Source organism: Diplotaxodon limnothrissa, linkage group LG4, assembly GCF_057381915.1.
Source record: "Diplotaxodon limnothrissa isolate DT_005_m linkage group LG4, D_limnothrissa_male_GT1.1, whole genome shotgun sequence".
NCBI classification, from domain to species: Eukaryota; Metazoa; Chordata; class Actinopteri; order Cichliformes; family Cichlidae; genus Diplotaxodon; species Diplotaxodon limnothrissa.
Window position 1 is genome coordinate 17,118,972 of NC_140599.1, and position 71,608 is coordinate 17,190,579.

The 71,608-nt window shown below is 41.5% G+C and overlaps 4 protein-coding genes across 5 annotated transcripts in view; 3 read left to right on the forward strand and 1 right to left on the reverse strand.

The window, feature by feature from the left end:
• Nucleotides 1-1,267, forward strand: part of LOC146633542 (voltage-dependent T-type calcium channel subunit alpha-1I-like) — a 205,034-nt gene extending 203,767 nt beyond the window's left edge. Inside the window, exon 36 of the mRNA XM_085351531.1 lies at nt 1-1,267. This exon is cut by the window's left edge and continues 2,761 nt beyond it. The gene's annotated coding sequence lies outside the window, so the exon portion shown is untranslated.
• Nucleotides 1,268-35,676: 34,409 nt separating this feature from the next.
• luc7l3 (LUC7-like 3 pre-mRNA splicing factor) lies at nt 35,677-43,210 on the reverse strand. 2 transcript variants are annotated; one of them, XM_085352325.1, is made up of 11 exons: nt 43,002-43,210; nt 42,231-42,297; nt 42,082-42,121; nt 41,815-41,959; nt 41,577-41,651; nt 40,479-40,583; nt 40,030-40,191; nt 39,474-39,877; nt 39,109-39,293; nt 37,981-38,195; nt 35,677-36,317 (listed from the first exon to the last, which is right to left on the reverse strand). In XM_085352325.1, the coding sequence occupies exons 1-10, from the start codon at nt 43,098-43,100 to the stop codon at nt 38,014-38,016; spliced, it is 1,464 nt and encodes a 487-aa protein (XP_085208451.1). In that variant the 5' UTR covers nt 43,101-43,210; the 3' UTR covers nt 35,677-36,317; nt 37,981-38,013. The 2 variants fall into 2 exon arrangements, with proteins under 2 accessions (XP_085208451.1, XP_085208450.1); XM_085352324.1 differs by having other exon boundaries at nt 35,677-38,195.
• Nucleotides 43,211-44,887: 1,677 nt separating this feature from the next.
• Nucleotides 44,888-50,407, forward strand: ankrd40 (ankyrin repeat domain 40). The gene is made up of 5 exons (XM_085352326.1): nt 44,888-45,357; nt 45,904-46,052; nt 46,417-47,049; nt 47,930-48,111; nt 49,292-50,407. The coding sequence occupies exons 1-5, from the start codon at nt 45,224-45,226 to the stop codon at nt 49,433-49,435; spliced, it is 1,242 nt and encodes a 413-aa protein (XP_085208452.1). The 5' UTR covers nt 44,888-45,223; the 3' UTR covers nt 49,436-50,407.
• Nucleotides 50,408-58,390: 7,983 nt separating this feature from the next.
• Nucleotides 58,391-61,113, forward strand: wfikkn2a (info WAP, follistatin/kazal, immunoglobulin, kunitz and netrin domain containing 2a). The gene is made up of 3 exons (XM_085352327.1): nt 58,391-58,603; nt 59,399-59,715; nt 59,913-61,113. The coding sequence occupies exons 1-3, from the start codon at nt 58,391-58,393 to the stop codon at nt 61,111-61,113; spliced, it is 1,731 nt and encodes a 576-aa protein (XP_085208453.1).
• The last annotated feature ends 10,495 nt before the right edge of the window (nt 61,114-71,608 follow it).

A 71,608-nucleotide genomic window follows, 5' to 3' on the forward strand; every position in this document is an offset into this window, starting at 1 on the left:
GAGACGTTCATCTTTAAGCCTGATTTCTAAGAGGTAGACTGTTTTATCCCTGGCGTTTCGATCATTACCTTATTTATTTTTTTCCATTTCTCAAGAGGAATGAGGTGATGTGAGAAAATCTGAGGGTTTGACCTTTTTTATCATGCAAAATCACTTTGATGACTATGTTTTAGCATATGGTGTTGGGTATTAACGAGTGAGGCATTTGCGTGTGCGCGTGTGTCTGTGTGAGGGACTGTGTGTGCATGTGCGTTTGTGACTTCAGGTAAAGTGTTTGCCTTTTTCCTGAAATGTCCTGTTTGTCAGTAAGGATAGCTGGCGGGGTTAAAGGTCGAAGAGGGAAAAAACACAAAGCAACCAAGGGCTGTTTTAGCATTAAAGATATATCCTCTTATCTTTCTGAGACAAATCCTTGTGTCAGTGAATATGGCATCAAAGGTTAAAGCCTGACTACACAGCAATAAATGTTCTATGTGTATGCCCTGAGTAAATGATGTCAATGTGATTTTTATCTCCTCGGATTACAACAGTACTCATTTTTGTCTGTTTTTGCTTCTGCACGTCTAAACTTCCAACTGGTCGGATAGCACCTCTGCCCTCTCCAAAACCAGTCGCTAGAGAGATGGGCTCCAATTGGATAACATGAGTAAATGAGGTTAACGAACTCAGGTCGGGGGGTAAAAACCACTAGTTTAAATTTTAAAGATAGCTGTAAAGCTGTGCTCAGACAGAAAGCGAAGCAAATTCTCGCCTTGCTTTATTCGCACAAGTTTGACAGCTTGAGTGTTTTGTGCACTGTGCGCTCACACACTACAGGCGCCGGACGTCAGATACAACAAGCAGAACAGTGCACCAAATTTGTGCGTCAGCAGAGTGTGCCTTCATGCACTGTGTGTGTGTGCTACAGCTCTCACTTAGACTGATGTTCAAGACCCCCCTTGTCTCCTTTTATATTTATGAGTACAAAGGTTCAGCAAAAGCACACATCTTTCCTAACGTGTTTTTTTGCTCCAGTCCAAGCTGCCTTGATCAAGCCTGCGTCCCCCTGTACACTCTGTATTGTATGCAGTCATGTCCGTCTCTTCAAAATTTGCTTCACCTTCAGTCTGAACACACCTTAAGAGTGTACACTTCACGTTTGTACATATCTTTGTATTTTGATCTGCATGTGTGCATTGCTGCCAGTGATCATGAATATATCGTTAGTATGCATTTCATAAAACTGTACAAAGGTGAAGGGAATGCCCCGGATGTTTCTGACTGCTGCTATGAGACCACTGGAGAATCAGTCACAAAAAAAAAATGTTTCTCCTCCAACAAAAACTATAAAATGATAAAATATTACATTTTATGTAAAAAATCACACACATCCAGTCTTCATTTTTATGCCTGTGTTTTGTTTTTTTCCACATTTAAATGATTAAGCTTGTGGTATGACAGCCAGGAGGAAAGAGGTTGGATTGTGTCAGGCAGGGAAGACAAAGCCAACGAGACTGCACCAAAAGCTGTCCGCACCCGACATGGACAGCTGGACAGAGTAAAGCTAACAGACAGCGCGAGAGACCGAGGTAGTGAGATGGTGCAGGAGTAGGAGACTTCTCCAGACAGCTTGTCATCAGCAGTCTTGCCCAGCGGAGCCGTCAGCGCGAGAGAGCACATTAAGCATGCACGCTGAACTCAGAGGTGTTGTTTACCTCACACCCTCAACCAGCCAGCCCCTCCACCTCATCTAACCTCTCAAAACCTGTTCTCCCTCCAGGCCCCTGTCCTTCAAATGTCACCGCAGGAGAGTGGAGGTGTGTGTGTGTTTGTGTGGCGAGTGGCAAAAGTGCACGAGTCTCCAAGACTATGTGTGGATGCAAGTGGTAGTGTCATTGCTTTGGTTATCTCCAGGTTCTGTCATCTGGAATTTTTGCAGCTTTTTGTGTGGCTTCCTTCCAATGCCAGATGAGTGCAAGTAGCCTCTTGCAACATTAACTCCAAAGGTCAATATCCATGCCTTTGGGGGACTGGTGTGCTTATTTGATTGATTATTTCCCATGGCAGCGCACAAGTCCCCTGACACATCAGGCCTCGTTTGGTTAAAAAAACAAAAATGAAAGACAAAATGTTCACCACGCCTAGAAACCTGCTGCTTTACTTCACTGTGCTTCTGTGCAGCATGAGAACACTGTGGACAAGGGAGATTTTCAGACTGTCAAAGCTCGCTCTTGTTTTATTTACAGTATGTCTGATGAGAAAGAAAATGCTCCAAACACCTCAGTCGAGCTGTTTTCAGTGTCTTGGATGAAATGTATTAAAGTTGGTTGTGAGGGGTTCTTTTCAAAAAAGGGGGGAAAAATCTTTTCTCATCTTTCTCAAATTTGTCTGCCAAAGACGTTAGGTCAGAAGGTAGTCGAAAAAATTGAGAGAAACGGCGTGCCGTCAAAGCAATCTTTACCCCCGAGTTTTGTCAAACTGATAAACAAGATCCACAAAGATGTGTCTCATTACTGAGTTTTTCTCTGGGCAGGAGGAAGAAAGGGAGGAACAACAGACTTCTGACAACATCCAACTTGTTTTCAAACTGCAGATTTTTTTTTGCTTTTACCCCAGGAGAGAAGTGTTAAGCCTTTCATTCCCAAAAAAAAAAAAAAAAAGCAAGTCAATTAGGATGTGTTTTTAATTAATGCTCTGTCACTTAATGACTCACGTAAGCCAGCAGAATGTTTTTGATGTGCAAGGAGATGACCTAACTGCCTGTTTTTAGGGGACTAACATAGACCACAAGCTGCTGTCGTGAGAGAAGTCAAACTGATGGGTTAGAGAGCAGTGTGGGCATTTCTATGTGACAGAAAAAAGACAGAAAATTGTGCAGAGAAATTTTTCTTCCCTTTGAAGGTTCGGCAAATGATGATAAATGAATGCCATTCCATTTCCTGATGCAGCTGTATGGGATTATTACTGTAAAAATGAAGTCCACTTCCCTTACTTCTCTCTTTTTTCATCTCTCTAATCACATCAGCCACTGAATCCTTTACTCTCAGTCCACACCTGAGTCTTTCCTGACACACGCACATGCAGGCGTGTGCGCACACACATCAGGGGCAGGCATTGAAACCAGCCCCTGTCAGCTGTCAAGGCTAACTGCCCATGGGAGTTGTCCAAACCCATTGATTGCATCACAGGCTCGAGGGAGAAAGTCAGATAAAGGCAGGTTGTGAAGGTGGCACAATAAAACGATGAATAAAGTGGCAGTAAAATGAGCTGAATGTGTAAGATCAGAAGAAAAAAGCTATCAATCTCCAGACAATATTTAAACTTTCAGAAATCTAAACTGGTTCTTAGGTTTTGTCTCATTTGAGTGTCTCTTTGTTGTTTGTGCCCACTCTTTTCTCTGTCTTCTCTTTCCCAGCTCGTCGCTCTGTGACTTCAGAGGATGAATTAAACAGGCACAGTAGCAACGCTTTTCCCTATCTGCTCTAATTCAAATAGGCAGCTCTCTGGCCTTTATGAACTTTTACATAATTTGCATCAGTGCTTGTGTGTGTCAGGCCTTTCCATTTTCTCCACACCCCTAGTAACTGAAGGGTTTTGCCAAAAACTGAAGGCTTGCTTAAAGGGGCTGTAAATGCCCACATTTACAGCTGAATTTAATGTGTTTACAAAAATAGTTTGATGTCTATAGCTAATTAACCCCTTTTTAAACATTTTTTAAGTTTGGAGTTTCACTGAGACTAAAAGCATTGTAGCCCGTTAAGGTTTTGCAGATATGTGACCGCTAACCAGGCTATGTCAACTTGTCTGCAATTTTGAAGTTAGTAAGGTTGAAGTCACATGGGCCGAGAGAGTCTGCAACCATCTGGCAACCACTGGCTGGGAGGCAAAAATATGGATTCTCCAACTTGTTGGCAATTGGTTGCTGGAGGTTGATTATTAAAGTCCCAGGCCTACAGACTGGCCAGACTCATCTTGGCAACCATTGGTTGCTAGTTGACAATGTGTATTCCCCAACCACTTTTTAAAACTGTCCGTCAGTTGCTTTACTTACAGATTACTGCTGCTATTCGACGATTACATGGAACACACTGACTTGTCTACAGACACCTGGAAACTACACTCCAAGCACTAGAGAAACTGGAAACAGAGACCACTCACCTTTGAAGTCAAATTTGTTCTTTTTGAAATGTGATGGATAGCTTTTACTTTGAAGGTCTACGCTGGCCTCACCACTTTTTCAAGTTTTACTACAGCTCAGCAAGTAGTTGGAAAGTTTTTGCAGAGAAGTCGGCTGCCTTATGCAGAAACGACAGGTGACCACGACAAACTGCTAGCGTCCAAATCAACCAGCACCTTCCAGAGATGACTGACCAGCCAGCTGGCTAAATATGGCCAGTTCGTTCCTTGTGGTTGCATCACATCCAATATGGCAGAAAACTCTTAATGTGCCCATGACATCATTCGAGAAATCTCTAGGAGCTGTCTATGAGGCTTTACGTTTGCTAATTTGAACCACTAAAAAGGGCTCATCAGCCATACTTGTGGTGTCTTTTGGAGAATTTGGAAAATGTAATATGGATTTAGATTTTACCTGATATGGTTTTCTGTGCATTTAAGTGCGAGAAAAGCCTGTGTTTTATTTTTATTTAGCACTAATTAGCACAGTTTTTCAAACCTTATATTAGCAAGGTCATTTCTGGCTCCCCCAAAAAACTTTTATAGTGACTGAGCCTTCAAATTGGGCTTCACAAACCAATGGGTGACATCCCAGCAGCTATGTTTGAATGCAGCCTATGGTTCCACCAAACAGAAGCCTGCAAGGTAGCTGACTTGTCACTGCTAATGCCTAAATCTTATCCCTTCACAGACACCATTTCCCCCCCGCTCACTCTTCTCCCTGCTTCTTTCACTTTTTCTCTGCAACTTAAAGCCATTAGCCTGACAATCGTGTCGCATTGGACAGTTACACCTCCACTGTCTTGGACTACATCTGTTTCTGTGTGGACAATGTAACAACTTGGAAACGATTCCGTGTGTTCCCTAATAATCCACCCTGGATGACACACGGAGTTCAACAACTTATTCGAACAAGGAACAACGCTTTCAAATCCGGGGACCAGGAGGCATACAGTGCTGCCAGGGCCAACCTGAGAAGAGGCATCAAGACTGCCAAGCAGCAGCACAGGAGGCGTATCGAGGCCAGGTTTGAGAACAACACAAACCCAAGGCAGGTCTGGGAGGGCATCAGGGCTATCACGGACTACAAAAGAAGAACACCATCACCCTCAGCCGACAGTTCTACTCTGGCTGAGGATCTAAATCTCTTTTATGCCCGTTTTGACAGGGAGAACACCGACCCTGTCCTGTCCCCTCTCCCCTCAACCGACCCTGCTCCGGTCCTGAGCACTCATGAGCTGAGGCGTGTGTTCCGGAGCATTAACACCAGGAAGGCGGCCGGGCCGGATGGAGTGCTGGGCCGGGTGCTAAAAGACTGTGCTGCGGACCTGGCGGACGTCTTCACCTCTATATATAACACCTCGTTGTCCTGTTCACTGGTACCATCCTGTTTCAAAGCAGCAACCATCGTTCCCATCCCAAAACAGTCAAATGTCACATGTCTGAACGATTTCAGACCTGTGGCACTCACCCCCATTCCCGCCAAATGCCTGGAGAGACTGGTCATTAAACACATCAGAGCTGCTTTTCCACCATCCCTGGACTCGCACCAGTTTGCATACAGGGAGAACCGGTCAACCGAGGATGCGATCGCCACAGTGCTGCACACATTACTGAAGCACTTGGAACACAGGAACACCTATGCACGGCTCCTCTTTGTAGACTACAGCTCGGCTTTTAATACCATCCGGCCATACAAACTCCGTCCCAAACTCCACCAACTGGGACTTAACTCCTCTCTGTGCAACTGGATTGTGGACTTCCTCACTAACCGTAGACAGAGTGTCAGAGTGGGTAAGAACACCTCTTCCACCCTTGTGGTCAACACCGGTGCCCCTCAGGGGTGTGTTCTGAGCCCTCTGCTATACACTCTCTTCACCCATGACTGTATTTCCTCCTGCGCGTCCAATCTCATTGTTAAGTTTGCAGATGACACTACAGTGCTCGGACTTATATCCAACAATGATGAGACAAACTATAGGACAGAGGTGCAACAACTAGAGTCATGGTGCCACGACAATAACTTGGTCTTAAACACCAAAAAGACCAAGGAGATCATTGTAGATTTCCGGAAGAGGGGCCATAACAACCATCTGCCTCTCTTCATTGGCAGTGAGGCGGTGGAGAGGGTGAGCAGTTTTAAATTCTTGGGGGTAACTGTGACCGAGGACCTGTCCTGGGGCAACCATATCACCTCAGTTGTACGGAAGGCCCAACAGCGCCTCTACTACCTGAGGAGACTGCGGAGCGCACACATTCCCAGATCTCTGATGTTGAACTTCTACAACTGTGCCATCAGCAGCGTTCTGACGTATGGATTTCTAGTGTGGTTCCCCAGCTGCACCAAGGCCGATCAGCAAGCACTCCAGCGGGTGGTGAAAGAAGCTGGCAGAATTATTGGAACAAGTCTGCCAGAGATCAGTAATATCTTCCCCACTCGCTGTCTGAGGAGGGTGCACAGTATCCTGCGGGACCAACATCACCCTGCGCGCCACCTTTTCCATCTGCTGCCCTCACAGCCTGTATCCACAGGCTGTGAGGCTCCTGAACTCTCTGCCCCCCTCTCACGGACAATAACCATATCCAACTTCTTAATAGCAATGAACTGGTCTGCATTGGTGCATCATATCTTTATTCTCTTCCCCCTCCTGCCCCCCCCCCTCTTTCTTAAATAGATAACTATCATATCTGATATCATATCTCACAGTACAATAATATTGAATGGGTTGCATTGTTGTATTTTGTCATGTTTCTCAGGTCTTTGTCTGAATTTCTACGAACATTATTGCTAAGGATTGTCTTATTGCATTGGAGTCACACTGGGTTAAATATGTACACTTGGGTTTTAAGGGGTATTTATTATTTTCTTCTTTTTTTTGGGTTGTATGGAAGCCCCAAACGCAATTTCATTGTTCTTGACAATGACAATGAATAAATAAATAAATACAAAATACGAGAAAGAAGCTGTGACAGCTGAAACTAGGAGATTGGGAGCAGCGCTGACATTGCTAGTTTTAGCCTTGCTTTGCTTTCATTGTGATGGATGATTGACTGGTTTCCTCAACACCTGGACTGCTGTTTTGTAAGATAATAGTGAAAAATAATACTGTAACAATGCTCAGTGACAGCTTTGAAAGACTTATTCGACGCAAGCGCTGACAGTTCTCTCATATTGTAGCTCTGTTTGCAACAGCCAGATTTAAAACCCCCAACTATCACATGGTAAATAGCCTGTATTTGTATAGCGCTTTACTTAGTCTTTAGTCTTAGGATTATATGCACCAGGAAAAAAACTAAGTGATACAGAACTTCAGGAAGGTAAACAAATGTTGCTGATCTTTATTTCACCTGCAAAACAAGAAAAACTGAAAACCATTCGCTTACAGCTGATCCAGAATATCTGATGCTCTTCCTTGTGTGCATATGCTCTGCATACAGAGTGATTTCACTGCATTGCATATCTGATAATTGGCATAATGCACAGAGGAGGCCTATGATGCAAATGAATCCATGAGGGTTGGTTTGATTTTCTTGAGGACCAGTCTAGGGAATTTCCCGCCAAGAGGAATGATGCTGAGTGATTCTATTTGAGGAACTTGGTGCAGTAGAGGAGATCAGTGGTGTGAATGGAGGGGACTCCAGATGAGAGGCAGGAGGGACTAATAAAGTTGTGGCACATTGCACACAGGCACACTGACCGGGTTCAGTGTGTTTGGCATTTGCACCAGTACTGTGTTCTGATTGATAAGGGTGTTAACACCTGGCTGGTCTGTGGCTGTCTGTTACGGCCCCAGCTGGGCCTCCTGAATTTTATGTGGGGACGTAACACTGGCACACCCAGACTCTATCCAGCTGATGCGGTTCCTTCATAGCTGAATTAGAAGAGGGCTCTGCTTGACTTGGCCTCATACAAGGCGTTTTGGCCTGCTGAGCGTCCTCTTCAGGTTCAGAGGACACAAACAAAAACACAATGGTTCTTTTTTAATAGATTTTTGACTTTTTTCATCACATTTGACATGAAAACAATTCCCCGAAATATTCTCTCACCTTTGGTGCAGTTGCGATCTCTGACTCTCTTCCTCTTTTAAAAAAACAAACACATCAGAATTTTCCTGAGCTGATACAAACTCTCTGCAGTGACTGTTTCATCATTCAGTGCAGTGAAAGGCAGATGCATGAACTGTATGTTGGCACTTTGGACATACATAGTTGTTCTGTGGCGTGATGACATCTTTGTGTTTCCGCCTCGTCAAAATATTTTTTCTGCTCCTTCTTTGAGAGCGACTTCCACTGTGGATATAAGATCACCAGAACACACAGCTCGTATAAATACACAGCCACACTGCTGCTACACATAACTACAGGACAGCTGGTACACATGCACAAACAAGAGCATAGAACATTAACAGATGTATAAATGTATTCAGAGTTACACACTTACTCTCTCTCCCACAGCTGCACTGTCACTGATATTTAATTCTGCTTTGACCTTTGGCCTCTGCTCCAAAAATCCATAATACTGACACTTAGTCCAGCATTTCAAAGACTAATAATGATAAACAGCACAGAAACATGTAAGCAAAACAGTTTTTCTTTCATTAGCCTGAAGCATCCAACAGGTTCAAGCACCTTTATCAATAAATATCTAACGACAACTGTCTGAGTGTCTCACCTGTCCTTATCTAGCTGTGCCTGGCTGGCCGTACATATGAGATGGCTGCATGGTGATTGGAGCAGCCATATATGAAAGTTGGTACTCGGGCAGAGGAGGAGCAGATCCCAGGGGGGTGTAGCTGACAGACCCTCCCTCCACTATGAATGTCTGCTGGAGGAGAAGGAGGAGAAAAGGGAGCAGGAGGAGGAGGGTCGGAGTTTTCCCCTCTACTGCTATATATACACACAGCACAACACTTTTAAGAGTATTTAACAAGAGCAAGTTTCCTTTTTCCCTGGTTTTACTACCACACTGTTCACCAAAACGCAGCAAACCTTCACCATCTTATCCAGAAGGGTCACCTCTTCATCCTCACATGGAAGAAGTAATCTGATTGGCATGGTGGTTTGTTTGAAGCAGGGATTTCGGAGTGGCCCTTGTGTAGCGTTGGAACCCAGTCACGATGTGTTTCATCCATTTCATAGGTTGGTTTGCCTGCAATAATGCCAAATAATTAGCAACTCTATAAATATAATGTAGTTCTGCAAATGATTTTGCAGAAGTAGGATGTTTGTTCTAATTTGCTATGACCTTAGAGCGCATCGCAAATAAAACTAATAGGCTATAAAGAGTGATATGAACATATTTAGAACTTACCGGAATGAAAATGTCTGGAGCACCAACAGATATTTGGAGATGGAAGAGAACTGGATATCAGCTCATCTCACAGCTGCTATCCAGGCTAGACTCCTTCTTTTGGTAACATCCGCTAGGTGAGCTGCCTCATGTTGCTTCCAGTTGGGAAAGAATGAAAAGATAAACCATTTTCAAGCTTATTCTCTTGCCGGTCATGCGATCTAACATTACAACCGACCACGCAGCAAGTACTAACTGGTGTTATCCGTCTGCTTTCGCTCCTCTTTTGCTAGCGCTTTGTTTGGTCCAGAAACATGGCGCCTCAACCAAAAATCCTGGTCATGCCCCCTCCCGTGACATCACGCTCCAAAGCCCTATACTAGTTTGTTTGTTTGTTTTTAAATTAGCAAGATCAACATACAAACAAAATGCACCATATATTACACATTCAGAGAATAGACATTCCTTACATATTAGCAACTTTCATACATAGGAAAAAGAAGATATAAAGATGGGGTCATATAATTTAACAGATTAAATCAACTCACTAAATCAAAATCTTCCAAAAAGGAAAAAAAAAAGCAGCCTTTTTATCTTTAACTAAAGTCAAAGATTTAACCAACAGGTTTAAGTTGTTTCTCCAGTAAGCTAGTGTTGGTTTGGTCTTACAAAAACGACAAGCTTTGTATAAATTGCTTGCACAAGATTAATAACACATTAACACCATAATTAGCTTTCTTTTCTTACAACAACACTCCAAACAATATCATATTTAAGGTAAATGGGGTAATTTGAATCCCACTGGAATAAAGCCAGGTATGAAAATCCAACCAAAATATTTGTATAAAATTGCACAAAAACAATAGATGGTCCAAATCCTCTTCTTCTGTTTCACAAAATGCACAATTACCAGTTTCTATTTTGAATCTATCATCAAGGAGTCTATTTGTCGGGTAAATTTTTAAATTGGACTTCTTTCCCTTTAGGAGGGACCTATACTAGTAAACACGTGTTTAAGACTGTAAGGCACCCCTTCTGACTCCATTCTTGTTATAATAAGTGCCCTACGGAGCCCCGCAAGGGACATGGGAGGAAAAAAAATTAAGATAATCTTTTCCGAGATCCCGAGTTTCGCGATCTCGCAAAAGTTTTTGCCGCATTCGGAGGCCGCCAGCTCGAAGCCGACCGGGAGGTCGAGGCACGATGTGCCGGGAGAGCGGTGTTCCCCGCGGCTATAGTAGGTCTCGACCTCCCGTTAGCTTCGCGATGGTGGGTGTTAGACGTCTCCGAAAACGTCGGAGCACTTTTGCAAATATGTGATGTCTTGTAAATCGAGCAGATATTTGATGTTTACACAACTACATTCACGCCTCAAAATATCTTAAAAGTATATTTTCTCGCAAAAGTTTTGCGAGATCCTGAGTTTGTTTTGCGAGAACTCGCAAAAGTTCATCTTAATTTTTTTTTCCTCCCATGTCCCTTGCGGGGCTCCGTAAGAGCCAGCTCTTCCCTGATGTCCATTTTTGGGACAGAGTTGTTCTCTTTCTGGGATCCTGTGGCAAAAATTTATAGGAATTTGATCTTCTTAGACTGGGACTGACATTTCTTTTCTCACATATTAATTGGGATTTCTAACTGCATAATTTTTCTGAAGCCAGCTGCTTTTACTTTGCTCCATTTGCCCCAGATGATCTGTCTCCACTCCTGTAAACCCACTCAGAATTATGTAGTAAGTTTAAGCTCATTGTTGAGTCGAGTGGTTGGATGCCTTTTTACTCTTCTGTCTGTAGCTGCGGCATCAAATGGCACACACAGCGTGGGGCAACACAGCCGTATTTAAATGTGAAAACCGAATGTGAAAACCGGAGATGTGCGATTTTGTATAGTTCTACGTATGTAGTGGTTCTACATAGTGCTGGTTTAAGTGCACAAAGACGTGAGAAAGCAGTTTAGAATGACAAAAAATGTTGCAACAGAGCTCCAGGTATCTTATTGCAACATCTCTTTGTTGGGTTTAATACCATTTCTCTTAGCATTTTTAACGTTTTGGTCTATTTCTCAAATCAGTGAGCAGTTTAATCACAATATCAAATAACCACTTGTGCATACAAGGATTTATTGGAAATTGCAAATGTTTCCTACATTCCTATCCCATGCTGATCGAAGTCTATTTTAGTGGCTGTTGAATAGTCTGACATCCTAAAAGGTCCACCTATTGCAACATGGCTAAACAAACTGTCTTAACCTGTCGAACATGATTTCTGCATATTTCTGTTAGACTGTGCTGCAGACATGTCCTGCTGACAGGAAAAAGAAAGCTTTACAGTAGTGCAAAGGCCAAAAAAATAAAATAAATGAAACATGTAAAATGTAAAATGTACCACTCCCAGGCAGAATTTTGCAAGCTGAGCCGTACTGTGAATTGCAGCGTAGTTTGATGGGTCACCAATTTCTTTCGCTTGCAACGCACCATTAAAAGACTGTATCTAATGTAGCTTTTGCATGTGTCAGCTGTGTTGCTTTACTTTTCTTTGTGCTTCACAGTGCTGCAAAACAGTCTCTTCTGTAACGCAGTGACAGCGTCTGTTGACAAATTACAGCAAAAGCAGGAAAGGCATATGTGAATCTTATCCAATCTCTTGCAATCAATCTCCCACACACGGGTAACTTTGTCATATGACTCAAAATGCACCAGGCAGCCTTGTTCATTTGCAGTCGTTACCATCGAAACTCACACTTACAGAGTACACTGATATATTGACAGCATTGCTAAGCTGTCTTGCTTGAACGCAACCGAACAAGGACTTGTCCCCTGACGGCATCAAAATGTTTACTGAGACAAAAACTTGGGCTCTTTTTGCAGGTTATCTACTGTGTGATGCCGCTTGCAGGAACGGTTTCATGGTATGCCCTCACTCTTTTACAAACATCAGTTTGATTTGAGAGAAAAATGAAAGCTCCAAGTGTTTGCAAAAGTCAGGGGTAAATTATTAATTCTAGGAGCCTTCCTTAAAGGTTTTTGAGCTATAAACAAATCCAGCTCTTCAAAGACTAAGATGATTATAAAATGGGTAAATGTATTTATTCATAGGCCTTCCTTTATATAGAGCTTGTTATTCAATTTCTCTTTCTCTTTTCTGTAGATCAACAAAATTTAAATATAATATTTTATTTCTAAGTATATGTTATTGCCTTGTCTCCTTTGTTTCCACAATTTAATGCATTAGAAGCGATTTGGTGTTTTTCTTATGACAACATGTGAGATTAATTTTAGATAAACACAGACTGTTTTCCATCTCTTTACTTTCACATGTAGCAAAGCTCACGATATCAGTTTCGAGCCATTCACATATTGCCTTTAAACAGCATGCAAAAGGAGGATTTTTGGGGGGGGGGGACGAGCCAAAAGATTGGAAATACAAGCTATAATTTCAGACGAACATTTCTGGGTAGCGGTTTCATGAGTAAATGGAAAAGCTGAAATCACAGTGACCTTTCGAAGACTTTGTTTCACAGGATGTCTGAGTGCAGTCTCATTCTTTCTTTCTTAAGAATGCTGATTAAAGCTTAAGTTTGCAATAATGTGCAGTCGTTGTTTATCTCAGTTTCTTTGGCACATTTCTCAGTTCAGTTGCATTTCCCAAAACATTCAGAAAACCATTAGATAATCTGCAAATGATTTTAACTTGCCCAAAACTTGTAATTCATTTGTCCAAATCAAATATTTTGTGAAAAAAAAGCTAAAGTCTTTCGCTGTAGTGTGAAAATGATTAGATGTTTCATCGGAAATACTTTGGAAGTGTGTCCTTCATCTTTTACATTTCTAAAACGTCCTACATCTTTTCACTGACACTGCTTACCTACTCTACAGATGACTGCATGCAAGCAAAACATTACCTTTAGTCTCTATGGTTGTTAACGAAGCTAAAGCATCAGAAGAAAAATATACAGAAACGCATATAACAATTGATTAAAAGATTAATTAAATGAATAACTGGTGAATAAAAAAAGTTCTCCACATCACAGCGCATCTTGAGCAACAAAGGCGGCAGTTGTTTTTTGTTTTATTTTTTATTCATGCATTGTATTTATTTCATATTTAGTTGAACCTTTAATTATGGCAACCTTGGCAATCATTATGCACTTCAAAGCAATCGCACATGAAAGTTGTTTCAAAGTCGGGCGTGCTACAAACTGGGACCTCTTGGTTTTAGCTTTGTTGACATTTTACTTATCTCAGCATCCTCCGGTGCTGTAAACATGTACGACTGAACTGTGTTTCTATGCACTGAATATAGTTAAATCAATATGCATGAGCCCACCTTCTGTCTCAGGTTAAAGTGAAGCAATACTGAGCCAGTATTACTGAAACATGCCAGAGGTGCATTTAATGACGTTTCAGTTCGATGCCTGTTGCATTTTGAAAAGCTTCATTTTTTTTTTTTTTTACACCTGGGCCTTGGTGTTAAGAGCTTTCAGCTGTACGCTCTCATGCATGCAGCGCTATGAGCCCACTGAGAGTGAAAGTACGGGGCAGAACATCAGCTTGAACTCAGACACACGTGAATTTGCATAACGCGTGACACAAGGTTGCAGTGAAGGGCAAACTATGAAGATGCTCATGAATTTCAAACACCTTAAGTTTGCATGCATACATGCGGAATGGGATATAGTCTTCATCATGCTTATTCATTTAATTACAATCAGAACTGCAGTTCAGAAACGTGAACTTTTTGTTGCCCTCATATATAAAGAGACTGCACCAGGTGTCCATGGTAAATTCTCATTTAATGTAACTACTAACTTATGTGTTTAGTCATTCTGAAAGGATAAAACCTAGTGAAGGAATTACTATTAATGTACAAATGTTCCTAATCCTCCTTTCTTTTGGCCTTTTGCTTCACTTTTACAGTTCATCTGCTCTATGCTACTCAGTGCTTCCTTTTCAAATGTTTCTCAATTATGTTACCTTTTCCTGTTATACCCATAAAACCTCTCAAGGCTGGATTTCAATTATTTTTCGTATCATGTAATGTGTAAGACTTCTGGAAAATCTGGAAATGCACAGGCACGTTGAAACTAACACGCCGGAATCAGCGCGCTGTTTAGAAGCAATATCACGTTGTCATGCGTTGTGGTTGCGCTTGGAAGTTGTGTTTTTTATCTCGTTTGGTGCCTTTTACTTTAATCTCTATTAATTTTGCCTCGCCAGGTTGAATCTTACGAGTTTTTTTTTATCTCCCTTCTCCATCACCTCATTTTTATCACTGTAATTATTCACTCTGCTAAGCATGTAGGCCCACACTGGGAAAAGCATTTCTTCTCCACTGGAGAGCCTGTCTGTCCTGTTTACCTAGGAGGCTGATGTGTGGGAGTGCACATGTGGGTAAGAAAGAGACGCTTCGTCATCTTTGCTGCAAACATGTTGATTGTCAAATGTTCCTGCATTTTGTTGAAGGCCGGATCAAGAAGCCATCCTGGCTCTTTTTTGTAGCAAATGTTGCCTTTTGTCCTGGCTGTGACTGCATCTACACAAGGACAATATCACTGACAGACAGAGCTAGTTTGGTGGGTGAGTACGAGGCAAGGAAGGAGCGAAAGAGACAGATGGAGACTGAAAGACTGCGCTGCAGACAAAGCCAGGCGAAAAGATGAATGAGGTCGAAGCAAAATAAAGAAAGAACTGACGACAGCATGCCAAAAACATTCAGAAAAGCATCCGTGTGGCAAAGTAAAACTGAGTGTGTCACACTGCTATACAGCCACTTGACCGGTGACTTTTTAAAAAATGGCCAGATTTAGCTTTTGAACATATGTTGTATATCCACAGGAGCTCAGGAAGTGAAACTGAAGCCAACACTTCATGCACAGGATGTATCCATATTGGAATTGCATCTGCCATGTCTGCATTCACTAAAGCAGGGAAAGAGGGCAAAGAAAGGGGGTATAGAAGAGGAAGGGAGAGGGAGGAAGGTTATGGAGGAAAAACATAAAATGTGAAACAGACACAAGACTAACGAGCAGGGAGGTGACAAAGAGCAAGAAATAGTGAAAAAAAAAAGACTAATAGGAACAAAGAAAACATGCTATTCATATATATATAATATGGCTGTGCCGTAATCAATCTATTCATTGTACTTGATGTGTCCCTGTCATTCACTTCAGGCATGTATACTTTAAACCTTGTATCTAATAAATAGCATCTCTGTTTTTCTGGCGATCGCCATCAAAAGTTTTGTTTAGCACCCAATAAATATCACATTTTCAATATCTAGCAATAAATAAATAAATAAATAAAATAAAATAAAATAAAAAATTAGGTGCCATATGAATACTGAACAGCTATTGCTTGCTGTAATCAATCCTTCTGTCCAGATTGGCTGAAATCTGTTCCTAGTGTGCTTCCAATGTAAGTGATGGAAAACAAAATCCAAATCTAGTTCTTTGCAAGAAGAATATATTTCAATGTTTATCTGTGGCTAATATGAGTGAGACAAATCAGTGGATATTTGTGAAAGTAACAGTCTGTTTAGTCAGAAAACCCTGTTTTTGTGTTACCATCCAGCCAGCTCAACAACAGAGGGAGTTTTATCTAAACAATACAGCACCTCTTGATGACATCAAGGCTCACACTAGCGTCACATAAACGTAGGACAAGAGCTGGAGAGTTTCTCATTCATTTTTTTCTTTTTAAACAAAGCTCGATTTTTCAGATCTGAATAAACTGACCAGACAGCTGCAAGTGTCCTTGTAGCTCAAACCCCACACTAGTACTGGATATATAAATAGTAAAGTAATGTTATTCATCCTCAGATAAACAGCTAGACAATGCTCTGAAATTAGTTCCCTGCCCCCTCAGATGTGTTTCCAACTCTGCCAACAAGAGCTCAAACTGCCCCACTGACATCCTGAAACATGTGGTCATGACACAGTCTCAACTCCTGGATCAAACCATGAAATTCTATAGAACCATGTTCTATGGAAATTTAAAACGCATGTCCTCTTATATGTATCTCATTTTTCCCAGAAACAAAACTCAGTTAAAAATTTCTTTTAAAAAAATCAGGTAATTCTTTGTTTTTACATTCATCAGCTCCCAATCAGCCCAAATGGCAAAGAGAAATTAAAAATACATGCTATTAAAGAGTTCAGGTCTTAGCAGGTTAAGGGACACAACAAGTGTTGTTTCGTCTTGTTTTTTTTACAACATGTTCAGTGAGTCTTGGCGTTAAGGCGGCATTTCTTCATCATCATCATCATCATTTATTTATTTATATAGCACTTTAAAAACACACCTGGTAGACCAAAGTGCTGTACAATACTAATACGCACATAGTAATAAAACCAGACATAGCAATAAAATTTAAAAAATAAATAAATAAATAATAATAAAAATAAATAAATAAATAATATCAGTTACCCACAGAGTTAAAAGCCAGGTAATAAAAATAGGTTTTTAATAAAGACTTAAAAACTGCTATGTATTTTCTTCTATTTGATCTCAAAAAGCTCCTAAAACAGTCAGTGATCCCTGTTGACCTCCCTCGGCTTTTATTACCGCTAATCATTTATTTAAGCTCAGTTTTTAAAACCTTAGGATATAACTACAGCCCAGCCCATGCTGCAGTATATGAATGACTAACTTTGTATTGTGGATGAATTATCTCAGTTGTTCTCCTGGCTGAAGTTTGGTCCTTTTACAGCATCCTGCCATGCGATTACATTTGTTCCTGACCACCGAGAACACTCACGTTAACTTTTATCGAGTGGAAAAAAAAGTTAGCTTGTTTATATTATGCTAACATAGCTATGTCGCTAGCGGTCACGTAGCACATCATTATATACCAGCTAGCCAAACTTCAGTAACCCTACAAACGTCACTGCTGTTTAGTTTTCTGTCTTCATTTATGCTGGAAGTGATAAGAAAGCTGTATGTTTTAATTTGTTTCCAAAACCCCGCAGTCAGGACATGCTATATTGTATTTAGATAGAAGCTAGCGAGCTAACTCCCTGCTAACTTCTAACTCCGTTAAATGTCATAAATTCCGTTTTCATGGATGCCTGGATGTTAAACTCAATTGTTACACCTGGTAGAGCAAAACGCTGATCATTTTATTAAAGATGAAAGACTTTAGACAGTTTTTCAACTCTCAGTAATGCCACAGTGATCGTTTGATATATGGACCTGCAGCGGAGTTTAGACCCAGACACGGCTAGTGACGTCAGACTGAACAACCGGATACTAGTTTGTTTGTTTGTTTGTTTTTAAATTAGCAAAATCAACATACAAACAAAATGCACCATATATTACACATTCAAAGAATAGACATTCCTTACATATTAGCAACTTTCATACATAGGAAAAAGAAGATATAAAGATGGGGTCATATAATTTAACAGATTAAATCAACTCACTAAATCAAAATCTTCCAAAAAGGAAAAAAAAAGCAGCCTTTTTATTTTTAACTAAAGTCAAAGATTTAACCAACAGGTTTAAGTTGTTTCTCCAGTAAGCTAGTGTTGGTTTGGTCTTATAAAAATGACAAGCTTTGTATAAATTGCTTGCACAAGATTAATAACACATTAACACCATAATTAGCTTTTTTTTTCTTTCAACAACACGCCAAACAATATCATATTTAAGGTAAATGGGGTAATTTGAATCCCACTGGAATAAAGCCAGGTATGAAAATCCAACCAAAATATTTGTATAAAATTGCACAAAAACAATAGATGGTCCAAATCCTCCTCTTCTGTTTCACAAAATACACAATTACCAGTTTCTATTTTGAATCTATCATCAAGGAGTCTATTTGTCGGGTAAATTTTATTCAAATTTTTAAATTGGACTTCTTTCCCTTTAGGAGGGACCTATACTAGTAAACACGTGTTTAAGACTGTAAGGCAATAATAATATCAGTTACCCACAGAGTTAAAAGCCAGGGAATAAAAATAGGTTTTTAATAAAGACTTAAAAACTGGCACTGATGTAACCTGTCTAATATGAAGAGGAAGGTTATTCCAAAGCGCAGCAACAGAGAACGCTCGGTCTCCTCTAAGTTTCAGCCATGAATTTGGGACCGAAAGCAGCAACTGCTCAGCTGACCGAAGGGAAGGAGTGGGGACGTGGGGCTTCAACAAGTCAGACAAATAAACAGGTGCCAGACCATTTAGAGATTTAAAAACCAATAAAAGGACTTTAAAACGGATCCTGAATTCAATTGGAAGCCAGTGTAAAGAGGCCAAAATCAGAGTGATGTGATCAAATTTTCTTCTGCAACTAAAAAGGGGTTCTTGTCTGTCCTTACATGCTAAAGAGACACAGGAGGATGAAAGAAACACACAAGCACAGGAGAAACCATGAATGGGGCACCAAAAACTACACGCAGAAGATGAGCAATTTAACGAAGGACTTAAAATATCGATGTCCAGATCTGTTTGAAGAATTCTAGTTGAGTATGTTTCACTTCACAATAGCAACATCCAAATTATTTGAATTATTTGCTATGTCAGTTGAAATCGTGAAATACATGTTAACATTTTAAGAGAGCTGCCATTCTGAAATCCACTTTGTTCCACAGGCTAAAATGTTTGCATCAGCTAACATTAAATGCTAATGCAAATATAATGTAACTGTAACATTAGCAGGCTAGTCACCAACAAACCTAACATATCAGTCTGTGTTAATGTTAACAATACATTTTAATGTTAACATTTTAAATAGATGATCGAGAACCACTTTCCTTTGGTCCTGATAGGTATTGAGAATTCCTCTAGTTACCGACTACATTGCTAAAGGTTAGCCATAAATATTACATAGATTAAGCTTAAGCGTAGTTAGTTAGGTTCCAATTATAAAATGATCTGTATAACCATGAAATGCAAATATTCACTAAATAATAATCTTATCTTTAAGCATCATGAAACCATACTAGTTAGTCCCAGAAAGCTAATCCCTACAGCACACTTAAGGTAGAAGAATTCATCCATGGTCATCTACCATCATATGAAATGCTAATCATAATTACAAGGAGCTACAATACAAGTAGGCAATAATTTTCCCTGAAACTGAAAACTGTAACTTTTTTTAAGCAGATTTGTATTGTGCAGGTAAGCCATTAGCACATGTAGATAAAGTTAGCAAATTATCGCTTTTAGCTTAGTGGCTGGTGACCTCACTTGTTAAACATTAACTCTACTAAATTGTCCAAAAACTGTGGCTTAGCTTCAGGTCTTTAGACGCGGGCTCTAACAACAACTGGCTGCGACACTGCTCTACTACCTTACCAGCATTTACAGAGTGGACCCGAAATCAGATGCGAAACAGCTGGAGACGGGACAAATGTTTTCATTGGTTAAACAGCTCTTTTACATGACAAATTGTTTTTAAATTTTTGCCTTTTACCTAAATATTTTTAATTTTTCCATCTTTATCTTCAAAGTCCACTCAGCCACATTTTATCAGCTTTATCTACTACAGGCTACAAGTCATTAAAAGATGTGCACATGCATGCCGAGGTATTTAGTCTTACAAGCATGAACAAAGCAGCAAGTGCATTCAAATGGGTCGCTATGTGGCACTTTTGATGTCTGTCCCTTTGATGGTAATGTGGCGGAAAGGGAGATGAGGAGAGGGCAGATACTAATGGGCAGATAAGAGGAAGGATGTGATGCAGGCATGCTTCAAGGAGATGAATTTATTAAATGGCTGATGGCCGATGACACTAAGATCAGTGATGGAACATGAACCTGGGGGAGCTTTCTGTCTTTTCCTTTAGTGGTCACAGTGTTGGATTGGCAAAAAAAAAACAAAGGAAATACTACATAGATTGATAGCTGGGACTTAAAAAGGCAACGGAGGGAGTACGGTGGGGAAAACAAAAGGAAAGGGGCCAGAATTCCTTGAGCACAGCGTTTCCAGTTCACCTTTTTTTCTTTAGTCGGTGCTCTAAATATAATCTAAATATTAAGGAGGTGATTTTTCTGGTACTTTATTGTATTTAGGTACAACTTCTATTTTTTCCTCTTTCTAACAAATACTGCAGTCACAAATTTATTGTTGTCATGAAAAGGGAAAGATAAACCTGCTTTACTTTGATTTAAATGTATTACAATCCAACTAAAATCTAATTTGGGCTTCCAGATGGGCTCACTCCTGTTCTGGCATGCCACATTGGGTAAAAAATGTAGTATTTCATTACTTCCACAGTCTCAAGTGACACTATGACTATTTTCTTTGGTTTCTTTGCTGGAACTGGAATTGTGCAGCAATGACCATGCTCTGCTCTCTCAGGGGGATGCATCCACTTGCAGATCTGTTGTTCACGTGTATGTATCCTTCCTGTTTTGTGGCAGATGTTCACTCTCCTGCACATATGGTATTCAGCCAGCTAAAAAACAGTAAAGGGGATGTCCACTCTTTTTGCCGCGGTATGCTTGAGGGGTAATTCTGGCATGCATAAAGCTGAGATTATTAGACGCCGTTGCCTAGAAAGTTTAATGCGTCATGTAAACAAAGCGGAAGTGCTGCATTACGATTCATTGTGTCTCACCACACGATCTCCTGTTGTGCAAATGCATGGATCCGTTTACACAGTAATAAATATTTTAATAAAGTGTGCACTGCCTCTAGACCAGAACAAGAAGTAAACATGCTCGTATCCATATCTTTGTAATGGCTGCATCACCTTGAATTGTGTTTGCTACCGAGTATGACCCTTTTTTGATTCCTGACAGCAACAAACAGCTTAATAATGATCTCCCGCTTTCAAGCCCACACAGGCTTTCCAGCAGTCCAGCACTCACCCGGGACGTGTGATCTCATTATTTCCACAAAGCTGTGTGTTGTAGTAACAGAGCGGATATAATGTACTCTAGGTGAAGCATAAAACCTGTCATCGAGTTTGGTTTTTTTGCTGGCTGAGGTTTTTCCATTTACACAGATTAAACTAATAAGTGCTTTCTGTCTAACATTCACACACCATATGAATCAGATCAATGAAACACATCAGAGAGCAACTTGACCAAGGGGCAGCCAGGGATCAAACCGCCAACCCTCCGATTAGTAGATGATTAGCAGATGACCTGCTCCACCTCCTGAGCTCAGCTACAAATTTCCTGATGTAAGGCCTGGCAGAAAGCCACCCAATGTAGCTGCCTATGTTGGTGGCACACCAAATGTTTAAAAAAGCCACATCTTTAATCCTTGTACAGGATGTGTCATATTTAAGTGGGTACACTGACATGACGCTTAAGTATAAAATAGGAAAAATGCAGTAAGTCATTTGGTTGCTTTGCTGGGGTTGTTAGTCTACTCTTTAAATTGTGTTAACTTTCCCACACTGTCAAAATCAGTCCTGACATCATAGCTCTAATCCAATCACTTTCTTGCTTGCCCTCTCTGAGCCAATCAGCCTTATTTCTGGCTGTTTTAAATCTCAGCGCTCTTCTGTCATTCTGCCTTTCAGACACCCACCTCCTCCCCATCTCTATCTCACCCTGGTCAGTCAGACCCCCATCTTCACCTCCTCCACCAGTGGTCCTGTCCTAATTCCTGTCATTTCTTGGATTCCTGTCTGCTATGATGGTTCATCAGAGTCTAATTGGCAAATAGCTCATTAATTGAATTCTCCATCTCAATAAATCATGTTCAATTCTTCTAAATGATCCCTCCTTATTGAAATGAAGGGGAAAATTAGCCACAGTTACACAGAGCTGCCACTTGCCACCCAAGGCAAGGCAGACAAAAGCTTGGGGGGGCAGACAAGTTATCCCAGAGTTGATACACTAGCAGTAGACTTGTTAGCAAAGCCACCAGGCTGAAAGATCACAGCATTGTTATTGAAATAAACACAACCTCTGCCAAGATTAATGTTTTACCTGTTATAGGACTGCTGTTGGTGCTGTCAGAGCATTTATAGCAGAATGGTGTTGAACAGTGGAGAGGCCCCCCTGTGAGTTTTTGTCTAGAGCCCCACGAGACTCTAGAATCACCGCTGAAGTTACTAAAGTTTTTTGTTTTTTATAAAATTGTGTTTATTTCTGCTGTAAAGCTGGAAATCTGTGATGATTAACTCGCTTTTAGAGGCACCCTCAAGTTCTTGGCACTTCTGCAGGGGCTTCATCGTTTAGCTTTGGAGGCTGTTGATTTGTTTGTAACACACTAACAGCTTCTTATGTTCTTATCAGGAACAGAACTGTTGTGATAATTCTGTGGAAGTCTAATGTGGGAAAAGTCAAAAGTGTCTAAACATTAAGTACAGAAATGGTCTGAATTTGAGCCTTTGAGTTGGACTACGTTTTATGTGCTCAGTTTTTACAGTTGGCTTCAGGTCTGGGACGCAACCAGTGAGAATCAACTGAACCTGAAAGAAAAACGTTGACCAATCACCAAGCAGAATATCATGACTCACCACATCTGAAAGCCATGTAATAGGTCTACATGTAGCATATCATTAAAAATGAATTTGTACTTATTTTTGGTTCTTAATGGTTCAGTTGCCCAAAGAGTCCTTAAACGTCACAATCTTTAACTATTAATTTGTGTTGTCGAACACATCCAGAGGAAGCTACTGAACTATGAGACCAAGCCTATATATATATATATATATCTGTCATTAAAAATACAAATGCTGGTATATGCTCCTGTGTAGAATTATAGTGGACCTGCTCAATGTTTTGAGGTGAGAGTCAGGTGTTTGTCAGTCCGCACTGAATTTTCCATTTCAGTGCACATCAGTGCAAATGTCAGTACTCATTGACTTCATCTCCCAAACGCACCACAACCACATATTTGGAAACATGTGACTTACCCACACATACGCACAGACAAAGACCGAAGTCATCCAGTTCTCATCAGCCACACCTTAACAGCCCTGGATAAACGTCATTCTCCTGTTTGCATTTTAATGTTAGTGTCCGTTAACATAACAAATCCCAAAATTTCCTTTTTAATGTGTGGTCATGCATCATGCTAATCAGTGCATTCGTGAACGGAATAAATGGAAGAGTAAGACAACAAGTTTGCCAGCAGCTGAAGAAATGCAAGGATAACACGGATGAGAATTTTGGTTAAACCAGACTGTGTCTTGGACTCAGAGTGAGCACAGATTTCTTTCTTCCTTCCCCCTGCTGCTAATTTTTTTACTCCGTTCCATTCTTTCTCTCCTTCACCCTCGTTCCCACACCTTCCTTGTCCTTCTTTACGCCTCCCTCCTTCCCCGTCAACCTTTCCATTAGTGCCGTGGTGTCAGCGGGAAGAGGGCAGAATAAATCAGCGAGGAGGAGGTCGGCCTTGCTCACTGTCCAGCACTGGCTGCAATATCCTTGCAGGGAATGAGCGTGGTGCTGATTTGCATGATTAAACAGCATCTGCCAGACAGCCAGCGCTTCATTACTCATCGCAAAAGCACACAAGATGATTACAGGAAAATGGTCGGAGGCACACTCACACACACACACAAATGCAGGCATAAACACCCATGCTGAGACGCACAGGTGCACACAAATACTGTACATCCGAGTAATGCCATCTGACAGTATTTGTAGCAGAGCAGTAGTAAGGCTGATAACAGACCCAGGCACACACACACACACACACCTTGCCGCTTCATTTTGACACTTAAATCTTAAAACCTTCCAAAAGCTACAGTCATGAGACACAATTAGAACTGCAGCTTTTTAATTTTTGCCCATCCTCGACTCGTCAGTATAATCTCACGAGTGGGCAATGATAAAAGACAGCGATGCTGACCACAGCGCATCAGTGGACGGGTACTGTACATGACTGATTTTTGTACAAGGAAAAGAGGGACAATCAATACACAGCTATTGAAGCCCTGCATCGATGAAAGGCCACAGGATTCACAATGCAGAACCACCCACTAACACCTCCTATTACTTCATGGTGCAAGCCCACTTCATTAAAAGCTTGTAAAATGTGTGAGTGTATGCACATATTTGAGAAATGCAAGCTTTTGCACAGAAAAGTGCCTGAATATCCCCTCCCTCCTGTCATGAGCAAAAGGATTCATGTGTCTGTTTAAGTCTCCAAGGAGCCGGGAGAGCCCACCTTCACGAGCACAGCACCGATCAATAAATGATGAGGCACCTTTAGCTGAGGAATTTGGCATCTAGCGAGAATCTTTTGATTTATTGTTGTTTGGAGGGAGGTTTATGCCTTCTGGTTACTTACATTCATGTGACATTGTGTGTCATAAAGAAGTGGAGTTCGATGAAGCTTGGATTAATGTGGCTTAACGTGATCGTTCCAGTGAGCATAAGCAGGAGAGTCCAAGAGACAGCAGCAAGAAGAGGCTGGTTGCTTCAAATTGAGTACAGTGCGATTCGAGGAGCATTCTGCGGTGCGGCGCAGTGATTAAATAGTCACACCGTCACGTGTACACCTGCGTGTTTGTACACAGCATCCCGTGTGTTCTCTTCAAGCTTTCCATCAGTGTGGACTTGTTCTTTGAAATCACCAAGGCGCAGACCGTGTTTCAGCCTGCTTCTATTCAAGCAGCTGTTCCACTTTGAAGTCCAACATGAGGCTTTTATCTTGTTATCTTGCTATTTTATTGTATTTCCCCTGCGCAATGCCATGCAGCATCCCGAGGGATACAACAAATACCCAGGGCCCTCCCTCTCATCCATAACAAAGACATGGCCGACAATGATGGTAGGAAATAGGGGAAGAAAAAAAATGTCCATTTCATGTTTGAACTAGAACAAAGGGGAGTTTCCAGTTGACCATATACTGTAACGACCAGCCTAATTAATCAGATGCATAATTCATGGGACGGAAAAGTGTGCTGTGAAGGAGAGAAGATGGGGTAGAAAACTGCACCATCAGCAGTTTCCCGGAGAGGAGAAAATAGAAGAGACCACACTAGAGCCTGTGCTTAATCAACAGGACAACAAAAACGCAGTTATGGCCAAAGCACGTGTTGCAATAATAAAATGAAAGGACCTCTCAGGAGTTTAGCCTTATGTGAACACAAATTAAAATACATCCTATTATTGTGTGTTTGGTGCTGTTAATTCTAAAACTAGTATTTGTCAGTCTGAAAATGCAAACTCGGCTACACTTCCTGTTTACTTGCCTTTATGTGTATTTTTATATACAGTCCACCGATCAGTCACAACATCACTAACCTAAAATCTATAAACCTCACAGTAACTGCAAGAACTATTCTCTCTTAATGACGCTGAATAACAGGCTCTATATAATGATGCACTTCATTTATATGTGACCATATTGTTTTATTTTGCGGCCTAAACTGACCATATTTGGCCAAGACAGTGATGTATTTGCAGTGTGAATTTACCAGCTAGTAGTTATAAGTGGAGGAGTATAAGTATTTCGGGGTCTTGTTCACGAGCGACAGGAGGAGGGTGCGGGAGATCGACAGACAGATTGGTGCTGCGGCTGCAGTGATGCGGACGCTGTACCAGTCCGTCGTGGTGAAGAGAGAGCTGAGTGTAAAAGAGAAGCTCTCAATTTACCGGTCGATCTACGTCCCTACCCTCAGCTATGGTCACAAGCTTTGGGTTGCAACCGAAAGAATGAGATCACAGATATAAGCGGCAAAAAACTAGCTTCCTCCGAAGGGTGGCTGGCTTCTCCCTTAGAGATAGGGTGAGAAGTTCGGCCATTCGGGAGGGCTCAGAGTAGAGCCGCTGCTCCTCCACATCGAAAGGAGCCATTTGAGGTGGTTCGGGCATCTGATAAGGATGCCTCCTGGGTGCCCCCTGGGTTAGGTGTTACGGGCATGTCCTACCGGGAGGAGGTCCCGGGACAGACCCAGGAAATGCTGGAGAGATTATATCTCTCGGCTGGCTTGGGAACGCCTGAGTGTTTCCCCAGGAGTTGGCTGGAAAGAGGGAGGTCCAGGCTTCTCTGCGACCCGGCCCCAGATAAGCCGAAGAAGATGGATGGATGGATGGATGGATGGATGGATGGATGGATGGATGGATTGAGGTACACACTTGGCACTAAAAGCTGCACTTTATTATACACGTTACAGTTCTCTTACCAAAATATTTGCCAAGACCCTACTTAAGTCTCCAGTTATGTAAAAAACTTTTCCCAGGAATGCACTGGGCCCTGTGAAACACTAACTATACCCTTACTGCTTCCATAGCAATTAAGAGAGTAAGTAGTAGCCAGTTGCATCTAATTAACTCAATAATTGATCATGAGCAAGTGTGAGCATCTCTATAAATGTGGCACAATGTCAGAATCGTCCCTGGAGTGGACATCTCAGCAAATTCACCTCAAGGTCAGACCATGCATTGCCCACAGAAACCCAAGCGCTACATCTCAGACTCTACAGTGCTCAGTTAGCGAGTTAAATGTTAAAGTTCATGACAGCACAATTAAAATGAACAAGTATGAGTCATTTGGAAGAATTGCCAGGAGAAAGCTTCGTCTCTCTAACAAGAATATTACAGCAAGTCTTATGTTTGCAAAGCTGAACCTGAACAAACCACAAGACTTCCACAGCAAACCTTTGGAAAGATGAGACCAAGTTGGAGATGTTTGGCCATAATACACTGAACCATATTTGGTGAAAACCAAACAGCAGCACAAACACCTCACACCAACTAAGGGAGAGGTAATGATTTTGGGTTGTTTTGCAGTAACAGGTCCTGGACACCTGATTCAGCTACGAGCAGCTCTGTATACCTATGCCTGAGAGCTAAAGCTTGGCCAAAATTGGGTCATGCAACAGGACCATGATTCCCAACTGATCCCCTTTTCAGAATGGCTGAAAAAGAAAAGAATCAAGCTGTTGCAATGGCAGAGACAACCTGAGTGAAATGCAGTGGTTGGACCTTTTGACAGGTCTGGTTAAACATATTCCCAAAACCTCGATGAACTGATATAATTTGGTAAAGAAGAGTTGGAAAAAATTCCTCCATGATGATATAAGAGACTGATAAAGTCACACAGAAAATAACTGCTTCAAGTTAGTGCTACTACAGGTGGTTCTACAAGCGTTTGTTCAAGCATTTGTTAATTTTAAAGTACTGTGAAAACTCTTTTCCACATGACACCACCCAGATTAGGAAGAGATAGCTCAAGAGTTATTGAGTAAAGCTTGATGTGATGGAGAGGGGGCGGACAAGAAGTCTTGAAGCAAGACAACTTGACATGTTATAAATGTCTCCAATAATTACCTTTTTTTTTTTAACAATAAAAGCACCCAAATCCTATTGAGGTATGTGACACATAACACTTGGATCAATGCTGCATCCATACTGATGAAAACACAATGAGTGGGTAAAAGGCAATAAACCTTGGGGACAATGATCACTAGTGACTGACAAAGATTAGAATACGAGCATCATGGATTCAGCATGTAATGAGAAAGCTCTGGGTGCCACAGCCTGAGATCAATAACTAAACACAGGGGACGCTAATGGTCTTCTAATGATGCTGCAGCTCATCAAAGTGTTAAAAAATTCACCCATCTCAAGTACGCAGAAACAAACATGCATTTGTTTGTTCACCTTTGTCATCTGTGGCTTCACATGAATGAAAATAACCATTTCTTCCAGTGCTGCCCATTTCATTGTTTTGCATTAGTCAGACAGACTTTGGTGGTAATTGTTATTTGTTCGGCTTCAGCTCTCCTCCGGGTTTATCTGCCCCTCTAGCCGTGCGAGGAAACACTGAGGCAGGTAGCTCTGTGTGCAGAGTTATCTTCATTTCACCTGGTGCATATTTCTGCAACTGTCGGTTGTTATGGTACAAATTAGGCAAGGTCACTTGAGCCGTTGCCATGGAGACAAGGTTACACCAGGGGATGATTTGATCTCGCCCTGAATTTCCACGTGTCAGTGAATGTGTTCTTCATGAGAACACGGTGATCCCACCAGCATATCAGATGCAGCGATTTACCCTTAAACCGAATCTGAAAGTAAAGCTTTTGTTGTTTTTGCACATCCTGACAGTTTCTCTTTTTCTCTTTCTGACTTTAAAGTTCCTCTGTAATATATTAGCAATTTCTTTCTTTTTTTGTTATGCTTATCAGGAGCATTTCTTCCTACTTATTCCTTTTTCTTTGCATCACTACCTGTGCAGCTTTCAGATGAGGAAAGAGGACAGGGGACAGTCTTGTCTTCAGAAGGACTTTGATGCTCTGGTGGAAGGACTGAAAACTCTCACTGGCTTCCATCCTGGCTCTGGCTCATCTATGGCCAGAAATGCAAACACTGCAGGACGAAAAAGGAAAAAAAAAAGATAGAGAGAGCATGAAGGAAGAGATAGAAAGAAAGACAAAAAGAAAGCTGCTGGGCTCTTACTTGTCGATTCTGAGCCCATTCCTGTGGTGGAGCCATCTGCTGAGGGAAGAAGACGAGAGAGATGGAGCGCAGTGCAAAAACTAAGCCATGATCCACTCCAACTCCATTGCTGTTAATGAAATTTTACATTTTACACTGCGCAGAAAAAAATCCCCCACAGGATTCTTACATGAAAACACAGACATTTGAAACAAACACAGAAAAACAAGTTCCCATACAATTGAAAAAGAATGGCAGTGTAATCTGTGATACTGATAACACTGTGTTAGAGAAGCAAGCACTCAAATCTGCAGCAGGCTTACCTAACCTTTACCGTGCAGAGTGCAAACTAGAAGACAGACCGTGTGGGTCCATGCTGGCATAACAATTATGCTTCTTGTTAAAGAAAAGTCTTTCTTGTTTAAGACAAGACTGTTTGAGGCAGGAGCCAAGGTTTTTACTGAGCTCCTGGAGATTTATTTTGTTTTAAGGCAAGGCAGTTTTTCCAAAAAACTACATCTTTCCTGTGCATCACATTCAAAAGCCACCTTCATACAAGCATGTGGCGTATATGTATAGTATGCTCCTTCTTAAGGAGAACCAGGTAGCTCAGAAATGTCACACTAGTGCTGTGCGATACTGCAAATTTTGGTAGTGATCCGATACTGAACAAATACAGGACTGATATAAATATGTATGTAGGGGAAAGCAGTGTGTCGTGATTAATGAGATGAATCTAGATGTATTTTAATGAACACTAAATTTTACTTATTTTGAAAGTGGGTTTTTAGGAGTCCTGAAAATGTAAATATGCCTGTCACTGAAGGACTTTGGGTCAGCTTGTGTTGTTTAAATGCGCTGTAGCATATAAATAAACTACACATGAAAGTAAAAACAAAAAGGTTCAGACATTTTTTATAGTGTGGGTTTGAGGTATATTTTTTTCACACAATTCAGTGGGCTAAATACTGCACTTATCATGCTAGTATTGATCTGATACCAATATCAGCATTGGTATCAATATTATCAATACTGGGATTGATCCGCCCACCTCTGTCTGATACTGCTACAGAGGACACACAGCCACTGGACACTGGGTTTAATAGCAAGGAAATACTGATTGTTGGTCTGGGTATGAAAAACCACATGGGGTTGTTGTTCTGTTCAAAGCTGCTGTGCAAGACAAATGTAAACTTGGCACGTGTAAAAAAATATCTGTATACCTTCAGAGTTTTGCTGAACTCCTCTTGGATTGGTGGTGCCACAGTTGTGCAAGAAGTATGCAGTTGGCATTAGTTCAGCACAAATGACAGATGCCTTAAGGACATGACTGACAGCTGACATAAGCTGCGAGCGCGTGTTGCAGTTTCGATTATTAATCAGACAGCATGCCAACAGCGCTGATGAATTGCCTGCTCTGCTGCATAATCTATGTGCTGCTTTCCCCCTCGACCTTCACTTCGGATCGACCGGCTGTCTATGTGAAAGAGAGTAAAAGTAGGGAAAAGAGAAGACAATCTATCTCCATTATTCTTTTTTTTAAACCAGGTTATTTAACATCACACCAGGCTGACTCGCTCCTTGTTTCCTGCTCTATCACTTTTTCAATTTCCCCTGTCTTTTCAGCTCACTATCTTCCTGTTGTTGCTTCCCTCGCCTGTTTTTTGCTCTAACTCTTACCCTGGGGAAATACTGCTTTGCTAATGACGTGCAGATTGTGTTGCAGAGAGTGGGATGGCAGCGTTGTCTCAGTGTGACACTGTTTCAAAGAATTTACTGTTCTCGGTGTTCCTCCCCGCTCCTGCATGAACTGGGATGCAATAATAGACACAACATGTCTGATATATAATACTGTATCTGCAATGCTGTGAGGCAACTTCCTCACACATTTTGCAGTTTAAGCCATTCAGAAAAAAAGCTAAATACTGCCTCCTGCTGTTCAGCGTGGCAAAAGCCTAGTGCTTCACTATATTAATCTATAAAATAACTTTCAAAGTTGCATGTGCAGAAAAATAAACCATGCTTATTGGTCGCTCCCTTATGTGAAGCTCTGTGCTTCTCCTAAGTATGTCCTCCCATTCACGGGCCATTGTTTTATATTCCGGTATCAGTCCCAGAAGTCAACAGACCACATGAAGCCCACCTGCTGCGTTGGTGTTCAGGGACAGGTGAGGCCACCCAGAGCCAGAAGGCTCAGGCAGCAACATGCAGTGAAGCTGAGCAGTCACACGAGACCGACAGAATCAGAGGTCACAGCTGGGGCCGGTTCAGGTGAACAATCAAGCATGGTCATGTGTAATTGACTTATAATTTGGTTATGACCTTTCAAACGCATATTGAACTCTAATAGACTCAACTCAAATACATGATTAGCCAAACCACATTTTTCTCTGGGAAGCAGCTCTGGACACAGCTGACTGAGTAATGAGGATCCGATTATTGATCGCTCTCTTGCTAAACTGGTCACTTTATGACAGATAAAGTTCACATCTGCAACCTGTAGTCAAAGACCACCTACGTGTCTACAAAATCAAGTGTCTACCTTTGTTAGCATCTCCATAAGTTTTGCGTTTTTGAGCTAAAACAGCAGTGCGTACCAATTATGCGCTCATGAACTATGACCCAGAGAGCCAGGGTTTTAATACATAAAAACCTCTAATTGCATGAACTTGTTTGGAGGGACTAACTACTACTACTACTTTCTGTCCTGTAACTTTTTTCGCTCCGCTGCACTAACTCTCTCCTAATTTGCAAAGCAAGAACTGGGTTTTCCTCTCTCACTGTAGCACGAGAACATATGAGACATTGGTACTCAAAAAGACAGTCAGAGAGGGGTCAGGCTGCAGGGAAAGGGAAGGAAAGGCTGCGACTAATTTGCATATTTATAGTCCTGCACATACTAAATGAGGCAGTGATGTGGGGTTACATCTAAGCTATTTGAATGAATCATTTCCTTTTTTGGGGGGGGGGGGGGGGGGGGGGCAAAAAAATCCAAATATGTAATTTTGATGAACTGAGATGAGTTTTAGACATTTAATCAATCGCAGGAAGATTTTTTCGTCAAGCCTCATTACCATCACTTCTAACACGAGGGTAAGCTTGCTTAAGACCATTGTCTTTGTTTTGATATGTTGCTAATCTGTAGCATGTTGTGCTTTTGTAACAGCAGATGGGATAACAACCATTTTAATCCATTTCTGCTGTTTCCTTTCTTGGCTCGAGCAGAGGCGGAGCCAGACATTTGAAACACCTGGGGCTTAGCCCAAAGAGTAGTATGCATGTGGGATTTTTTTTTTTTTTTTTTTGGGGGGGGGGGGAGGGGGGGGGTAGAAATGACTAAAAGATTAATAGGCTCTGTTCAAAAAAGAATGACTTCATATAGGGAAAAATATATATCACATGTGCAGGACACCTTAAACTAGTTTTTTGATTAAGCAGCAAAGCAGAACAAAATCAGGGCTGTATCAAGACATGAGGACTAAACCCCAATTCAACCAGACCCAGAACTGATCCAGAATTAAAACAGGACTACAACAGTTCAAAATCAGGACTACTGAGGACTTAACCAAGACAGAACCAGAATCAGAACTAGATGATAGTAGCACTAAAAATCATCATAGACCTGCACTACACTTGTTTTTTAATTCTACCAAAGTCCACTATTTAGATTGAGAAAAGTTTATATAATTATTCAGCCTTGTTGTGCAAACAAGCCTGCAGAACTTAATAAATATAGAATTTGAAAAATAACAAACCTAAAAAGAAACACTAGGTACGAGATACATGAGGACCTATGATACGGTGATACTTTTGGTAAACAACCATTTGACTAACATGTGTGTCTCACCTGCTCCTGTTCATCTGTTCTGTCCTCATTCTGCTCTCTCTCCCTCTTTGTGCTGACAATCATCAAATATACAGTTGAAACCAGATATTTACTCTTCAGATAAAAACACTTTTTTAATTGTAAGATCAAATCAGACTAAATGTTTATTTTTTTAGATTGATAAATATAAAAACATATTTGTTAACTTTAAGAGTAAAGAGAGAAACTATCTGTATTTCTTAATAGTAAATGGCACCAAATTGTATTCAAACTGAGCCACACTTATGGAGCTCCACAGTTCTTTTCCTGGTGTTTTGGTTGATATCTCTTGATGTTCCCATGTCACAGAAACAGGCTCTGTGTTTTGCCTTATATGCATCCACAGCTGTGCCACCAGTTTACTCACATGGACTCTACTAACCAATCAGAAGCTTCTTCAGCTCAGAATGGAATCGTCTGGAGTTTCTTATTAATTAACAATAAACTTAATGTATATGTACTCCTAAATTTGATCAAAGTGATAAAAAATAGAAAGCTCTGTCTCTCTTTATTCTGACATTTAACTAATTCAAAATATATTTCAATATTTATCTAAAACAAAAGTTTACTCTAGATTGATGTTGTACAGTAAAAATGTTTTATGTTTTCTCCCTAAAGTGTATGTAAATATCTGGTTACAAATGTGAATATACTGCTGTGTGCTGAAATCCCTCTTGTTTTGCATAGAAATATACTGAACAACATACAAAGCATAATATATAAAATAACATTTACCTGAGTTTTTTCTTTGAAAGAAGCCTCTAATGTCCATTCTTATATTTCAGTACATAACTGAAACCGATTTAGTCGGGGAGGGTAAGAACTGAAAATATGAAATAAACACACGTAAGCTAAGACTCTCTAAAAAAAAATAGCATTTGTTCGGCTTTTCATTTCGCCATTTGTTGATTCCCTTGAAGAGCGAGTAACGTAATATGGGTCAAGTGATCAGTTTGATATCAATCTTTCGTGATGCACCGTCATATTTACATTATTTGTACGGTACGAATGATTTGCTTTGGTACCTGGTCAAACTTAAGCTCTCCTTAGTATGGCTGGCTCCGTCTCTCCAACAGCGCACTCACGGGCAGCAGCTGCCCCGCCCCCTCGCTCAGTCGCTTAGTGCCTGAGCTCGGATCATACCAATATCAGGGGGGGATTCACGCACAGTCGTAAATTCCCACAGTGTGCACTATGTGCTTCGAATATTGTGTGTACTTTTTGTTTTATACAGTTGTCAGCCAGGCATCTAACTATGAAAAAATTACACTCCAAAATACCCCGGGCTTCTGACAAAACAACCCGGGCTTAAGCCCCGTAAGCCACCCCCACGCTCCGCCCCTGGGCTCGAGTCCAGACTGTGGTGAATCTGCAGGGTATGGGTAATACAACCCCCCCCCCGGCTGTTCGGCGACCTGTATACAGGAATTAGACTCAAATGAACTGTGACAAACCCCTGCCACTCCCTCTACAGGCACCTGGTTTGGAAAGGTCATTTCCATGCAAAACACGCCTGACCTGTGGGCACTGTGAGCGACATGGACGTGCATGGGGGAATGAGTGAAACCTTTTTTTCTGCATGACATTATGAGCTCAGGTAAATACAATGTGCATAGATTTGTGTTGGTGTCCTAGCAACTAATATATGGCTATGTTCATTATTGAGAAGGGGGCAAATCACAGATCTCTGTGACATGTAAAAGTGAGCAAGAGGCGTTTGCAGTTGCTAATAAATCAACATTTTCTTTTTTTCCCCCACTTTGGTCGTTCCAGGCAGGTGGCTTCTGGCCAGCATCTGCGTTGCTTGCTGAGTTGGCAGTATCAGAATGCCTCTGCTGTCTGTTCAGTATTGATTAGAAAAGATGAACTCAAAGCTATCTGGAGGGACAATTTTTGATTTTAATGCGTGTACAGATAGACTTACTGGACCTTGCACAACATATGCAGTTTACTGCTGAGCAAGGTGAAAGTATGATTCAAAGGTGATTCTTAGAAATGCACAGAATACATTTTACGTTTGATTTTGCACAGACAGGAATCTGCAGGAATCGGTTTTCTCAAGGAAGCATTTAAAAAAGTGGCTAGTGCTGCTTAAACCACCAACAAAATCACATTTATTAATAGTTTAGCATTATTTGGAAATAAAGCTAATCAATTTCTGAGAGTTCTCCCTTCACAAGCTTATGAACTTGGAGTGACATCCCAGTCTTAATCCACAGGGTTTAATATGATGTCGACCTACCCCTTACAGCTACAACAGCCTCAACTCTTCTGGGAAGGTTTTTTACGAGGGTGTTTATGGGAATTTTTGACCATTCTTCCAGAAGCACATTTGTGAGGTCAGCCACTGATGTCGGATGATACGTCCTGGTTCTAGTCTCCAGTTCATCACAAAGCCTTTCTTTTGGACACATTCGCAGAAATCATTGCAGCACCTTCATGCCTGGGTGTAGCCAGTGAGGTGATTGGAACACCCGAATTCAATTATTAATTATTTGGTACTTTAACTTTGGATTACAGGAATTCTGTTGTTTTTTTTGTTTACAGTTATGAAGCATATTAAAAATATGACAAATATTGAGCTCAGCTCTGAAACAGTAGCTATAACCACATGCAGGCCACTCCGTCTTCTATGGACCATCTAAACCCATGCAAACTGGAAAACAGCTGATTTTAAGGCTTCTGCAAATGAACCAAATTAAAAGTTTCTTACTTTGATAATAAAAGATTTAGCAGCCTATTGAATTCACACAAACTGATCAAAGTAATTATGGGAAGACTTAAATTACACATTGGATGTTGATCAAATATTCACGTTGTATTTGGCAGATGGTACAATTCACTAGGAAAACCGTCAGTGAAAAAATATTTGGGAAAAAAAAAAAAAAGAGATGTAAATCCAGCTGCAGATCAAACATGCTAATGAGACTGCAGCACTGGTGGTGAAAGCACATCTGTCTGTTTTTACCTCTGCCACTGACTCAGGACTAGTTTGTGTGTACATATCCACACTGGATAAAACAAAAAACAAAACACCCTTGACAAGATTTTGCTTTTTATTCATCGTGGTACAACATGGACAATAAAAGCAGGGCAAAAAAAGAAACAAATTAAGTCTCCAAAATTGATCAAAATTAAATCAGAGTATTTTACAGTTATGGAACAAGAGCGATCAAAATGAGCTCTAAAGTAGAGGAGAAAAGAAGACACTGCTTGTCTCAAAAGGTCTAACACTGTACATACGCTTCAACTGACTTTAAAAAAAAAAAAAAAGAAGGGGGGTCAGGAAGTGAAGTAGAACCTGACAAATCAATACAAACCACAAGCACTGTTCATTTTATTTTATTTTCACTAAATGCCAAGAAACACGGAGGATGTGGAAAGAGTTTCAAAATAAAAAACAAAAATCCATAAAGAGTTTCTCTAAGTTTGGTTTGTTAAGTGCTGTCTGGCTGACATCTTGACCAGTAAAATCAGATAAACAGATGAACCACAACTATCCTTATCCAGCCAAAAGATGGACAGGTAATGGAACAAGAAAAATCGATGCAATCTGTCCTTTCTCCTCATTTTTACGCGTTTTTATTTATTTTCATGTTTCTTTAAATAAGCCATTACACATTTGTGGTTCACCTTGTTTTTAAGCAGCGAAGTATCAGGTTCAGGGTAAGGATGGGTGCACTCTTCAACTTCTTCCTCAACCAGATATTCCAGCTTCCCCTGTTGAGCATAAAGAAACGTCCACAAAATGCGATGTTAGCCAGGGTCCCACAACATCCGCTTGTAGCAACGACTGCTGCCACTCAAACAACAACAATTTACAAAGTCATTTGATAGTCAAATTTCCCTCAAGAGACACTGCTAATAATGCACAAAGCTATCCATTTACTAGCACAACAGACACTTGAAGTCTTGACTGCATTTGGCCAAAATTCCCTGAGATTATTTTGTTTTCTGTACATTTTGCACAAGTTTGCAATTTAAAGAAGCTCTTCAGGAGCTGCCTCAAGTCTAAACCTGAACTTAGTGTCAAAACTACAATATCTGCTTTGCCAAAGAGGAAATGCACTTGATATGTTTTTTTAAGTGTAAAATTACAAACACCTGAGCAAATTACATTTTTAAAAACACACGAACGAAGCACTGCGGAAAAGCACACATCAGCAACGATTTCCAATTTGGCAAAGGAATATGAGGCAGGCTGTCTGTGCATCTGTGTCTCTCTGACAATTCTATCGCACATTCTCCCCAAACATGTTTGAAAGTTAACAAATAGGAAAACAAAGAAGGCACAATTAAAAGTATATGTGACACAATCAAGCTTTCAAGTTCGTGTTCTGGAGAAGTACACAATTTGCTTTTTTTTTTTTTTTTCTGACAGGCAACAGCATTCAGAAATGGATGTGGGTAGAGAAAGGAGTACCTGGGGTGAGTACCTGCACAGTTTGAGAGTCAGAGAGTATCCATGATTTTTAATTTGCCCTTTTCTCATGTGGTCTCGCTCACAACACCAACGCTGTGTGAGGTATGGAAGTCAGCTGCAATTCATTCGATAAACCCTACCCTCCAGTTAGTTAGGTTACGTTAGACCCCCGGTGCTTTAACACCCCCCAAACACACACTGGCATGGCATCATCAGGCACAGTACGCTGGACAACAATTCCATGGCAATTGCGTTATAAATATGGCAAAATAAATAGCTTCTTTGTGACAAAAAAAACCAAAAACCTCTGACCAAGGCTGTGTGTTCACCTGTGCGTTTACATATGAGCAGGAGAAAACGCCAAGGTTTTTAAATGGAAACATGTACACACACAGTGACTGGTTTTCCTCCCTATATGGATTATTACAGCAACAAATAGCAATTATTACATTTTGCTACTTCAAAGTAAAAAAAACAAAAGATAAATAAATATAAAAATAAATAAATAAAAGAAACAAGTAAATACAGGCAGGAAATCTTGACTGGATGCGTTAACTTTTTCTGCCATTTTGTCCACAAAGACAAATATACATCTATAAGGATCAAAAACCGATACAAAACGAGGGGTACCTCTGGGCATGTTTGCTCAGGACTACACTGGCCTTTCCCTCTTGGCTTTGTGTGAATGATTTCTACCTTCTTCTCATTCATCGGGCCTAGTCCTTCATCTTCAGTGCATACTTATGATGCACTATTCAAAAACAGGATAAAGATATTTGCATATAGTACATAAGACAAAATCACAGGCATTGAACTGAACATAAACAGGGTGGGAGAGCAGGGGTGAGAGGGTGGGTAAAGGGAGATGGGAAAGGTGGGTAGGGGAGGGGACGTGAGAGGGGAGGGTGGAGGGGGTTGGGTTGAGAGCCAGGGGAGGTGTGAGGAGGAGGACGCACTTACCTGAGCCTGATCTGAGGTCCTATCAGATCAGTTTTAATTGGACTGAGTGTCACCTTCAGAATGGAGGAGCTCTTGCTGGCCGTTTAGCAGAGGGGAGAAGGCAGCCGCCTCCGTCTGCATCGGTTCCGCTTCTGAAGAAGCCTTGATGGCGGCTGCATCTCCGTCTGAGTGCTTGTCTTTCTTAGAGCTGCTCCTCTCCTCTGTACCCTTACGGTCTGAAGAAAAACAAAAGAGAAAACATTGCACACATTAGCAAGAAATGTTTGCACAACCTCAGATTAAACTGTCTTATTAAAGAGTTCAACAGGTGCTTGTTGATGCACAAATGTTCAGTAGGATTGTGTCGAGCTCTGGCTCACCTCTTTCATTTGTTATGGGCACAGACTGCTGCAGGACTTCTTATGGGAACAGCTTGATTGTGTAAGTAGGTTGTCTGGGTAAGCACCAAACAAACTGCCCTTTATTGGCATTAGCAAAATTATCTGTGCCTGAATATTATGCATTAGTAATCCTACTACTTCTCATTTATGGAATACTGTCCTAAACAGACAAAAGAGGGAGACTGTACAATTACCGCTCATGTAGTCTAAAAGATACATAACAAGTGCTTTGTGTGAAGTGCTTTATGTAACATAATTTCAAACTACAATAGGTTTCTTTTAAATTCATATTGATACATTTTTAAAATTAGTTGCTCCACAGTGTAGTGGTTTAAACATTCACCTAACAAGGAGAAAATCTGGGGTTTGATCCCGGGAAGAGACACAAACCTCTTTCGGGTAGAAGACAACTCGCATAAAAATCTGCCAAATCAAATATGTGGAGCTACTCATTGTGACTCATTGAGAGCAGCCAAAAGTCTCACTAGGATTTTTTTCTCCATCTCAATGAGACTTTTACCTGGATGCATAATAAAATGCTTTTTCCAGTGTTGAAGAAATTCCCTCAAGGTATTCCTAATATAGACCTGCCTTTCACCATGTGAAACAGGCTCCAGCCCCCCATTTTAACCCTGAACTAGATAAGTGGAAGAGCACAGATAAATGGAGGGATGGTATTCAATATATATTGTTTGGAAGGACAGCGGATGATGAGGAAGCAACAAACACAAAAATAATCAGACGGTACCTTTGTCTTTTGATGACCGCTCTCTGTCTCTCTCCTTTTCCCGATCCCTGTCCTTGCTTCGGCTACGGCTGCGGTGGCGGTGAGATTTGCGCTCTGAGCTACGCGATCTCCTTCTGTCACGACTTCGGGAGCGGCGTTTCCTGTCGGAGCGTTCACGGCTGCGTCTTCTCTCTCTGTCCCGGCTCCTACAGAAAAGGCAAGAAAAAGTGCTGTGGTTAAAATGATTTTTGAGAAAATAATCATTCAGAATTATAAATATATCATCCCTCATGTTTTAAATTGTAACATTTCATTGGATTCTGCTTTATGTGTGACATTTCCGTGACTATAAATCCAAGTGCAACGCTCAGTCCGGTCAGTCGTACCTGCTACGTTTGCGTTCCCTGTCCTTGTCTCTGCTCCTGGACCTCCGGCGCTCGCGGGATCTACTCCGTTTCCTGTCCGATGCTCGACTGGAGTGGCGGCTGCCAGAGTGGCTTCGACGTGCCCTCCTATCCCTCTCTCTGTCCCTGTCCCTCTCCCTGTCCCTCTCTCTTTCTCTGTCCCGCTCTCTCTCCCTCTCTCTTTCTCTGTCTCTCTCCCTTTCACGCTCTCGCTCTCTCTCTCGTTCCCTCTCCTTCTCTCGCTCTTTTTCGCGCTCCTTCTCCTTCTCTTCCCCCTCTTTGCGCTTTTTCTCCCTTTCCTCCCTCTCCCGTTCCCGCTCTTCTCGTTCTCTTTTGAGGGCTGGGTTTTCACCCTGAGGGTCTTCAGAGCGACGGTGCAGTTTTTCCTGAGAATACAAAAACATTACATATTATATAATTTCTAACATTTGCAGACATTTTTAAACAACAACACCAAGCATGGTTGAATTGAAACACTCTTTCAAGCAGCTCAAGTTTGTAAAAAGTTCTAGATACAAGAATGACACAATCCTGTCACCTTGAGCTCCTCTACAGTGGATTTGATCTTGGCGTAGCCCATGTGCTGCTTCCCCATCAAGTGGTCGTCCACTCGGGACTGTGCATCGCCCACAATGAGGAAGGCCCCACACACCTCACACACTTCCATCTGTTTCTCCTGGGCAGCAAAGCTCTCGATGGTCTGGATTGAAAGGACATAAATTTGTTATTAGACATCAAAACAAACAATAAGGAAACATTTCTGATTTTCATCATAGCTGCCTGCCCAGCTCGCACAGATTTTACTTTACGAGTATTAATAACAAATACAGCTACAGTGAAAAATAACTTTTAGCTCACCGGCTGGGTTTAAACTTGTATTTGAAATGGAATTAAACTCATGTTAACTGACTGATAGTAGGTGATGCTCATGTTATGCTATCTTAAGCTGTGTTTGTAGGCTGATTAGCCCAGGGTAAACTGACTCACCGAGGGGGTGGAGCTGAGTAGTTCCCTCTCCTCCTTCAGCTGCTCCACCAGTTTCATCATTCCCTGGGCCTCCTCCACTCGGCCCTCAGAGCCCAGTTCCTCAATCTGAGAAAAAGACAAAAGCCATGTTACAATGTCACGACTTGATTTATGGAGTGCATATAAGAATTTAGGGAGTTTTATTTTAAATAATGTGATCTGTAACACAGTCAGGGAAAAGCATCTGAAATGTCATACAGTCTAGAGTGCATGCACAAAAACAACTGTGGTCACAACAGGTAGCTGTTCCTGTTTTAATGCTTTCAAGTCTGAAGTCAGCTTACACTTAGATCAGTGTGAACAGCAACATGTTTCCTTATTTTGCCAAAGGGTTCAAAATCTCCTTCCACAGATTACATTTGTTTATTATTCAATTATTTTAAAGAGAAACTGCACAAGGCTGGGTAGCAATGAACCTCCTGACAGGACAGCCTTTATCAGACTTGTACTCTAATGTAGTCTTCTTTTCAAATGCATGTACAGTTAGCCATGCACTCCACACACCTTCTAAATTCACAAATTTTGGTCGAACAGTGAAGCTGCAGAGGTTCAGAGGGAGTTAAATTAGAGGAGTTTTAATATATGTGGTAAACCAGCCGAGGTAATGCAGACCGCACAAGAAAGGTGAAGACATGAGTGCGGACAGGGAGGTGTGGGTAGAAATGAGTGTCAGGGGTGATTTGTAACAGAACGATAGCAGCTAGAGTGAAGGGTTAGGATTATCAGCTGGTAGTCGCACCTGCTATGATGTATGAGTTAAACTCAGTTTAGAGCTCAAGGAGGCTGAGTTAAAGATGTTGAAATATTCATTGGGAGAACCCAGGAAGGAAGACTTATAGATGTAGAGGAGGAGGACATGCTGAGAGTTAGCGTGACAGGGGAGGATGCTAGTAATAAGGTCAGAGGAAGGCAGGTGTTCCACTGTGACAAACCCTAAAGCAAGGCACTGGAAGAGGAACTTGTAGGAGACTGTCAGATATCCTGATGCAAGAAGACCAACCCGCGTTCAAATCTTTCAGTTTTTCTCAAACACTACCAATTTAAAGATTTCGGGCAAACCTGCACAACCAGGTCTTCGATCTTCTCTGTTAGAACCTGGACTTTCTCCTCATTCTTTCCTGATGGACCAGGGCCCTACAGAATGAATACATGAGTACAATTAAGTTCAATGAATCCTAAGCAGAAACATACAGGTAATGTTATTTTCTTTTAGATTCATAACTTGCACTGTGGTCCGAGAAAACATGAAGATGCACAGAAGAGTTTGAGAATGATGTTCTCAATTAAAAGTACCAACCCCTGCATTCTGCTGAGCCTGGGAAAGCGCAAGCCGGGCATGCCCTCTGCGGATCCGCCGCTCCACTTCTGCCAGGAGTGACTGCAGATAGCGCAAGAAATCTCGCTCATAACCTTCCTTCATGAAGCGAGAGCTTTTCTCATACCTGGATATAACAACACAGAATTGGTTAGTTATGTGTAACATATCAAGCCAAAAAAAACAAACAAAAAAACAAAAAAAAAAAAACGGAAAGAAAAAGGAAAAAAAGCCAAAATAAGAACTTACATTTTTCGAAGATTTTCATCATGGATTTTCTCACACGGACCTGGAAACCCAAATCAATAAACATATTATTGTCGAATAGTTGTTTGTTAAATCTCAAGGGCTTTGTCCAGATTATAATACATTTTGGGAATACAAAGTTCCCAACTTACCCAAGTCAGAGCGGGTGTTTGTGAATAACTCAGCAGGGCAGAAGCCACACAAATAGTACCGACAGACCTTAATAAAAGAAAACATATCAAACAATTTTATGTAAATTTTGCTTCCATAGTAGATTACATTGGATTAAGTGACAGCATGTTACTTACACCAACTATGAGCAAATGAATGTGGTAGTCGTATAAATTCACCTAATCAATTTCTGCTTGAACTAAGAACACAAAAAATACCCACAACACTGCAAGTGCAACAAAAACACAACAGCATGGAAAATAGTATTTATTACTAATATTAAATATTAATGCCAAATTACATACAAAGCAACATGTATGTAACCGTATTTAGTCTTGAGACCTCGCAATGCCAGTTTATGCAATAAGCAGAGCATAACCTTTAGAGAACGTAATGCAGGTCCTTTCACACATTAGCACGTCGAAATCATTTGTATTAACACAGTTAAACTATTATCTCAACTATACCTAGAAAACAAGTTGCTAAAACTGAAGTGAGCCCAATGAAACCCTTTAAGAATGACCAAACCGTGATGCTAATCTCGCTAACACGCGTGCTCAAGCACCACTGACTCAAACCGCCCGCTTTTCGCCATCGATTCTGTGCGTGAATCGAACATTTTTAATTTGGAGGCCATACCGCCTAAACTAGCCGGTACCCACCGCGCACGCCATGCACGCTTATTTTGGACACCTCACGGCTAATAGGTTTTAAAACTAGCTAAGCTAATGGTAGCTAGAATGCTAACTTACGCTCTCGTCGTCCCAGCGTACGTTAGACCGCTTCTCATCAGGGGCCAAGTTTCTATCTCGACCCATCAACTCGTCGAGTAACTGGGCGGCAGAAAGCATTATTCCTGCAGGAATGTAGCCTTAATTTAAAGTACTACAATAATATCCAGAAGGCCCAATTTACACCATCTGCTGCGCGAAGTACTTCTAATCAAAATGGCAGACCTTGTAACAACAACGCCCGCTAACAGTCCGAATACAACTAGCCCAGGAGCTGCTCCCGCGGCCTCTGAACCGGAAGTACTAGTCTGACCATCGTGTCCAGGATTCAGTTCTCCGTTTCGTGCCGCAAACTTTACCATTGATCAAAAACGGACAAAATGTGCAATTTCTATTTATATTTTGACCAGAAGCCGATGTTGCGGCACTGCGTATGGTTATACCTTGTTTTATTTTGAAAGTTTACAACGGAAGCAACTTCAGAGTAGTCTGATGAGCTTGGAAAGAAAAGCGTCTGGACTTCTTTAAGTTTCTTGAAGACAAATGCCACATTGAAGAGCCAGATTGTGGTGGTGTGTGAAAAATATCATCAGAGGCTATCACACAAGGGCATTCAGACTAATGTTATTTTCCACTAGTACTGGATCTTTATTTGATACTGTAATATATAATGTTTACTTGTTGCTTTTACTCAGTTCCCATCGGTCACACTAAAAACGTCAAACTCAGTGAATGTTGATCACAACAAGCACACGCGAAGCTTTATGACTGCATATTTCACAGTTGCAGTGCTATGACATCATCAAAATCTATCTCAGTGATGCAGATTTTACCAGATCTGATTACTGCCAGGAATGATTAATAAATGCATACTTTTGTGACTTCCGTGCTGACCAAATATTTATTAAGGCAAGTCCACATAAATTTCCTGTTAATGTCCCCAATGTGTTTTAGTTTTCCTCTGTCACACCAACCGTCTGCATGTCCTCCTTCACTCCATCTATGAACTGTAACTTTGCCTCCTCTCCTTTCATTTAACCATACATCATAACAGGTCTTACTACCATCTAGTAACTCATTTCAACTCCCTCTGAGTTTCTATGCACCTCTACAGCAACACTCAGAGCAAGCATTGCATCTTTTTACATCCAGTAGTGCCTCAAAAAAATTTTTTATAGGGTGGTCATATGGGTCATATTAGTGTCCAGAGCCTTACATACAATCCACTATTCTCCTTTGCCACTTCTCTTTGCTGTACACCCAGCCTCCCAGTACTCATGTCTACTTTTTCTTTGCTAACCTCTTCCTTTAAATGCTTTCTCGTACTTCCGTATTTTACCACTAAGACTCCTTATCTTCTTTCCTCTCGTCTTCTTGCAGTTTCCCTCGCCACTCACAGAGTCTGAAATTGTGATTCTTTAAAATTGCTGCCTTGCAGCTGTAGTATCCCCGGTGTATCTTACGCCAAAGTTCAAGTTAGTGTAGTATCGTGGGTGTTTGCTCCCCTCTAGTGGCATACTGAAGAAATGCAGCATAAAAATGTACTGCAAGTTTAAAACCAGTATTTATAACTTTATTAAAACGGATATAAAAACAAAAGTAACAGGTGTGCTTGGGACAAATAATCAACAGCTGTTTTAGCTTTTTCTGGACTGGGTATTATAAGTGTAGGGAGGTTTATTCCAGCTTGTCTGCAACACGTGTGAGTCAAAAACAGTTAAAGTACTTTGAACTTTTATCTCCCAGTTATTTCCTTATTCATGACAGCTAACGGCAGTATCACACAATTTACGTGGGGAAACGCACTGGCTACGCGATTCCTCGGAGGGGAACTAACATTCGTGCTCACTGTTGTCACATCTAAAGATGCTCCCCCCCCCCCCCCCCCAGATGAGGCGGCGGTGTTTTTGGCAGTGGATTGACGAAGCTCTGACACTACTGCTTGATTGAATGAGTTTATAGCGAGTGCATGCGGTGCCACTGTAACGCGAACTAACAGCAGAAACACGCGGCGGGCACACGGCTTGACGTGTGAACGCCAGAGACGGTCAACACGTAGTTGAAATAGCCAAAGCGATTTGCTGCCATAAGCTAGCACCTCGTCGAGCTAGCCAGTAGGTAAGGTTAGCCTGGTAGCTAATGCTAGCTGTAACCAGTATATTTAGCTAATTAGTATTGGCAACATAATTCGCGTGGTCTTTGCGTGTCCTATGAGCGCACGTCGCTAGCCGTGTGAACCAAAAATGTCCACAAATTCGCTGGATAAAGAGCTACAGGAGCAGCTGAGAGAGGCGTCTGCCATCGGGGATATCGATGAAGTGCGGGCGTTAGTGGAGAGTGGGGTTAATGTCAACTCACAAAACGAAATCAACGGATGGTGAGTGTTTTCACCGATTTATAGTAGTATTTGTTCGGTCGCGACTGCAGCCGGCCAGGAGTTGAGTGCAGTCATTGCAGAGCAAAGCTACAGGGATTAAAAACACTGCTCAGCGTTATCCTATTACGCCAAAGAGGGCTTGTTAATCAGCCGGCGCTGCCACTTTTAGCTTTTCTTTAAAACCAGCAATCAAGCAAAATATTGAGTAAAGTGGCTGCTTCAAACACAAGCTTGTTCTCTTTGCTATAGCCTGATTACTGAGTTCGGAAACACTAACCAACCTTTGATTATTCATTTTTCACGCATGCGCCCATCATCAGTTACTTTGCACCCGTAAAGAACCAAGTAGAGTTATGTCGAGATTTTGGTTAAAGTTTAAAGTAATATATACATTATTTATATTTTTCCATTTGTATGCCAGTGCCACACACTATAGCTAGCTTAATGAGAGGTACCACTTGAGTGATACAGTATATTTCTGTTGTTATTGTTCCTTTTCTTTTTGTACACCACTAAATTCTTTTGTTTCTCCAATAATCCCTGCAGGACATGCTTACACTGGGCATGCAAGAGGAATCACAAGCACATAGTGTCCTACTTACTCAGTTGTGGAGCGGACAAAGACATCCTCACAGCTAAGGATGAGTTAGCGTCACAACTGACATCCAAGCCGGAGATCAAAAGACTGTTAGGAGGTAAAGTCAACATTTCTCACTCTGCTGCTCCCTGTGTCACATTGGTGACACTGGGCTGGTTACGGTTCAGGTCGTAGAGCAGGTTGTCCACCAGTTGTAGATTCAGTGGATCGATACCCGGCTCCTCTGATCTGCATGCTGAAGCTTTCTTGGGCATCATCAATGTGTGAATGTTAGGAAGTGCTTAGGCATAGATAAAAGTACTGCATGAATGTGTAAGTGTGATTGAGTGAGTGAAGTGTATATCTATAATCAGTTATAACACTGGGTATTTGTGTTGACGCATTTGCGGCAGTCTTTGCTATTGTTTCGAGTCTATTTGCAGAAAATAATCCCCCCTCTTTTGTGATCATTATTACAACAGTTGAGGTGGAGGAAGTGCCTGAAGTGAAGGAGCCCGAGTTGCCAATCGTCCCAAACTACCTGTCTAACCCGCCCTTTATGTATTCCAAGATGGACAAGAGCTCAGAGGTGATTCACCTTACACAAAACGGTTCTGGAGAGCACGCTGAAGACACGCAGAGTGATTCGGCATCTCTTTCACCAACACACGAGCCTCCTCGGAAACTCGTCTTCGATGCCTCCGCTCCTTCCTCAAATCCCACCATCAACCACAGCCAAGCCCAGACTGGGGAGTTCATCCCTGTGAACGAGCAGAACGGTGTCTCACCCAGCACGGCTGCTTCCCACAGTCACACTGTCGTTAACTGCACGGTGCCCATGGACCTATCAGTCGAGCCTCACCTTGTCAACCACGCCGACTACCCGCACACAGTGGTGCACAACGGCACCGTGTGTTCGCCTCCACTGGCCTCACCCAGTCCCAGCTTGGCTAGCAACGGCGGGAGCCAGGTCCAAGCCCCAGTGGCCAACACAAACCCGACTGTGAGCAGACAGCAGTCTATCCCGCAGCAACTGAGTTACGGCCAGGCTGGTGGTGCCATGCCAGCCTTCCAGCCTTTCTTTTTCACCAGCACCTTCCCTGTCAATGTACAAGGTGGGTTTACTGTGAATTAAAGATTAAAATAACAGGAAATATTTATCTCAATTTCAAACACATTAAGTGGGAAGAAACAACTCCGCTGGTTTACTCTGAAGTGTCGAGGTGCAGCACCACAAGTATCAGCACATTTTTCTAATAGACATGATGAGTGGTTTACTTTTTATATATCTTGTTTGTTTAATGCTTATGCAAATAGAAATATAAAAACAACAGCATGGATTATTTTCTAGAAACTGCATGCTGTAAGGATTTCTTAGCTGAGAGTAGTGACTTACTCCTTGGCTAGCAAAGCCCCATTAAATTATTGCACACTGCTAAACGCCCGCTGGTGTCAGGCGTAGCAGGGTGAAGAAAGAACCAGGCTCTTTGACACTTTGTCGGTGAATGTTCTGACAGTAAAACTTTCATGTGGCATGGATATTTGCAGCCGAGTTACTAATAATATCACAGATATAACAACTTAATTTGACTCCATGATGTCGTCGACCTGTCAAACCAGAAGCTGATCTTTATGACAAAATATAACCAGCATGTGTTCTTTATTAATGTGCTTTCATAAAAACTAAACAGACCCTTTCTTTTCACTTTTTAAATGATCAGTAAATGAACTGTTCAGAAAGAATATTCAGTCTCTCATAATAGTACAAAGCATTCATAAGATGCTGCTGTCTGAGCACAGACAGAAAAATCATATGTCTGCTTGAGATTACCAAAACTTCTCAACCACTTTGAGCTGTAGAGAAAGTTCAAATGGTTCCTGAAAGATAAGAATTATTGTATAATTTTACAGCCAAAATGACAAGATGCACCAGGCGCCTGTGTGATACTTTGCTGGTTAATGTAAAGATGTATTGCTTTTGTTCTCTCTCTCTAGAGTTGGTACTGAAGGTGCGTATCCAGAACCCCAGTGCGCGGGAGAACGACTTCATTGAGGTGGAGCTGGACCGCCAGGAGCTCACCTATCGTTCCCTTCTACGAGTCTGTTGCCGTGAGTTGGATATCAGCGCCGAGCACGTGGAGAAGATCCGCAAGCTGCCCAACACTATGCTGAGAAAGGTACAGACACAAAAGCCTGCTTACTCTGTGTAGGCTGATGATGTTATTGTACAGTGTCATCTTAGATGTGGAAAGACAATTTCAGCCATTTAAAGGCTTTTTTTCCTCTTTATTATTATTTCTTGTGCTCATTTAAAGGTAACCATGAGACGGATAGTATAACAAACAAATTCAGTGGAGGGGAAAAAGTGGAATATATTTAGTCTGCTGTCTGTGTGGTTACAAAATTGGCCTCACTCTATGAAACTTTGAAACTTTAAACCTTTAAACAAAAGGTTGTTGTGAATATTATAGGTTGCCATATCCAAGGACTGTGCGACATTTTCTGCTACTGTGTAATTTCGTGCAAAATACACACCTAATGAAAATGCACCAAAGCCACTCTCAGGCTGACGTGTTGTATATAATGCATGCTTAGTATCTGCCTAGCACAGAAATGCCACCTGTCCTGTTAGGTTAGGAATATATTCAAAACTATTCAGATTTTTAGTCTCACTGCTTTCCTCTGTCTGACTCATGCATGTGACACTCTCTAAATCTCTTAATCTGTAGTTTGTGAGCCACTTTAAGTTTCCATTGAAACCTTCCCACCCCCGTCGGTACACTGTGTTCATGTTCTTTTATGTCCAAATGATGACTGCGTGATCAAATTAGAATGAATATATAAAGACAAAGCTGCAGCATGTAGGGCTGCAACAAGTGGTTCGTTTTGTTTTCTCTTTACATTCGTTGTTTAGTCTGTGAAAATTCAAAGTAGCTGAAAGTGGTTCTGTATTGTAATCCAACCCCAGCGTGACCCAAACTGAACTCCACTGACATAAAAAGACAAGAAGCTTTGGGCTTTACACAGCTAAGCATCAGTTACGTAAAATTATTGAAGGCATAAGTAAGCTATCTCAGGTCTGTGTCTCTTGATTGGTTAAACCTTCATATTTAAAAATAATTGAGGGGGGTACGTGCACTGGGTGGTAGATTTCAGTAAGGAGGTCTGCTCTCAGCAACAACACACACAGTTCTGTGCTATTGTGTTAGTTTAGAATTCAGCGATTCCATTTTTCTTTCTTTGGTCATATCCATGTCCTCTCTACTTTATGGATGTCCATGAAAAAAAGATTTAACTTGAACTTGTTGAAACTGTAGTGTTGACGATTTTAAATGCGACTATCTGTCCCCTGACCAGGACAAGGACGTGGCTCGGTTGCAGGACTTTCAGGAGCTGGAGATCGTGTTGGAGAAAGCAGAAGGCCTGTCCCTCTTCTCTGGGTCTGGGGGCCTAACAGACAGACCCTGCTACAACATGAAAGCCTCCCGACTCACCTACTAGAGCTCCCAAAAAGCTGGAAGTCCCCCTGCTTACAGTGGGCTTCTATAGCTACCCTCAAGCAACCATAACTAGTTGCCTGCCCAGGTCCCTCATTACAGTTTTGTTCAGCTTTGGTGTTTTGCCAGTTTAACTAACTGGGAATCTTTTTTTTTTTTTTTTCCCCCCAGACTGTAGCTTATTGTTTGCCTCCTGTCCTCCTCTGACACTCACGCTGCTTTTGTGTACCCAAACCAGTTCTAAGTGATTACTGATACATGGTGCCCTCGATGACTTGCAGAAGTATTCGGACACCTCTCTCATCTCTTTAGCTCTTTTCTCTCCTCCCACTGCACTTTGTGCCAAGGCTCCAGTAGGACAACAGAGGAGGACACTGGCTTGTCTTCCTTATGGGCTGGACTTGAACGGGATTCTGCAATAGCCTTATATGGACACATTTCTATACTGGTTCAGGCTGTGGTCTGAGAAGACAGAGGGCAACAGGAAGGATTTGCATAACTCTAACTGATAAGATAATCAAGTCAACAGAACAGGACCAGGCGCAGCACAGTGGACGTGACCTGTTGAGTGATATCACACATACTGGCTCCAGTACACACTTTCATATATGCTGTAGGCAAAAAACTGTGTGGTTTTTTTTTTTTGTTTGTTTTTTTTTTCCTGCAGTGTATCTGCTCTTGGCCTAATTCTCAAGGTGGATTTAATCTTACAACAGGTGACATTTGAAGTATCGCTGGACTAATTTTACTTGTATTAGACGATAGCAGAGATGACGCTTTAATCTCTTTCCCACAGGGATGGACACGTTTGAGCAGGAGTACTCATTTCCCTGCATAGTGACACCATTCAGTTGTACACTGTGGTAAAGGAAGATCTAGTTATGTTTGTTTATTCATGTAAGACTTAAATGTTGGAGATAAAACTGCAGCCACTTGAAACTGCCCCCCCCCCCCCCCCCCCCCCCCCTTATTTTTTCTTTTTCTCTTTAAACAAATGTCACTTTTGCTTTGCAGGGTATGTTAATCTGTTTCGTCACTAAAAAACTTATTGTCAACTGTGAAGGGTTCCTATTTAATTTACAATTATACTAATAAAGCAAGACCACGAATAACGCTTTAGGCTGACGAGGCTCGAGTCCCAGCAGAGGTTGCGGACGACGCTCCGTTTCGTTTTTCTGTGAGTTCGAATGTATTCAGTTGTTGTCCATACGTTTAAATGTGTCAGGATTGAAACCAAAAACTAATCTAGCCAGCAAAGATGCTAACCACACAAAAGAAGGCATCCTCGACTGAAATTCAACTCCAGGAAGGAATGAAACAGGAGATTGCTAAGGACCTGGGGGGTTTGTTTTTTATGATTCAGTGCTTCCTCGTTGCGAAAATAATATTACAAATAGCACTGTTACTTCAATTCAAACCTAAACTCGTATATGGTGACTAGATTTTTTTTTTTTTTTTAAGTAAAGGAGTATAAATGGCTTTAGTTCTACCAGCAAGGCCTGTCTAGTGCTAGTTAGACCTTTTTAAAAATTTGAATACACAACAAAAAAATCAAAGTAATGTAAGATGATGATTAACACTAATAGGAAAGCTAATTGTTAAACTGGTGAAGAGGCACAGCCACGTCGTGTTAGATGGTAATGTTTTATGCTGCTTTCATCGACACATAATCCTTTAATTCACAATGCTGGGGCTCGTTTCTTTTAAGCAGTGCTGGCGGACGCCGCTCAAGTCCTGCAATCGTTTTCTTACCCAGTGGTAACTGTTTACTGTTCAACTGTATTACCTGAAGCTCTTACTGTATTTATATGTTTTATATTTTTTAATTAATTTGTATGTATGTTTGAAACCAGCTAGGCCTGTTGTTTTGTGTCAAAAAAAAGTGTTTCAGAGGAGTTCAAAAAGTGGCGGGGTGGGGGGGTGCGGTGATGCTGAAGCTAAGTGCAATGTGTGGGGAGGAGGAAGGTGTTTCAGAGGTTTTCGTGAAGGTGAAAGGAGGTAGACGGAGTGCTTAGTTTATGTTCCAAACTATTTTAAAATGCTTTATTAAGTGAAGTTGTGCCACGTGTGTCAGGCAGGAGCTCGGTTGAGAAAGTGGGGACGGTTTGCGTCCCGGTGAATGAGAGCAGCATGTTTGCAGTCGGTTTTTATGGAGTCGTCTTTGATTCTGTGGGAAGCGATGACTAACGTTGTATTTGTTGGGTTGCTTATTGTTCTAGAAAAAGCAGTTTGACTTAACCTATGCATTCAGAGTCTGATATTTTTATATACAGTACGTCCTGTGTACTTGTAGAATTAATCTTGGGCACTGTTAATTTTGTTTGTTTTTGTTTCTGATGACCTGTATGTTCTTTGATAAAGCATGGTATATCTCCATCTGACTAATTGTTTGAATATCTACACTGAACTCTTCCTTTTACATGTGTTGTGTTGCAGGTTTAACTGAAATTAAATGTGTTTCAGGTGACAACCACAAGAGGGCACACATGAGAAAATACAGGCATCGGAAGAGCCACATATAGGAGGACTAGTGTGATAATCTAAAGATTTTTCTAAATTTCTTTGAGTTCACTACAGTCATTAATCTGAGCTTGTTTAAATACTGGACTATTTTAGCTTCACACTGAAACGAATCAATTTTTAGTTATCTGCTCTTTGTGTCTGGGGAGTCATTTAAATACTGTTCAGTTCTAATCTTTATACTGTCGCATAGGACAGTTATGGATGTGACCTGTCACGGTAAGCTTTCTCAGTCTTTGCTACATTAATGGTTTCATTATTGTCATTTAGAAGTGTAGCAGGGTAAGCAGGTAAATAAGGAAGCTTTAACCCCTCCCCTTTTTTTCCCTTTTAAACAAATATCACTTTTGCTCTGTAATGCAAACAGAGATACTGTGTGTATTACAGCCTAAACGTTGATTCTAATAAACATCAGAACATCAGAATATTTTTCCATTTGTATGTTGTTAGCTATACAAATCCAAATCTAAGTATAATAAAACCACAGGGAAGTATATTAAACTCTTACCAAGGTACATTTGATAAGATGATTCTCATAGTGTCATCACATTGCTCATAGCTTGCATACATCAATCAGCCAGTCAGGAGTCAAGGAGTTGCTTGACATTTACATTTTAAATGCTGCCGTTACAGTTATATGCCACTTCATTAGGTACACTTTGCCAGTAGTGGACTGATCCGATTCAGAGCTGCCGTTGTTCTTCGTGGCATAGATTCAACAAGGTGCTGAAAACATTCCTCGGAAATGTTGGGCCGTATCGACATGGTAGCATCTGATGTCAATCTTCCTGTTCTGCCACATCCCAAAGGTGCTCTGTTGGATTGTGATCTGGTGACTGTGGAAGCCCTTTGAGTGCAGGCAACTTATTGCCACGCTCAAGATTCATGATGTGATCTTTGTGAGCTCGCTTGTTATCCTGCTGGAAGCAGCCATCAGAAGATGGATACACTTTTCATAAAAGGATGACCATGGTCAGCAATAATATTCAGGTAGGCTGTGGTATTTAAACAATGCATAATTGGTACTAAGGGGCCGAAAATTTGCCATGAAAATAACCCTCGCACCATCGCAGCACCATCACCAGCCTGAACTGTTGAAACAAGGCAGGATGGGTCCATGCTTTCATGCTGTTGATGTTAAATTGTGACCCTGCCATCTGAATGATTGTTGGACAAAGTGGCATTTTTTTCCCAGTCTTTTTTCCTTGTTTGTGGAATTGTGTGAATTGTAACCTCTGTTTCCTGTTCTTAGCTGACAGGGGTGGCGCCGAGGTGTGGCTTTCTGCTGCTGTAGCCCATCTGCTTCAAAGTTCAAGGTGTTGTGCATTCAGACATGCTCTTCTGCATACCTTGGCTGTAAGAAGTGATTATTTGAGTTATTGTTGCCTCATCAGCTTGAAGCTGTGTGGCTATTCTCTGTCTTCTGACATGAAGGCTCTTTTGCTCAGAGAACTGCTGCTCACTGGATTATTTTCTCTTTTTCTCAAACCAATCTCTTTAAAGCCAAGAAATAGTTATGTTCTGATACTCAGTTTAAAGGCTAGCAGGTCATCGTGACCATGTCTACTTACCTAAAGCTACAGAGTTGCTGCCATGTGATTGGCTGATTAGATGTTAGTGTTAACGAGTAGTTAATCAGGTACATGAAGTGGCCGTTGAGTGTACTTTAGGCATTTATTTCAAGATATGATAAAATGAGATATCGCGCTAATCGCTCCGTGCTGCTACGCCATCCAGCTGTGGTTAAGTTCATTTTACTTTAACGTTTGCACAGCAAGCCAGTGTTGTGCATCGTTCTGGTATGGACTTAGCTGACAACACATTTTGTTATGTTCCTTTTTGGTTTTAAAGAACATAAACATCACCTAAGTCCTGATACTTGTATGTGTGAAATCCTTAACCTTTTCAGCGAAATGAATACAGCGGCGTTCATGTGGTGACCAGATGTTCAGAGACAGCAAATCTGCAGAGCACAAATATTGCATAATATACACAGAATTGCGTTCCAGAAGTTAAGCATGCGTGCGTGTATGTATGTGTGTGTCTTCAGAAAATGCAAGCCAATTTACAAAGAGAGACGAGGCATTTCTAGTGAGATGTACTGCATACATTATCTGTGTGTGTATTCCTACATGTCTCTCATTGACATGCTGTGTGTCTAGACTGAAAAATCGGCTTAGGTCCCTGCTGTGGCTGGACGTGTCCTTCTCCTTTGTTATGGAATGAGCCACTCATAATAAGCTTAGTATGAACAGTCATAACACCTTCATTGTTTTTAAACCAGCCCCACCAGATCCCCAGACTTCAATCGTGGGCAAAAGCATCTGTGGATCGACGTGGTGCAGAACCCCTGAAGCATTTTTACAAATAAAGGCAGAAGGTGATGTTATTTGCAGGTACACTACCAGTCAAACGTTTAGACACACCTTCTCATTTAATGGTTCTTCTTTATTTTCATCACTGTTTACAGTGTAGATTCTCACTGAAGGCATCAAAATTATGAATGAACACATGGAATTATGTAGTAAACAAAAAGTGGGAAATAACTCAAAACATGTTTTCGATTTTAGATTTTTCAGCATAGCCGCCCTTTGCTTTGATTATTGCTTTGCACACTCTTGGCATTCTCTCGACGAGCTTCATAAGGTCATCACCTGAAATAGTTTTTCCAGCAGTCTTGAAGGAGTTCCCAGAGATGCTGAGCACTTGTTGGCCCTTTGCCTTCACTCTGCAGTCCATCTCATCTTAAGCCATCTCGATTGGGTTTAGGTCAGGTGACTGTGGAGGCCAGGCCACCTGGAGCAGGACTCCATCACTGTCCTTCTTGGTCAAACAGCCCTTACCCACTTTGGAGGTGTGTTTGGGGTCATTGTCCTGTTGAAAAATAAATGATGGTCCAACTAAACGCAAACTGGTTGTGATGGCATGTTGCTGCAGGATGCTGTGGTAGCCATGCTGGTTCAGTGTGCCTTCAGGTTTGAATAAATCCCCAACAGTGTCACCAGCAAAGCACCCCCACATCATAACACTCCTCCTCCGTGCTTCACGGTGGAAACCATGCATATAGAGACCATCCGTTTTCTGCGCAAAGACATGGCAGGTGAAACCAAAGATCTCAAATTTGGACTTGTCAGACCAAAGTACAGATTTCCACTGGTCTAATGTCCATTCCTTGTGTTTCCCGGCCCAAACAAATCTCTTCTGCTTGTTGCGTTTCCTTAGTAGTGGTTTCTTAGCAGCCATTGGACCAGTGGAACTCTGTGTGGCATTTATCTGGGCTCTAATCTGAGGTGCTGTTAACTTGCAATTTCTAAGGCTGCTGGCTTGGATGAATTTATCCTCAGCAGCAGAGGTGACTCCTGGTCTTCCTTTCCGGGGGCGGTTTACATTTGAACCAGTTTCATCGTAGCACTTAATGGTTTTTGTGACCGCACTTGGGGACATATTCAAAGTTTTGCCAATTTTCCAGACCAACTGAGCTTCAGTTCTTAAAGTAATGATGGACTGTTGTTTCTCTTTACTTAGCTGATTGGTTCTTGCCATAATGGGAATTCTAACAGCTGTCAAATGGGGTTGTCAGCTGTTTACCAACCTGACTTCTGCACAACACAACTGATGGTCCCAATCCCATTAGGAAGGCAAGGAATTCCACAAATGAACCCTGACAAGGCACACCTGTGAAGTGAAAACCATCTCAGGTGACCACATCATGAAGCTCATTGAGAGAAGTCCGAGGGTTTGCGGCACTGTCAACAAAGCAAAGGGTGGCTACTTTGAGGACTCTAAAATATGAAATATATTTAGAGTTATTTGTCAATTTCTTCTTTGAAAAATGAGACGGCATGTCCACATTTTTGACTAATGCGAGGATACTGAACGTCTATTGAACACTTAAAACAGGATAAAATGTAATTTTGAATATTTGAAGTAAAATCCAAACTGCTAAGGGAGAAATACCGATGGTTAGAACTGGCGTTCCCCAGGGTGCCATCCTTGGCCCCTTATTGCTCATGCAAACACTGCTGGAAGTAGATGTCCTTAATGGCAGGAAGGCTTCTGCCAGTGATGTTCTCTGTCACATCCAACAAACTCTTTAGTGATTTTCGACTTTTGGCAGAGCAACTCCTATAGCAAAACTGTCCTGCAACCTGTTATCAGGCTTTTGATTGTATATTATATAATGTATAATAAGCATAAAATCATAATATATTTTATTCTTATTATTACAAACATAAAATTGTCAGGTTCTTGGACTGTTCGGTCGGCACAGACACATGGAGAGGGTGCACAGAGAAGGTCAAAGTCAAGGTCTGTTTTCAGACAATATATGTTCTGAAGGAAGATAGACTGGTGGGCTGCATGGGGTCCTCCGTGTAGCTTTATTCAATATTTGACATGCCCCGTAAGCACCAGTGTCGACTATGCTGGGAATGCAGGGTCTTGAGGGTTGAAGGTTAGGGGTGGGGGGTCTGTGGTGGTGGGGGTGTGAGTGAGCAGACAGTAAAAACATATCTTGACTGTGACTGTATGCACGTCCATAGGTGAATCTTTATAATCAGTGTTAAACACATTCTCTATATACTTCCTTTTTATGTGTCTGTGTTTATACAAGTGCCCTCAGACAGGGCTAACAGACAGGAGAGGAGAATGGGACTGCAGGGCTCGGCCTAAAGAACAGTGGGCCTCTTCAGGCTCAGCAGGGACTCAGCTTGGGAAGCACAGCCGACATAACCATGCTCTTTACCTCTCTCACACACACATATAGAGACGCAGAAGCTTTCAAAATGTAAACATTTTTATTCCTTTAAAGCTGCACCAGCTATTTAACACAAGCAAAGGCTTAAAGTGAGGACTATAGAAAACCCTTTGTTCCTGTGGTTTTGTTCACACCAAGCAGACCTCCAACCTATTTGTTTTGTTTTGAGGCCTTCTCTTCTGCAGCACTTCCTGGAATTGCCTTTTGCGGGAAATGATACAGTTTCTCACAGCGTGATTTCAAGCTGTACTATTTGTGACGTCCTGCATGTCAATATTGTGATAGCTGCCAAATGACCCTGCAGACTCTCCTTTACTGCAGCATGCCCTGCCTAAAGTTTTTCCTTTTAGGTTTCCAGACACTGCAAAGCTTTTAGTTAAGAAAGTTAAACACCAATTTCTATTCAGTTTATAATTGACTAACTTATCAGTAAGAGTCATTAAAGGAAAATCAGTGGTTATTCCTTATTTAGCAGTTTGAGACTGATTTTGATTTAACACACTAATAATGTTAAAAACCTCTTTTCAAAATAGTAAGAAGCAGAAATTAACATTGTTATAGTTTTACATGTCTCTATAAATAACAGGAATTAAAAACTTGAACAGAGATCCTGACATGTATGACACCATCTGGTGCGCCGTCATAATTGTTTTCTGTCTGAAAAGTGTGAATCAGAGTTTGTGAGGCACAGAATCGTTTCCCGGTGGGAAGACATTGAAACGTAAAACAAAGTAGATGGGTAAAGACCTATTATCCAAAATAAAAATGTTCAAATCCGTGCGAAAACAGTTATAATAGCCGACACAGTGCAGCCACATCTGCATTTCACCCCAAGAAGACTGAATGAACCAGGCACTATTTGGTGGTCTCTGCGTACAGAAGGCAAAGACCCGACGGAACTGCACTGAGTTTGGCGCTATCTTCTGGAGAGTCACATTTTCTTCAGACGACCCGGTGAGATTTTACAGTAATCACTGCGCATTATCACTAAGATGAAGTGATACGCAGTCTGTGTAAAACATTATCTCTGAACAGAAGCCCACTCAAAGCTTAATATGCTACAGGATAGTAGCGTTTTTTTCTTCATATACTGAATAAAATCTTAACACTGACAAATGAGAATGAATGAGCTCGTGCCAAACCACGACGTCACATTTATTAATAGTTTACATTTCTCTTTTCATGGATACTAAATGGTGTTAAACTCCCGATATAATTTCGGAATCATCGCTACTTTTCACCGACATTGCAAGTTAAGGGTTAAGGCAGGCAGCGCCTTACGCACAGGTGTCTCACCAGTCTTCTGTGAAACAACGCCTGCAAACTGTTGGCGAACTTTTAATTAAGTTGTTCATGACTGTAACTCAGCTGGGTTTATGCTGTCCGAGTAGACGGGTCACTGTAATTCATGTAGCTAGACCTTAAAGGGGTTCGCACCACCACAGCCCTCATCCTCTGCCTCTATCAACGTAGGAAGAAAAAAAAAAAAACCCGGACAGCTCTCAAGATCGGTCCCGGTCCCGCAAACGCCTTTTTTTTTCTACCTTCAATTTTATTCGTCGTCTCTTTTTCTTTTTTAAATTTCACGCGACTGGACTTAGTGTAAAGACATCTTAAAAGCCCTAAAGTCGGCGAGACCCGGTTGTATTTTTTGCATTTTAGTGCTTCCATTACGCGCCGGATATGTGGTGGATGCTGTTTCACCGATGGATCTGGTTTCTTCTTGGACATTGCTATACTCTACTCCTTTACATAGACAGCTGCCGTGTGAGAGCAATGCCCATGTCTGTGGCAAAAGTGGTGTACTCTCACGCAGGTCTTTGCCCGAACGATCTGAACCCTAACCTGTGGGTGGATGCTATGAGCACCTGCATGCGCGAGTGCGAATCCGATCAGGTGAGTTCTCTTACTGCTTGTAAAATGTTCGCGTGCAGCCGAGATTTAGGCAAACTGGATTTAAAAATAAGAGAAAAAAAAACTGCATTTCAAGAAAAATCATTTAAATTCATTCATTGCTACTGAATACTGAAGTTAAAACGGTCGAGGCTGAACAAAAAGAGGAGTTAAGACTGATCAGTGGGAATAATTTGTGTTTTTACGTAGATTAAAGTATTACCTTCCTTTTGCACTGTAATAGAAACTGAACACAGCCAAAATAACCTCTGTGGCGAGGTCATGTACCAGGAGTGCATTTATAACTAAACTTACTCCTTTCAAAGTTTTTATTCCACCCGTCACACATTGGCCAATACTGTTGTAAACAGTATTTAAAGAATCCTCAAGACAAAAATGTATCTCAAATGAAAAATGTGAACACAAAATATGACTTCTTTAAACTTTAAAGCAGGGGTGTCAAACATAAGGCTCGGGGACTACATTTGGGCTGGCAAAGACTCCAATCTGGCCCTCTGGAAGGGTTTGGAAAATGTGAAGTGCAACGATTTTGAACTTTTAGCTGTATTGTCATACGTTTTACAGCTTTTTCTAGCGATAAAGACTCCACCTGCACTGCCGTTCATTCTACACCAATATAGTTAAGTAACAGATAAACAATTAAATGACAGAAAACTTCCTCTTTTTCCACTTTTGACATCCCTGCCTTAAAGTGTCTTCTCTGTTTTGTCCAGTTCACGTGATTCCATTCACTGCTGATATGTGGTAGAAAAGTGTTATTTTCTCTTCAAACTTTAGGACTGTGAGACTTTTGAGAAGTGCTGCCCTAATGTATGCGGTAACAAGAGCTGTGTGGCAGCACGCTATATAGACATCAAAGGGAACAAGGGCCCCATTGGAATGCCAAAGGGTGCCACCTGCGACAAGTTCATGTGCTCTCAGCAAGGGTCCGAGTGTGACATCTGGGATGGCCAGCCAGTTTGTAAGTGCCGAGACCGCTGTGAGAGGGAACCCCACTTCACGTGTGCATCTGATGGCATGACGTATTATAACAAGTGCTACATGGACGCTGAGGCCTGTTCCAAGGGTATCTCTATCTCTGAGGTCACCTGCAGGTAACATGTTAAGTATTTTAGATCTCTACTGTTTGCTTTTTGGTAACAAGGTAACGTTGTCCTTCTTCAGTCTTAAAAATTGAGACTCTCCTCTAAACTTTAGTTTAGCAATATTAATGTGTTTTGTGTACAAAACATCCCAATGGGAATGAAAGAAGAACCTCAGACATTAACTGGCTCTGATTTATTACCTACAGGTACCACCTGACCTGGCCAAACACCAGCCCACTCCCCGTGGAGACCACATTACATCCCACCACCGCCCTCCAGACCACCCTCCCGACTGACATCCAGCTTCCCGCCATACACAATGGACCCAGCCAGCAGGCTGTCTTTGTGGGTGAGACAGCCACCTTCCTGTGTGAAGTGTCTGGAAAGCCGCGTCCGGAAATCACCTGGGAGAAGCAACTGAAAGGGAAAGAGAATATCGTAATGAGACCCAATCACGTCCGAGGGAACGTCGTGGTCACTAACATCGGTCAGCTAGTTATATACAACGCGCAACTTCAGGATGCTGGAATCTATACGTGCACAGCCAGAAATGTTGGAGGAAGTGTGTCATCACACTATCCTCTGGTAGTGATCAAGAAAGAAACGAAAAGTAAAAATCCAGAGGGGAACAGCACCAACCTGCCTTTTCCAGCTGCCGAGTGCCTTAAGAGTCCAGACACGGATGACTGTGGGGAAGAGAGCATAAGCTGGTATTATGAACCAAAGAGGAACAACTGCTTCACCTTTACCTACAGTCAGTGCAACAAAAACAGAAACCACTTTGACACCTACGAAGCCTGCATGCTGTCATGCGGAGGAGAGCTGGCAGCTCCCTGTAGCCTTCCAAGCCTTCAAGGCCCCTGCAAAGCCTACGAGCCCCGCTGGGCTTATAGCAGCACTCTCAAAAAGTGCCAGTCGTTTGTGTACGGAGGCTGCGGTGGCAACGAGAACAACTTTCAATCTAAAGAGGCCTGTGAAGAGATGTGCCCCTTTCCGAAGAACAACAACTGCAAGGTGTGCAAACCCCGAGGCAAGATGGTGGCCAGCTTCTGCAAGAGCGACTTCGTGATCCTCGGCCGGGTGACCGAGCTGACAGAGGAACAAGAGTCGGGCCACGCTTTGGTGACGGTGGAGGAGATCTTGAAGGATGAGAAGATGGGTCTTAGATTCTTTGGCAAAGAACCACTCGAGGTGACTCTTCTAAACATGGACTGGAACTGCCCCTGCCCCAACATCACTGTAGCCGACGGGCAGCTCATTATCATGGGGGACGTCCACAACGGCATGGCCATCCTGCAGCCCGACAGCTTTGTAGGTTCCTCGAGCAATCGCAGAATCAGGAAGCTGCGTGAGATTATCAGCAAGAAAACCTGCGATTTCATTAAAGATTTCTCCACCGTCCAGTAGACTCTGATAGCAACTGAAAGCTCATTACAGGTTGTCATTTTCAGATAAATCCAGTGACCTCAACAGTCAGACTGACTGCCAACAAACGCAAAACTAGAAACGTATCTGCAGGTTGTTTTCTTTCCTCTCTCATTTTCCACACAGCTCAGAAGGTCTCAGAAAAACATTTTACATCATCCGTACTGTTCACTGTGTTATTTCTTTTTATTCAGTTGTGGGGTACACTGTCTGGATTAAGCAAGTGGCATATTAATAGTCAGAAGCATTTACCCTGTTTAAAGTATTTAATCCTTTTCCTTTCCAAATGTTACCCAAATATACACTAATGCCACTCGTATATCAGCATATCCTAATAAGATTAGTATAGTTGCTTTAATTTTTTGATGGGTATCTCACAGTTGATATTTTGTAACATCTGTCCTCAGCACTTAAGCCCACTATAATGCCTCAGTTTATCAACCAGAATCAAATAAGCTCTTCGGTTCCATTTTCTGGACAATTGTTTTTATTTTTCGATTTTTTTTGAGTTTCCATGTGTTTGTACGTGGACTTGTGTACTTCATATTTATTTTTACTGATCTAGCTCTGTTGATCTAATTGCATAGGGACCAGATATGTTTTTTATTTTGTCTATGATATCCTACATTAATGTTCATTAAAACATGTATAAAACATGATAGCAAATAAATAAAGCTAATCTTGAAAAATGTTCCTTCCTTCTTGATTTTTTTAAATGCTGTTTCCTCTGCTGAAGGAGAAATACCAGACACTGCCACAATTTGTCAAAGCGTTAAGGCGGGCAGTGCATGTTGTTCTGTAGTTGATGTCCCTCCATCCATGTCCTCCTCCTTCTACACACACACAGAGACACACACGCAGGGCCGAGTCTGGCATTAAAATTCGAAACAGGTCACATTCCAGCACAGCTGTGGTGGCCTGTGGAGCTGTGTGTTGTGTTGTGTCTGGGTCTGGGGCCCTCGCATAGCACACACCCCACCGGCCATCCATTGGCCTTGCACGGTCCCTTTCATGTGCAAGAGGCCGCGGTGAAGGGGAAGAGGAGGAGGGGGAGGAGGAGAGGGATGTTGGCTGATTCTCTCTCTTTCGCTCCCTCAGTTGGCCACATTTGTGTTTAGGGGACATAATAGAGAACAGAGAGAGGAGTGGAAGGGGTGTAAAAGGGTGTAATAAGTTAAGCAGGAGCAGGGGAAGGTAACTCATGAAGCAAGCAAGTCAGTGCAGACCTTCAGCACATGCAGTTATTCTGAAAACGCTTTAATGTTTTCACGGTAAGATCTTGGTTGTGGATGGTGACAATGACGAAAAGAAAATCAGCCTTGCAGGTTTTTGTAATTTGAGAATCGAGGCAGGGTTTATAAATGCTTTGTGAGCTGGATCAGCTGATCATAGCGCCAGCTAGCCTTTGAATGTTCTCCCCTCCCTCCTTTCCCCTCTGGCCTTATATCCCCTTCTCTAAATCCCTTCCTCAGCCCTCTTCCTCAGCCCTCATCCTCAACCTCCTTCCCACCGACCGACAACCAGCCTTGGGCGGCGACCTCTGACCCTGCTAATGAAAAAGAGGCCACCAAGGAAAAGGCCACTTTCATTAGAACTGTTGACAAGTGTTAAGTGACTGGCTGAGCTCCAGACAGAGCTCCGCACAGCCTCCTTGATGTACTACACATCACAGCTGGCTGCTGATTTCAGTATCAAGTTCACTTAGAGACCACCAGCCAGGCAGCCGGCCAGACAGACCATAATAATCAGCCAGACAGCCGCAGGTACAAAGGGGGGAGGGGCAGAGTGCCCTCAGTGACACAATATCACTGAAGATCTTCCAAGTATTCAGAGCGGTGATTTACTTTCACTTTAAGATGACTAATTGAAAAAAATAAATAAATGAAATTACGTTATACATTAGATATGTTGCACAACCAATGTCCATATTCATTATAATTTGATCAAATCTATAGCTATTAAAAAAATACACACATATGTGATATGAAATAGAAACAGAGTAGAGGCCGTCCTTGCATCATTTCTATGTCTCGCAATCACATCACAAGATTTTGGTTATTTGTGAACAAATAAACAAATAATTTCAGTTTTTCTTATCCTGTGTTGGTGTTTGCAATCATTTAGAAACATTCAAGTCAACAATTTGAACAGTTATCAGCTGCCAATGTCTTTATATTCTAACATACTGAAATAAGTCAAAGCAGTTTGAAAATGTAGCCTTTCAATTTAAAGTATAAAAAAATGGATCAGTGAGTCTAACATGTTGCTTATTTTAAGAGGCTGTTTAGATTAAATCTTGGACCAGGACACCAAAATTAAATGTAATCAGAACTAATAGTACATTTTTTAGTTGCATAATGGGCCGTTGTTGTGTGGTGGATACGAAGAAAATTACACTACTGATTTTTCTTTTCAGCAGTCATTGTGTTTGTCCACTGGGTGGCAGCAGAGTACTTAAAAAAAAGAGAAAAGCAAGCCATGAGCCATTGTAAGCTTGCCTAAGTACATTTAAATAATATAACGTTAAATCGGACTGATAGTTGTCTTTCATCTATATTTACTGTTCATTAAATACACATAGTTCAAAATACGAATAAGAGTGTAGTGAGAAATAAGGTAAGTTTAACAGGACCTTTGTTTCTAATATACCTGGGGCTGATTATATTACAGTTGTGAGTCTTGAGCTGCCCCTCATTTTTTTGTATTTTGTTAATAATATCATTAAACTATACATACAGGTACGGGTACATACAGGCTTTATGAAGGACGGTCAAAGCTCTTCTTTAGATGTTGGCTGCCTTTTGTTCTGTTCTCTGCCAAGATGATCGCATGCTGGTTCAATGATGTTAATGTCTGGGCTCTGGGGAGGCCAATCTATGACACACTGAGTGTTTTTCTACTCGAGTGTGTTTTTACCAGGCTGGCAGTGTGTTAACACATTGCCAGTCAGACACTCTCCAGATGATATTGCATAGCGGTTTAAAATCTGATGGGTTTTTTTCTGTATTCATAATTTCATCAACTGTGACAAGATCCCCAACACCACTGGCTGAAACCATGACAGAGCCTCCACCATGTTTTACAGATGGCTGTAGACACTTACTGTTAAACTTCCTCCTCTTCACATACTGACTGTGATTTTTCAGTCCACTTCTTTTGGAATTTGGCATATCTCAGCGTTCCCTGCCTGTTTCCACTCCCTAAAAATAGCTCCTTGACAGCCACTGAGACCATTTCTGGTCTTCAGTGAACAGCAGATGGATCAACTGAAGGGCCAGATGCATCTCTCAGGTTCTGTGTCAAGATTTCTTCCTGTTTCTTGAGGTTATGATTTTCAGATACCGTTCATTTGCTGGAGATAGTTTTTAGGTCTGCCACTTCTTCTTTTATCCTCCACTTGTCCAGTTTCCTCAGACTGAACACCAGTCTGACAGATTTTCACCCTACAGCTCTTTGTGAATCACCTGATTAGTGCACAAATACCCCTTTATGCCTATCAAACTGTGTTATCTTTGGCACATTTCATACATCAACTAAAGAAACGTGAACAAAAATAGTAACAGAGTGCCTAAAGATACGATTTAAAACTAGTTCTTTGCTGTGAGTGTGTTTTGTGCAGACACAACAGTGGTTCAAAAACCATTCTGAAAATGATCAGGTACAAGGACCAGACAAGAATGAGTGAAGAAGCCGTCCAAAATTCTTAAAGACCATCAAGAAGTCTGGTGATCTATTGCTCAAACTTGCTTTAAAGTCTGGCTCCTTATAAGCAAAATACAGAGAAATGAGGGTGGCTCAAGACTTTTGCACAGCACTGTATGAATATATTATAGATTTCCAAATGTTCCTACACACAAACACATACACACAGTGTGTCATTTTACCTTATGAATGAATCCACAAGCAGGCAGCCAGATGGTCGTGGAGCTCGTGCCCAATGCTTTGGATGTGCTAGTACTTCATGAACACGCACACATTCTCAGTAGCATCTCTTCGGAGCACAGCTGGTCTGTATGTACACTAAAATGTGCCAGATGGGGAAGAATACAGAGAAGGCCAAAGAAAACAGAAAGCCATAAATTATCAAGATAAAATGCAGATTGAGCTCAGTGCATTAATGTGATGTTGCTAGAGGTAACTGATGAGTTGGTAAGCAGGAATTTTTCCACTTACACAGAGGCCGGATCATATTTGAACAAACGGCAAACAAGTGCTTGTGAAACTCACTTTACAAGCTCACAATCTGGCCACAGCAGTTTTCTCTGTCTCTCGTTTATTTTTCAAGACATGTGGCATGTGTGGTGAATGAAAGGTCTGTGGACGTTTGATCGAGAAAGGAGAAGGAGATGAAAGCAGAGCACAGAGCAAAGGGGGGGGTGGAGACTTGGATACGTGAGCGATGAGAGTAGAAAGGTCGTTGTAGCATTAGGAGGGTGTAAATTGTCCAGAACATAAAACTGCTGCTGCTGACTCCTGGGGATTCTTTTCCCCACTCATCTTTAACTTTCTAAAAATAGTACCTGCTCAGTGCATGATAATGCAGGCTCAAAATTGCCTATTTCAGTGTCACCTGCAAATGAAGAGGCAAGAAAATGCAAGAGTGAAAATCAGGTTTAGTTGCCATCGCCCTGAAATGTGAATAACAGAGAGGCAGAGAAAAAGCTGACAGCACTGAGGGAGAAAGAGGACAGGGAGTGGCCAAAAAAATAGAGAAAGCCTGGAGGAGGGGGGCTGGGAGAGAGGGATGTTTTGGGACAAAATATGCTAATCCCAAACCAACATCACACATGGTTATTTTTAGGGATTTCTCATTGTTCTATTTTGGGACAAGGACCATTGTCCTCGTGTGGCCCAGCAGAAAGGCTGCAGAGACCAGATGCTATCAGGAGTGGAAACAAGAGGAGCCAGTCTCTTGTGAATGTGAATGACCTACCTTACATATGATTAGATGCAGAGCAGAGAAAAGAAATCTGCTTATAGAGACGGAAGGACATGGGGGATTTTGGGATGCTGGTACTTAAGACTACTACTACACAAAGGCAAACATGAAAGACAAACCGTCTCGCGTCATATATCTTTGAGTGGTACAAATATGATGTGTGATGTCTGAATCTGTCTTTATGTACTAGTTTGACTAGTAGGTTTGAGGTGCCGAGACGCTGTTAGCAAGGATGACAACTGTCTTTGGATACCACTGGTACCCCAAAAGCTAACTTTAAAGTGGTAATGCTATAGGCCTACAGGAACCACCTGGTTTAGCTCAGAGCTGGAACAATGAAGCCAGTGGTGCTTGCATGAAGCTAAGTGATCACAGATAATAAATCTCTGCAAATCATGCTTTATATTTGTCAACATATCAACATCTCAGTGTATAGGTGTTTTTGTAACAGCATAAAAATGACTACTAGTGTCTTCCCTGGCATACATCCAATGCTGTATGTGATTATTGGCGCACACCAAGAATGATTGTTTTGTTTTCATGAATATGAAAAGACGTTCCAGTCCCAACAATCACCTCCATTTCAATTCACTTCAATTCAATTTTATTTATATGGCGCCAAATCACAATAACAGTTGCCTCAAGGCGATTTATATTGTAAGATAAAGATCCAATAATAATGCAAAGAAAGCAGAGAAAACAATCATATGACTCCTTATGAGTAAGCACTTTGGCAAAAGTGGGAAGAAAAAACTCTCATTTAACAGGAAGAAAACTCCAGCAGAACCAGGCTTGGGGAGGGGCGGCCATCTGCCATGATCAGTTGGGGTGAGAGGAGGAAGACAGGACAAAGACACAAACTAAAATCTACAAACACCTCTTAAGAAGTAATAAAGCAGTACTGAAGTTACTGTTACGTTACTAAATCCAACAATGGCTGCTGTAAAATGTACACTCACATGGCATTTTATTAGGTACACTTTAAGAGCACCAGGCTGGAAACCCTCTTGCCTTCAAAACTATCATAGATTCAGCAACAAAGTGATGGAGACATTCCTCAGATGTTTTGGTCCATGTTGACATGATAGCATCACACAGTTGCTCCAGATTTGTAGGCTGCACTTCCATGATGTAAATCTTCCGTTCTACCACATTCCAAAGGTGCTCTGTTGGACTGAGATCTGATGGCTGTTGAGGCCATTTGAGTACAATGAACTCATTGTCATGTTCAAGAAACCAGAGATTGTTTGAGCTTTGTGACATTGTGTGTTATCCTGCTGGAAGCAGCCATCAGAAGATATTTACACTGTAGCCATAAAGGGATGGACATGGCCAGCAACAATTCTCGGGTAGGCTGTGATGTTTCAGAGATACTCAGTTAGTACTAAGGGGCTTAGAGTGTAGCAAGAAAACGTCCCCCATATAATCACATCACCACAAGCCTGAACTGTTGATACAAGGCAGGACGGGTCCATGTTTTCATGGCATTTGCATCAAATTCTGAAAAACCATCCAAGTTGCAGCTGAATTTAAGACTCATCAGACCGGGCAAGATTTTTCCAATCACCTGTTGTCCAATTTCATTGAACCACGTGAATTATAGCCCCACTTTCTTGTTCTTAACATACAAAAGTGACACCTGGTGTGGTCTTCTGCTGCTATAGCCCATCTGCTTCAAGAGTGTGCATTCAAAGATGCTCTTGGTTATAAAGAGTGTGAGTTACTGTTGCCTTCCTATCAGCGTGAAGCAGTCTGGCCACTCTCCTTTGACATCAACAAGGCATGTTCTCCCAGAAATCTACTGCTTAATGGATGTTTTCTCTTTTTTAGACCATTCTCTGGAAATCCTCGAGATAGTTGGTGGGAAAAATCCCAGTAATCCCAGTTGTATTAAGGAGCAGTTGAAGAGGTATAATAATAGATATGCTTATTTTTCCCAAATAATTCATGTGCTTATTTTCTGAGCTTTTCTTTCAGTCTGTTTTAGTTTGTGTATATACCAGGCCTTTCCTTTCCTATCTGCTTATGGCCTCAGTGGCTCCACAACCCCTGTTGCTACCACAGGGGTACCAGACGGGCCAAAGGATCCACGTCTTTGCTGAGTGCTATAAAGCGCTGCAGACACTGGAGGGAGTTCTAGACTTCTCCTTGTCTTTACGCGTGGAAAAAAAAGAGAAAATTAGTCCTTTGATGTTTATAGTAATAGTCATTTACATGGTGACTCAATGATAATATTGAGTACCACACGGAACTTGTAATGAGGCAGCAGGTGAAACATTTAGTTATATTATTAATATTAAATCAATTCTCTAGCCTTACTCTTTTTCTTTCAGTTGTGTTCCTCCAGCTGTTCCCCCAGAAGTTTTTGTAGCATAGTCAGGGCATTTTCTGCCAAATATAGTGCCAAACAAATGTCAGATCACTTTCCCAAAGCAATGGGACACACATGGTAAATCAGGGATCAGAGGAGAACAAATAAATAGATGAATTTGTGATTTATTTTCCATTCTCTCAGTCCAGTGCTCTGGATTACACTTTGCCAGCTTCCTACTTTACTTTTCATTTTTGTCCCTGTATAATGATAGGCAGAACCATCTGTGTCTTGCGCATTTGGCCATGTGACTTGATACTCATGGACACATAGATCAGAACTTTGATGCAACCTTTAAAAACCTTCTCTTAGAAGCAGACACATGTAATTTTTTTAATTTGTTGTCTCTGGTTTTTTGTGCTTTGAAATAATCCATCTTGCACCTGTGCCTATTTATTACATTTTTAGCATCTGACTAATGGTGGCCATTACATAACAGGTCACTCTCTGTTGTTTGACCCTTGTGTCAGCCGACAAGTCAGTGAGAAATAGCGTGTAAGATCGTTTCCTCAGAGAGTAATCATTTCCCCACTTACCACTTCTTGAATTGTGTACACGTTTCAATCCATTTTATAATCAGTTTCTTGTTTCATGACAGACATGATCTTCAGACTGTCACGTTGCACAATAGTGTGGCTTTATGCATAATGCATATTGTAAGACTTAGGCATCTGACCTTATTTCAGGAGAATTACATAAGGGTTCACTACTTGAAATGGAAGGAAATGCCTGGGCTTGTCTAAGACAGAGAACAAGAAAGAAGTTGCATTTGAACTATTTTTGGATACGTCAGATTCCTTTCCTCCACCGTTTGTGCCTCTCCGCCTTGAGAGAATATGAATATTAATCAGTGCTTTTATCGTTTGTTGTGGAAAAACTCCCTATGCGCTTGAATGGCAGGAAGGCCATAAACCTGTTTCCCTGTATTGCATTAGCTCACAGTCAAAAGCAGAGCAACAGAGAGAAGCAGAACATAAAAGTAGCTGCGTGGAAGAAAGGCTGGGCTCCACACCTGAAAAATTTGACTTTTCAAATTTGCTTAAAGGAGTTGTGATTAGCTGCTAACAGGTACAAAAAGACAAAATGTTCTTCTTATGCACGCACAAATGCAACTGTATTTACACTTACATTTTGTGTGTGCTTCTTGGCTGCAATTCAAGTACCTTTAAGCTGGCTACAGACGAAATCCTCACGTGCAGCTCACATCTAAGCAAAGCTTGTGTGTTTGTGTGTGTGTGTGTGTGTGTGTGTGTGTGTGTGTGTGGGTACAGCATTATTGTGGGTGGCAGATCGCGGGACGTCATGCTTTCGTCCTGAGTAGCTTAAGCAGCATGCCAGTGTGTATTAAACATCCAATCACATGACACCTTCACCCTTGACCCCTGGTGTGTCCAGCAACTGAGAGAAAGACATAAGCTCAAGCAGGAGTGAAACCCTGAGAAGAAACACAGAAACAGATTTGATTAAACAATAAGTTAAGACAAAGAGGGTCGTGTGATGGTTTGCACTGTCTCACCATCCAGCCTAGGGCCTTTCTGTGTTATTTTTAGGTTTACTGGTGATTCTAAATTGTCTGTCTTTTTATGTTGGCACTGCAACAGATTGGCAACCTGTTCAGAGTGACCCCTCCAGTGACCCTGAAATAGTTAAATGGTAGAAAATGGATGGATGAATGGATGAGTGGATGGACGGGAGGTAAGATGAATAGGGAAGGTGGCAGGAACATGGTGAAGTTGACAGCTATTAACGATCTCCCTAGTGGAAATCTCCTGTCTAGTCACCAATAATGGGCTGTATGAATCTCACCCTGAGGATGTGATTACGCTGATCTGTTACCATAACAACTGAAGATCCAGCTGGCATAGAGAAAAAAACGTTTTTGTAGTAAGTTGTGAATAGATGAGGAGTCCTTCATTTACTTTATTTTGTCTGTATGTAAGTATCATTCTAATAGAAACAACTTTCCTCTAAGTATATTGGCCTACATTTGCTGACCTGCTTGTCTCCCATGGCTTTGCAGCAGCTGGCCTTAACACTCAACCCTCTGTCTGTCTTTGTAACCCTCTGTGCAATATGTTAGTCAACAATGTCTTTTGCTTTGTTGTCACTTCAGTTGCTCAAACTTGAAAGTAGCTGAACTCTGTGCATGTTGGTGAAAGTAATTTCACCTGTACTCACTACAAGTTTCTGAATTTTATTATTTCTTAGTCTCTGGTTGCTACTTTACTCCTCATTTCTGTGTGTATGCACACTCAGCGAATTCTCATCCTGGGGAGTCAAATACGGCAGTTATATGTTACAGGTAAGCACAACATGTCCTTTGGTACTTGTGCCATGAGACTGGGTTTTTTTTTTTTGTTGGTATAAGTGAGATGGCCTCATTCCTAAATTTGGGATTATAATATTCTATGTTCATGAGTCCACTAGGGTCTGCTTGGGTCTGAGTGGACTAAACTTGTCACACACCCTTTTAAGATATTTCTCAGCATCATCTGCACTCGGTGGCTGTTAGCATATTTCTTCACAACAGGCTTAATGTAGTGAATCTTCTTATAAACCCAGTCAAGGAGTTTCTGTTCCATAAACCAAACCAGAACAAAACAAAGTGGAGAACACAGAGCTCCCAGATGTGGGACACATGTCCGACCTCTGAATGTGGACTTTGTTCTCTTTTAAAGAGGATTGGCTGATATTGCCTCAGTTGGTACATCAAGGCATCAGCGCTGAAAGGACACCTCATGTGTATCACCTGGGATGTATTTGACAGCATTCGAATGCGTTTGTCCACGTCCTTCTCGTCACATCAAAAGGTTTGTTGTTCACTCCCTTGTAGCGTTAATTAATTTTATAGCCACGTACTATGACTCATTCCATCAATCTCACATTTGATGCCCACTCTTTAAAAAAAAGGTTATATGTACTCTCTGATGTGTGTAATTGCCAGGCAATATAATTTTGTCCTTGGTGGTCCGTGAGCCATTCTTCCATATGGCATTTCGGGCTTTAATATCTCTCCTAATGTGTGTTCTGCGCTTTAATCATCTTCCCGAGCCAGCCATTAGTTTCCACCTCCAGCTGCAGTCAGCTTTGACTTGCAAAGATGACATTCATTTACCTGGATGCTCATTTGGAACGATGAGAGGTTTCGGTAAGAAGAAAGAAAGCGA

Excerpts from the sequence above, each read along its gene's own strand:
- luc7l3 (XM_085352325.1), bottom strand. The coding sequence starts at position 43,100 with ATGCTTTCTGCCGCCCAGTTACTCGACGAGTTGATGGGTCGAGATAGA. Across the intron at positions 41,960-42,081 it reads GATGAAAATCTTCGAAAAAT|GTATGAGAAAAGCTCTCGCT; the intron begins GTAAGTTCTTAT and ends TGTTATATCCAG. Across the intron at positions 38,196-39,108 it reads GCGGTCATCAAAAGACAAAG|ACCGTAAGGGTACAGAGGAG; the intron begins GTACCGTCTGAT and ends GTTTTTCTTCAG.
- ankrd40 (XM_085352326.1), top strand. The coding sequence starts at position 45,224 with ATGTCCACAAATTCGCTGGATAAAGAGCTACAGGAGCAGCTGAGAGAG. Across the intron at positions 45,358-45,903 it reads CAAAACGAAATCAACGGATG|GACATGCTTACACTGGGCAT; the intron begins GTGAGTGTTTTC and ends TAATCCCTGCAG. Across the intron at positions 48,112-49,291 it reads CCAACACTATGCTGAGAAAG|GACAAGGACGTGGCTCGGTT; the intron begins GTACAGACACAA and ends TCCCCTGACCAG.
- wfikkn2a (XM_085352327.1), top strand. The coding sequence starts at position 58,391 with ATGTGGTGGATGCTGTTTCACCGATGGATCTGGTTTCTTCTTGGACAT. Across the intron at positions 58,604-59,398 it reads GCGAGTGCGAATCCGATCAG|GACTGTGAGACTTTTGAGAA; the intron begins GTGAGTTCTCTT and ends TTCAAACTTTAG. Across the intron at positions 59,716-59,912 it reads ATCTCTGAGGTCACCTGCAG|GTACCACCTGACCTGGCCAA; the intron begins GTAACATGTTAA and ends TATTACCTACAG.